This window comes from Nanorana parkeri, unplaced genomic scaffold (genome assembly GCF_000935625.1).
Source record: "Nanorana parkeri isolate BGI_ZX_2015 unplaced genomic scaffold, ASM93562v1 scaffold107, whole genome shotgun sequence".
NCBI classification, from domain to species: domain Eukaryota; kingdom Metazoa; phylum Chordata; class Amphibia; order Anura; family Dicroglossidae; genus Nanorana; species Nanorana parkeri.
The window spans coordinates 344,152-416,240 of record NW_017306375.1 but is presented as its reverse complement, the minus strand read 5'-3'; the positions used below and the strand labels follow the sequence as shown (position 1 = coordinate 416,240).

Genomic DNA, 72,089 nt, shown 5'->3' with positions numbered 1-72,089 from the left:
TGCTTACACAAGGAATTACAATGTACTAAACTTTTCATGCGCAGGAACTGGATGCCTGCTTTATAATTGCATTGTGGAAACCTGAAAGTCATGTTTGTGTCGTGAACTAACACTGAATTGGCATTTACTATTGAAAGAACACGTATTAATATATAGTGCTTTATTCTTCTTTCAAGCATGCCTGTCAAATTAATTACCAGGTAAGCATTGGTACATTTTTTAAAAGTCTGCTTACTTACTGAAAGCTGTAGTTTCTCTTGCATGCTGATTTAGTAAAACAGTGCATAGGAGGACAGTGATTCAGTGTTAATTTTGACAGCACATTTCAATTTAGTTTTAGTCATAGTCTTTTCACTAAAATGCCATTTAGCTTTAGTCATATTTTAGTCATCTGATTTGTTTTAGTCGACTAAATCTACAGAAGATTTAGGCGACTAAAATCTAGTGGGTTTAGTCAAAGAGTAATTTAAAGTGACCTTTAACATAAAACAATACTGTAATGTGTGCCTTACTGTAATCCATGGTTGTTTCCCTTCTCTTTGCTGCTCTTCCTTTTAAATCTGTATCTGTTCTCATGCTGGGCAGAACTTCTGTTTTGCAGCAGACTGCCTTGTCTCTGAAATGGATACATGGTGTCTGCGTGTAGGTTCACAACCTGAGCCAGCACTACAGGAAGAGGCAGTCAGCTGCAAAGGGAAGTTCTTCCCAAGCATGAGAAGATATGAGGATTTAAAAGGAAGAGCAGCAAAGAAGTGAAACTACCATGGATTACAGTAAGGCACACATTACAGTATTGGTTTATGTTAAAAAATCTGAGGGTTTAATGTCACTTTAAGAATTTCTCTAGAATTTCTAATCTCATGACATAGTCTTGGAGTAAACATCTGTTAACCTGTTATTACTTATGGTATTCAGTTTTGAGCAATACAGACCCATATTTAACTGTGATATATAACATGTCTTTGTTTATCTTAAAATTAGATTAAACCAAGTCTTATAAAGAAACAATAATACTGAATATTTTCAACAAAGGACAAGCAATTATACATGCATTGATTATAACAACTTGCAGATGACATTCTTCATTCATTCAAGCAGAAGTACAACTCTAAAATATTCAAATGAAAAACTATATTGGCTGTAATGCCATTGCACATATTACCTGTTAGCCGTCCATTCAGGATGGAACCGGAACCCTAACATGTTAGTCACCTAGAATGTCAATATATTTTCATTATAGTTGTAGTCATCATAACTTCTTATTTAGTTTTAGTCACTGAAATAGTGTTGTTGACGAAAACTATGACAAAAATTATTAGTCAATGAAATTAACACTGCAGTGATGGTGTGCAGTATCTCAGTAATGGGTAACTTGGATGTAATCTAGTGAATGTTAGATATACTGTATACGCACATCATCATTTGCACAGCTTTACTAAATAAGCCAATTTAAGTGTACCTGTCACCTGGAGACACTAGATTTTGTTGGATAGTCACAATATTTAGCCTATACATTCTGCAAAAATTAGGGATCTACCAATACTGTTTTTTGAGTACCGATATTTATCTTTCAGTACTCGCCAATACAGTACCGATACCAGTACTTCCGCTAGGATGGAGCCGACTTCCCGGGCCAATCAGGCCGCCAGGTGGTGTGTCATTACCCGCTGCCCGGCTTCTCGATTGCCCAGGAAGCTGGCTCCATGCTGTATGGCCGGCTCCATGCTAATTGGCCCGGGAAGCCCAAGCACTCGCCCAAATATTTGGTATCGTTTGGTTATATTTGGTTATATTTGGTTTCCTTTCCTTCTTGTTATATCCCTTGGGATTTCAAATGCATCTGACCTATTTCTTCTGGTGAATCACTAGTGGCTTGCTTAAAGTGTACTTGTCGTTGATGTATTGTAAGACAAGTGGCACTTTATTGCAACAGTTAGTACCGTTGGGTAACTTCAGCTTCTTCTCAGCAGGCCCCCCGGGGGCCAAGAAACTTGAGGCTCCTCATTATGCATGCATGGGCTTCAACTAAGAAGTTATAGTTTTTTCTCCCCTTACACCTCACTTTTGTCCCATTGCTATGTTAAGCATCCTTTGTAACCAATACCATGGCATGGGAGGATGTTCTGACTTCCATCTGACATCAATAGTTGCATAAACAAATTATGATATTTTATGGCTTTTGAAGGTACTCTGAAAAGACACTGAAGTTACTTGCTCACACGTAGAGATGCTTTTGCTCCGAAGGATACATTGGTTACAGTTTTACTTTAATATGGTAGGGTAAAGAGCATTGATGATGTTCACAATGCAATAGCCCACAGAAACAATCAACTTTTAATTTAATAGAGACAGATCAGTGAAATGTGTATTCTATCTGGTTTTTCTGGGTAACTGTTCTTAAGATAAGCATTCATACAATATTGTTGCATGGACAGACTGGCACTCTAAATACTCCAAATCCACATTTTGAAAATCATCCCTTCTCCAATTATCTTAGAATATTAGTCAATTATGCACACTGGGGACTTTCCATTAGCCAGCTTTGTGTCAGACAATGACATAAGTCAGAGACACGTCATTAAACGCTCACTGGTTATCAGTGAGGTGATGATGAGTAGACACGCATCATGTAAATTACAGCTATGAAAATCATAGGAAGTTTTTCCAGGAGTCTAAAGTTCCTGTATTTGTATACCATTGAAAAGAACTTAAAACAAATAATTTCTACTTGAAAGCAAATTCAATGCATTACGAGGTGAATCTAGTCTCTGCTACCTAAGGTGAACCACAAATTAGTATGTACCTAGAAAAGAACAATTCCAAACATTTGCACCTCTCCTAATTATGCCCCTCGTGGAATCTACTCATTGGTTTTGTTCAGTATATTGGTAGAGAAGTAGAGAGGTGGTAGACACAGCTAACATTTCAGGTTGCCAGACCATGGATTGTATATTAGTTTCTCTGTCATTGCAGGAAAACGGGTAAAAGTATAAAATAGACATACATTGTTTTGCGGGTAATTTTGGCAAATCAAACACTTTATCCCGTGTGTGAGGAATTAATCATTTCTGGAATCTTAGCTATCAGGATTAATAAATTGCATGGTTTTTGTTATAACATAGAACTCTATGCACATTTCTGGTGACTTTGCCATTGTTTTAGAAAGACCAGATTCAATTAGCTCTAGTGCTGCTGGTCTTTTCTAGTGACTTTAACAGCTCTCCTTTTTTTAGCACTAGTCTGCTTTCCTTTTTGACTGGAGTTCTTCTTTATTCCAACCTATCTTTCATACAGTTGAATAAATAGTTCTCTCTAAAGGTGCCCATACACCTTGCGATCATCGGACGAAACTTTTCGTCCGATGATCAACCGTATCATACTGCGGTAATTGACCGCAGGTATTTTCGTTTGTGCATGAGCAGTGTTAATCGTATGCCTTTTGACGTACGGAAACGCCACCAACCTTGCGAAAAATTGTACGATCGACTGAAGTTTTCGAACATGCAGGAAAGACAGAAATCGTACGATTGTACAGTACTGGCGGTTGCACACTCCCCATACATCTTGCGACTGTCGTAAGAAAAGTCGATTGCATGCGATTATCGTACGATAATCGTAAGGTGTATGGGCACCTTTAGGGCCCAGGGACGTGTGTACCTAGCTGTGCAATATTTCCACAAAACAGCCCCATTTCACTTCTTTGTGAACCCAAGCCATAATGCACATGCAGCACATAACAAAGCTGCAGGGATGCAACTCTGTGCTAATGTACATATGTGCATTGTGGGTACTAGCAGTGGCCAGGCTGTTAAAGCACAGCTTGTCACGTGCGTATTTAAGCCTTACTATCGCCTGAAACCTAAAAAATCAATTAAGGTAATGTAGTATGCAGACATTGCCAATGACAGTGCCAGTGGTATGTCTGGTACCCATTCCCTGATGCCAGGGGTATGGTTTTATATCCATTCCCTGATGCTCAGTGGTTTGTTTTATTATCCATTCTCTGGTACCTAATGCAGAATACCACCAGCTATGCGGGACTACAAGTCCCAGCAATACATTATACTAACTCAGCTATGCAGAATACCACCAGCATCCCCCCCACTATAATGCATTGCTGGGGACTTGTAGTCCTACATAGTTGGTGCTATTCTGCATTGCTGTATAATGATTATACAGCAATACAGAATACCACCAGCTATGCGGGACTACAAGTCCCAGCTATACATTATAATAAAAGTCAGCACTACAGAATATCACCAGCATCCCCCCCACACCTACCCACGCCCCTTCTCACTCCAGACTTACCTTTCCTCTCCTGCAGGGCCCTCGTCTCGGCGGGCCAGGGGGCGGGGCTAAGAGGAGAGGGTCCTTGCACAGCAGAATGTGCTGTCCGGTGGTGCCTTCAGCACATTCTGCAGGACTGGTGACAGCCTCTCCATCCCCGTGGCACAGCCACCCGTACATGCTGCAGGTGGCTGTGCGGCAGGGAAGGAGCGGCATGATCTCGGGGGCGGGGGGCCCTCTCCTTCCTCACATTGCCCCCCAAGTGGCGGAACACCAGGGCCCGGTCGCAATTACGACCGCTGCGACCCTGGTAGTTCCGCCAGTGTCACCAACAGCAACACAGCCAGAAATAAAAATGCTTTAATTAGTAGATTAGGGGAAGGTTAGAACCTCTGGTCAGCAATTTAAGAAGTGAGGGTAAATCTCTCAAATGGAGCTCCAGATAGCAGTTAAAAAAAACAGAAGGGGGTTCTAATTTTTCCACACTATCTAAAACAAAACAAAAGGTTTTTGGATTGACATACACTTTAAGTACCCAGTCCCTGATGCCCAGTGGTATGTTGTGTATTTCTGCTTTTCTTGATTTCCAGTGGTATGGTTGGTACCTGTTCTTTGTTGCCCAGTGGTATGTTAAATACCCATTCCTTTATGCCCAGTGGTATGTTTGGTACCCATTAATGGTACCTAGTGGTATACTTGATACATCTTCCCTGGTACCCAGTGGTATGTCTGGTACCTATTCCCTGGTGCCTAGCAATATGTTGAATACCTATTCACTGGTACTCAGTGGTTTGTTTGGTGCTCATTCTCTGGTCAAATGTTTGGTAAAAGAAAGAGCTCTCCTAACTGTAAAAAAAATTACCATACTTTCATCAATATATCCCACACCTACAGTATGTGGACAGTTCACATAATTATAAAGCATGTGTACATGGCATGGCCCACAGATCAAATTAGAACAATGGGACAGGCCACATCCTGAAGTCAAGGAACCATGCAATGTAGAGAGACAAATATAACAAATATTTAAATGTGGAACTAACTAAAATTCAAAAAATTGGTGGTGTCTCACAACCCTCAGCATGTATAACTAGGAGAGCAAATGCTCCAGGGCCTTGCTGCAAGTCTATGGATGCAAGTTATAAACAATATTCAAAATAATCTTCTTGTAGAGTCAAAAATGATGGTCTGTGTAGGTCTACATGGCACGCTGAGTATATAGTCCATGGATGCTTAACCAATCTCAAAAAAATGCATACAGGAAGGAATCTTAAATAACAAACAGGTGCAGTGTCCATGCATAATTGATGTTTCATTTATCTCATAAAAACAGTATTCATATTCTCCACCATCAAGCCAAATGACATGTCCCAGGCACTTGTAGCCCTCAAAGGTAGGCCACCCAGAAGATATGGGGAAACCTTCACTATACATGAAACACTATAGCTGTAACATTTATAGTGAACCACATCCCTATCCAAAGTATAGCTGCAGCTTTCAAAATGAAGCACATCCATGGGATATGAGGCTGTTACATCATTTAGATGACTGCCCAAATCATGTCACTTCACCAGGATAATACAGATATCACAATGTCCACATGCTATTCAAAGCTAAACCCTTTCGTCCACTATATCGTCGATTTGATTAATTTAATCTGTAGTGGTGATCTGAAGCTTACTTGCACATCACCATTTTATGTTCAGGCCTTGTGGAGTGACATCATTGGGGCAGACATATGACTTCCACATATCCCGTGGATGTGCCTAAAGCTACATCTATACTTTAGATATAGCTGTTGGGATGTGGTTCACTGCAAATGTTACAGCTAGTTTTTTTGGCAGATCATGTAGTCCCGCATAGACATTTATTTTCCACTCTTTAATTTGAGTATTTCCTTGTACACATCCATTATAACTATGTGTATTGACCACATATATGTTGTTGACAGTATTGTCAATTTTTTTAAAAGTAAGAGAGCTCTCCCATTTTTTCAGGGTGCTAAGTGAGTTCATGGGTTTTAATGGAGTAATATATTACCATGGTATTTAATTTTTTTATGTTTGTGTAGTGTAAACAATCTTTAAAGGAGAACTATAAGGTGAGTGCTTTTCACTCACCTCATAGTTCTAGCCGACCTGTGACAATGAGATGGTCACAGGTCGGCTCAGTAGATCGGGATGTGAGCGAACACATACCGGCGTTCGCTCACCTCTCGATCCTGTCACGGCTCTCTGCCGTGACAGGGGAGGGGCTGGATTCTCCGATCTGCCAGTGCTGACGGAACGGACGGGGGAGGGGCTGGATTCCCCCCTCCCCGCTCCGCTCCGCCAGCGCTGACGGAACGGACGGGGGCGGGTACAGCTGGCTCTGCCTTTATATAGGCAGAGCCAGCTGTCAGTCACGCAGCTGGACGGATCCCGGCACAATTGTCGGGATCCGCTTCAGCTGCGGCGTCTCAGTATACCGCGAGCTACAGCTCACGGTATACTGAGCCTAGGGTGATGGGAGGACGCTAGTTTGTGTCCTCCCGTTACCCTAAGGAGAACTGTGGGGAAAAGACTTAACCCCATAGTTCTCCTTTAAGGAGACACGGCTTGGTTTTTGTTTTTTTACTTGAGACAATATGTGTACATTATTATACAGTAACTAGTGTTATAATCATATGAATGTTGTCTGTTGTAGTCCATAAACCGCATATATCTATTTTAGTGTTCGTATGTTTGGTACCCATTCCCCAGTACATAGTGGTATGCAGAGGCATAACTAGAACCTTGTGCAAGAAACCATGAAGGCCTCCCCAACCACCATGGCACCGCATGGTTAACAGGAAGGCTGCCGAGGTCCCCAGAGCAAGAGCGGGACCCCAGGCAGCTGCTTGTTTAAAATTTTAGTGCCAGTGTTCTGTCGAGAATTCTGACCCAGTATCTGCGCTTACGTACAGACGGGATTAACGAGGAAACCGGAATTTATTTACAAAGTATTCGTTTATAATGGTTAATTGTAACCGGTAATAATATACCATCTATGGCAGTAAATGATGGATGGCATATGATTAACGGTCACAATTAACGATTTAAGCGAAATAGTTTGTGAATAAATCCCGGTTTCCTCGATAATATTGGTTTGTGCGCACACGCTGGGGTCGGCAAAATCCACTACGTCGGCGTTCTCAACAGAACACCGGTATCTGCATTTAGTATCGGAGCATTTTCACGAGTATGCGTACTCATGAAAATTCCCAGTATTGGCACTGGTGTATCCCTACTTAAAAATATAATGTATTGCTGGGACTTGTAGTCCTGCATAGTTGGAGCTATTCTGCATTGCTGTATAATCATCATACAGCAATGCAGAATACCACCAGCTATGCAGGGCTACAAGTACCAGCAATACACTATAATAAAAGTCAGCACTACAGCATACCAGCAGCATCACCCACACCCACACACACACACACACACACACACACACTTCCGCGCTCCCCCCTTCCCACTCCAGACTTACCTTTCCTCTCCTGCAGGGCCCTCTTCCTCATCTCGGCGGGCAGAGGGCGGGGCTAAGACAAGAGGGTGCTCACACAGCAGAATGTGCTGCCCGGTGGTGCCTGCAGCACATTCTGCGGGACCAGTGACAGCCTCTCCATGCCTGCCGCACAGCCGCCCGTATGTGGGAGACCTATTCCCTAGTGCTCAGTGATATGTTAAGTATGTACCTATTCCTTAGTACACTGTACTATGTTTGGTACCCACTGATGTGTGTAATGCCTATTGCCTGGTACCTACAGTATGGTTCGATATAACTAGTGTTATAATCATATGAATGTGGTCTGCTGTAGTCTATAAACAGTACATATTTATTTTAGTTTTCATATGTTTCGCATCCATTCCCTTGTACCTAGTAGGATGCTTGGTACCTTTTCCCTGTTGCCCAGAATATTTGATATCCATTCCCTGGTGTCATACTTCCTAAGTATTATATTTAATAAATCATAGGAAATATTTTTTTGAAAAAAAATATAACCATAGTACCTAATTTTCTAATGGTGATTAGTGTTCTAGCATAAATTGAAAGAATATACAGAGTGTCTAGTTTTCTTTTTTTTTTACAAAATAGCTGTATAATATTTATTTGCAGTTGCATGAGGAGTCTCCATGCTTTGTGTCTCCATAGATGACCCTGAGGATTCAGAGCTTGGCTCTGTGGCTGAGGAGACCCCACTGGGGAAGGACAGTATCTCCCTGGGAGTGAGAGAAGGATTTATCACTGGTAATACGGGCATTAAACAAGACAAATTCGTCAAAAGATCTTGGTCATTAAAAGCTTTATATTCATATAGTATTCTATTTAGCTTGTTGAAAAAAGTTCATCTAAAACTGGTATCTCAGGTTTGAGAGGACACCAGCTTCTTATAACATTGGGGGGAGCCTTGGTAGAAACAACAAAAAAATTCACTGGGGGATCCTGATTCAGGATTTCTTTTTGATAGCCAGAAATGTTGTCATGCATGGGAATGCTGTCCGGAGCTGCGTGACCACATAGCTTCTGGGGAGAGCTCTTTGTTAAGATGACTCAGTGTTATGGGAAACTGGTAAGAGAATAAACCCACTGACATTCAAGCAAAGTAAGATATCAAAGTTGGGTGGATATAATATTTGAGAAGTAAAGTAAACTAATTATGGTATATTTAATGTGTTTGGATAGAATATTAAATGTAAATTATGGGTAGATGGCAGTAAATACTATGCTCTAATAAGTTTTATTGAGTTTACATGTAACATGCAGGTAAGAGAACAAAGAGTCTATTTTCACATTATAACAACAAATTATGTTTAAACCTACCAGAAAATCATGTGTAATAATGATTTACCATTCATTACACTGTATTTAAAGATGGCCTGTCAATTTTTAAATATGTTGTTAATAGGTTTAACACAGTTTTTGAAATGTGCTACTATTTTTTATTTCCAAAAAAGAGCTCATCTCAGGCCGATCTTTTAAAGTTGGCTTGTCTCATGCGTGAGAGAATAGTATACAGTATCAATATAAAGTGACACTAAACTCAAGAGTTAAATCTTAAAAATGTCTTAACTATTAAAAGTACTGTACCTTATTTGTGCACCACTCAGCTGTAGATCCAAAAATTACCCTTGAATTCATGCTGACACTGTCCTTACTTCTAGAGGGTGGCTACTGTTCTAAAGTATCCACCACTCCAAGCTCACTACCTCGATGGGCTACAATCTCACGTTTAGTTTACTAATTTGTGTTGAGACTGTAGTCCATCACAGCAGTGATCTTGGAGCGGTGGCTACTTTACAACACACACAGGGACCATGGGGAACAAAAGTAGCCACCCTCCAGAAGGAAGGACAGTGTCAGTATAAATTCAGAGATGATTTGAAGGTTCTACAGCTGAGTGATACACAAATGAGCTACATTTATGTTAATAGTTAGGTACATGATTGCATTTTTAAGATTTAACTCCTGAGTTTTGTGTCACTTTAAGATACATTTATGTTTGTTGTAGTATTCGTAATATCACCAAGCAAAGCCAGCTACTCCGATTTTTCCCCTCTAAGGTGTTAATTAAAGTAGGAAGAAGGAAGGCTGGTTAGTAAAGCAGATGTCTAAAAATGGGTACCATAAACTGGAGTCTTAACAATGTCAGGCCAAGTATGACTACTATTGGAAAATTATATCTGTTATAGTAAACAAATGTATTTAAAAAATAACAGGTCTTCTTTCATCACATGTACTGTATACTACTTGTTACTCATACTTCTAATTTTAGACTAAATAACACATAATGCAGCTGAAATATTGACCACAGGCTAAGGTGTGGAACAGGATATTAGCTGTTGCTGGTGTATTTATAAATCAGACAGCTGCTAAACATTCACTGCAGATGAATCTTCTTGGTGCATGTTTTAAATGAGTGGTTGATTTACCACCACTTTCACTGATTTATAAATATACCCCTTGGTACTTGCGACAATCTTCCATCGGCTGGACCACTCTGTGGTAAAGGTTGGACAATTGTGAGAGCCCAGAGAAAATAAGAGCCAACTGTTCTGTGAATACTGCAGTGTTTGGGCCTGGCCAGCCATCATGTGGCCCATTTAGATCAAGTGTGTACAGGGTACACAATGGGAGAAATAACCACCTTCCCTGTACCTGCAGACAACTGGGATGGGCTGCAGTGGGAACGCGTTTTAAATATACTTTATTTAAAACAATAACATTTGTACATAAGTATGGAAAACTGCTCATTGTTTTTCATAATGGAAGATAAACCTATATAAAACATTCAGCTAAATACAGTTTTTTTTGCATAATACGTATACTGAGAATAATCATGACTAGTTACCTTAGTTGTATTGAAGATTTTCTGATAATTTCCTGTCTGTATTGGTCTGCTCGTGTGATATGGATAATATGGTGTGTATGTGTGTTGGTACTATAAAAGAGCTTTTCATGGACAGATCCTTTACCATGTAAATTCCTGTGCATAGTGAGCTTTACCTGGGGCCATTTAATGTTCATGGTACAGTCCACACAAGATCCGCTTTTTAAGTGTGTCCCCTCTATCCTTTTGCCGAAACACTGCTTTTAACATAACAAAAAAAACATATGCAGGGGGAAGTTAGATACTGTACTTACCAGGCTTCTGTAGTGCAGGGGGTGAACTTATCAGATTCCCGGGGAATGATCAGTACTCCAAATTTCACTTGAAGATGCTGCAGCACAATACAGGATCTCAGTGAGCTTTGGCCTACTCCGTTTTCCCCAGGATCTTGCCAGAAGGATGATGACTTCATCCTCACTTGGGCACTGCAGGCAGAAGGTAAGAGCAGAAAGTGGATCTTCCTATTTAGGTGCATGTCTGCTTTATAGCATTTCTTTTATTCTCAATAAAATATGGTTTAGCGTAGCTTAACCTCTTGCCGTCCGCCCGTAGTAAAAAAACGGACGGACGGCACTGCAGCATCTGCGGGTTGCCGTCTCCAGACGGCAATTTTTTTCTGCTCGCGCGCGCCCCCTAGCGGGCACGCACGGGCAGAAAAGACCCGCTAAATGCACACACCCGTTACCGGGTGTTTCACATATAGGCAATCGGCGGGTCCATAGCCCGCCGATCGCCTATATGTGCCGATCGCCTATATGTGCTCGACCCCTCACCTTGATTCCCGGGATCCGCTGCCCCATCTTGGATCCCGGGACCGGCTCCGAGGGCGTCAGGAGGAGGAGGACGGGAGATCAGCTCCTTGCTGATCCCCGTCCGGGCTGTGAATGCAGAAGTGATGTGTGTTACATCACTTCCGCATTCACCTGTCAGTCATCTGGAGAGAGAAGAAGCTGATAAAGCAGATCTCTGCTTTATCAGCTTCTTTTGGGGTCCATAGGTGATATTAGGGGTCCTAGAGACCCCTAATATCTCCATAAAGAGGACCTGTCAGTGTGCCTTTGCTATTATATAGGGGGTTGTTATCCCCCTATATAATAGCAATAACAATAAGTGCAAAAAAAAAATATAAATAAAAAAAAAGAAAAGTAACACATAAAAAAATAAAATAAAATAAAAGCCACATATAAAAAAAGGGGAAAAAACCCCCCCAAAATGTTTAACTCCCCCACCCCCACGTTTACGCGCCTATAAACGTAAATACGCGTCCGGTGCCCCAGCGCGCAAAAATTACAATTGCGCTACACATGTTACATATCGCCGCGAACGTCGCAGTGAGAGCAATCATTTTAGGGCCATCAATCACTGATAACACTAAACTGATGAGCGGTAACAGCTTTTAAAGCGTCGCCTAGGGCCAATTTTGGGTATTATCGTTTTTTGAGGTTTCGCGCGCGCACGCAATTTTAAGGCTTGACATGTTTAGTGTCTTTTTACCCGACGTGACCCCATCTTTTATATTTTACCAAAAAATTGGGTAATAATAAATGTTTTATCATTTAATATAGGGGAAACTGTTTTTTTTTTTAAATTTCGGTAATTTTTCCTTAATATAGTAAAAAAATAAAACCCCCAGTGGTGAATAAATACCACCAAAAGAAAGCTCTATCTGTCCCCAAAAAAGGGTATAAAATTCATTTCAGTACAGCGCTGCATGACGGAATAAATGTCAGTTAAAGTACCGCAGCGCTGAATACTGAAAAATGGCCTGGATGGGAAGGGGGTTTAACACCGCGGATGTCAACTGGTTAAAGCCTAGTGTAACTTAAAGTGTATTTGCACTTTTTCAGGCCAAATTGAGAAAACCCTTGTAACTGTTTGTAAAGTGTTCCTATTCACACAGCAAATTTAAACAATACTTTTTTTTTTTAAATTACCTTTTACATGTTTCTTTTCTGCAGGTCTTAGCCACCTTCACTCTCAATTTCTGTAAAAGGAAACTCTGTTACTCTGTTTCTTGTCCTAATAAAATGACTAAAGCTGGGTACACACCAGCTTTAGGGGGAAAAATATGACAGATTTCTCCATCCACACTAACAGCATGGATGAACAAATCTCCCGCTGTGTACCTTGTATTCTGACAGTGGTGCCAACCACATTATTAACCTCACAACATTAGCCTCACCACCCCCCTTGTTGTAGAGGAAAATTCAGTACAGGGAAAAACACTTTTCTTTGCGAATTGAGCATGTTTTATGCAAGCAGTAGCATTTCTTTTTTTTAAAGTTATGCTATGTGAATGAGAATTATGTAACATATATACAGTATATAATGTAGGTGCTATCCCAATTTGGCTGCAAAAGTGGAAATACACTTTAAACCCTATCTAAACCCAAAAGCAAAAATGTAATATATTGCAGTGTATTAGTCTGGCTGAATTCATTTTCTTTTTTTATTTGTTTTTTCCCTTTATTTTTAACTGGTATCCGGCCAGTAAGTCTGTTATTTTTCAACTTCCTTTGACAGACCAAGCTGTCCAGAAAAAGAGGAAGTCTAGAAGGTTGAAACAAACTAGTTAACGCTAACAATGTGAACTTACAATGGTTAGATTATTTAAATTTATGTAAAAACTTTATGCCAAATGAAAAAAAAAAAACTTTTGCTTTAACTACTTAAAAAGTGTTATCTTGGGGTTCATCCTTTATTTTGTTAGTAAAGTCCATCTAAATCTGCTAGTGCATCTAACACTACCCTCTCAATAGGATGACAATGCTGCTGTTAAAGGATGGCTCCGTTGCTCCTCCATAGAGTGGAGCCACCATTTGATAACGTGTGTTACTGGCCGAATCATCAGGTGAAAACAAACCTAAAAAGCCTACAAGAAGAAAACTAATGCAACCACCACATTTAAGGATTGTGATCTGTAATAAATATATTCTTGTTTTTGGGTTTACATATGCCTAAAATAAAATGACTGACTAATGCTTATTTACCAGGCCAATGTCTAGAAATATTCCTTGAAATACAAAATTAAGTTTAGTGTAAGCTTTGTATGGAGCAGAAGTGGAATTGGTTTTCCATAGATCAACTGTGGCGTATTAACTCTAACTCTAAATTGGTTTGCCTATCTGTACAGGCAAAGCTTGTAAGAAGCAGGGTGGTGATTGACCTTTCTGCCACAGCCATACAGATAATATGATTACTTGCGAGGCTCTGTCCAGCACTTTTTCCGTTCTGATTGAAAAATGTAGCAAATTTTCATTGAAAGATCATACCAACAGCCATGTATATTTTTTAAACAGCAATTTTTTTCTGTTGCTTAGTGTGAATCATTTGTTTTGAAACACTTATTGCTTGAATCCACTCATGTATATAAATTTAGCTATCATATTTTGACAGCTTGGTATAGATGTAGCTTTGTTCCAGGTAAGCAGCAAAAGTTGTTTGCCTTTCATGTGTAGTGCTCACCCCCCTAAGGAGCTGCTGGTTGAATTGAACCTTTCTAGCCTGTCTAAGGTACACAGTCCATAGCTGCCCCAAAGTAATTACTGACTCACCAGTGGTGACCAATAAACTGACTTCCACGCTGATGATCTTTGGCTTGCAGAAACTTTATTGAACACATTTGGGCGAGAGTGTTAGAGCACAGAACACCCATGATCTTGCAGACTCCAAAATAGAGAGCAAAGTACTTACAGCCTTCACAGAAAAAGAGCCTTAAAGCCAACCTGGCAGTCTGTGAATTTAGCTCCTGGCTGTAAAATACTAGATGTTGCAGTTACCAGTTCAATGGGGAGAAATTACCAGTAAAGGAACAGGCATCTTATTCAGGCTGAAGTTCCTCCATGGCATCTCCATCCCCAGGCTTCAATCACTATGCCTACATCCCAGGCTTTAGTCCAAGCACATGGTCACCCTCCTGGGAGAAGCATTCAGCATTCCACCCTCAGGCAGAAGCTCCAGAATATTTATACACTCTCCCAGCCTGCGCCACTGCCAGTAAACTTCCTAGTGGTTGGTTTAGGAGGTACAAACATTCCTAACTCTGATTAGTGTAGCTTCCCACACTATTGCCAGGGACACGTCTCAGCAGCAGGCAAAAGTAAACAGTCAGCAGAATTTAGGAGAAACTTGAACAAAGAAAGCTGAACTATCCATCAGAATCAGACTGACAACAGTCTGGCAACTTCTAAATTTAAATATAGACATTCCTGTCTAAGGCAGGGTGGCTACACATGCTTACTGGTTAGTCAGTACAGGGCTTTCAATGATGGCTTTGATTTATCTATTATCCTTCACTGCATGGTCTCTTCCCAAGGGTTGTTCCTAGCCATTTTGCTGCCTCAGGTGAAGTGTGAAATGGCACCCCCTCCAGCTAACACTAGACATGCAAAATGACTTAGGTTGAGCGAAACTTCCCCAGAGTCACACTTTACATCAGGGCCCCGCCTTACATGAAAATCCAGAGTTCCCCCTTACATCAGAGTCCCCTGTACTTGGAAATAAAGAGTCCCCCCTTGCATGAAAGTCCACAGCCCCCTTTACATCAGAGTACCCCCTTACATGAAAATCCAGAGTTCACCTTACATCAAAGTCCCCCTTACATGAAAGTCCACAGCCCCCCTTACAGCAGAGTACCCCCTTACATGAAAATGCCGCCATTACATGAAAGTACACCGCTCCCCTTTACTTCTGTTCCAAATCTGGGAGAACTGGAGGAGGCATCTCACTTAGCTCACTGAAGGAGTAGGAACAGTGTGGGAGCAGAAGGTCCTAGGTCCTTTCTAGGTATGAATGCTGGTAAGGGTGGGCAGAGTACACAGCATTTATTGGTTGCTAGGATGCCAGGCAGTCTTTTTTTTCTTATTTAGTCAGTGCTGAACAATGTACAGTATATGCTGCCTGCCGCCCTCCACCTCATTTATTAAATTCACAGTAGTGGGTGGCTCATGCCCTGGGTGGCCGGCCACCTGTGTACTGTCTGAATAAACCCAGCTGATTTAGCTGTTCAGAGCTTCTTTTGACACAAGTGTCCATCTGACTGGGACATGAGCTGCCCGCTACTCTCTATTAATCAGTGGAGCCTCAGGCGGCAGGCAGCATATACATTGTGTAGCACTGAATTATTAGAAACAATTTGCTCTGGCTGCCGCTGCCCCCCCACGTGAGGTGCTATTAGAGGGACCGCCCTACTCTTCACCCCAGGATTCTCTCACTGCTGGTACTGCAAATGTGATATAAGGTCAGCTTTGAGGCATACATGTAGAAGAGGCTTGTTGCTTGATACAGCCAATTCAGGCCAGATTGGCTAATACTTGTTATATCTTTTGTTTCTAGTAAATATATACAGTAAATAAAAACCACACACAGTATTGTTGGACTTTTTGCTCCAACGTAGACAATATTAATCAGTTAAAGAATGTTAATCCGGACTGCTCGTGGACCTGGCATACTGGACCCATTGCATATCTGACTGTTCATATTCAATTCGGTGTGGCTGTTACTGGCGAGCGTTGAGGCCCCTTGGTGGACATTATGACATTGCATGTAATCGGACTCATCAAACCATCAGTGAATTGGATATTAAATTGTCCCTCACACCAGTAGATGAGGTTTGTGCCAGTGAGCTCTGTGGCCCCCATGGTGGGCATCATATCATTGTTTGTAGCTGGATGTCTAAGGCTATCAGGTTACACATTACTTTGTCCTTCCCAATTGAGGATAGCAGGGCTGTACTCTCTCCCTGTGTCTCTATGTTCGCCAGGCCTGAAAATCTTTGCTTCTATTGTGAGGTCTGACCTGCTGTATATTACATATTTTACAGTTAACTGGTTTGTTGTAGGTAGGTACCTACCTACATCAACCTGAAACTCTTCTAATGATGCTGTTGACTATACTTGTCTGTAAAATGTGTTGAGTTCTCTGTCTCCTCTGCTGAAAAAAAAGCGTTCTTACCAAATTGATTGACTGCATGAACTGTATGTATCCATGCATCACGTACCTAATATGATTCCATGAATTGTTATTAAGCTTCTAAAGTGGTTAGTGAGATTGTTTCCTCAGGTCATAGTTGCTAAACATTTGCTTGTGTTATACTTTGACATTGTTATACTTTAACCATAAGACTTTTTTTTTCTTTGGTCCTTTTTTCTTTGTTAAAACAAGCCATTGAGAGCTTTTGTTACATCTGTTTGATAAATGCAAAAAAAGAAAAAAAAATACTGTTGATTCTGCCAATATTCTTGTCAGCTTATAACATCCGGTACTTATTGCCTCTGCTGCACTGTTATTAGTTACATGTTCTTAGCTGTCTCTGTGGACTACAAAACTAATCCCCCAATGTTATGGAGCAGAGGAAAGGGGTAATGTGTTCTGTAGTCTCAACACACTTCCTGTGCTTGGGTGACAACACTGCTTCTTCAGATATGCAGTAAAGTGAGTGAGTGTTTTTACTCACACACAGAAAATGTGTTACTGGCAGGATCATCAGGTGTAAAAAATCTTGAAGACAAAAAAACTAATGAAGCCACCACGTCGTAGGACTGATAAGCTGTTGTAGGTAAAAGTTTTGTTATTTGGGTTTAGATACACTTTAGTCTTTGGGGATCTTTACCTTTTATAGTCACACAGTCCTAACACATAGATAGATGTATACACAATAAGTTTTAATCTCTTCAAGCCTGACAGTTTACAGGAAACAGGCACAATACAGAATACTTCCTATAACAATTATGCAGGTTTTAAATTCCTGGTGACAATGGTAGGAAGCACTTTACACAGCTGTGCACTATCCCCAAATTCATAGAAATATTATACATTTATGAAATACAAACCCTGCTGCATAAAAAACTAGATCTCAAGCTCTGTACATTGACAAACAGAAATTGTAGTATGTGCATTTGCTATTCTGCTGGTATTATTAGCTCTCCAGGTATTTTGTCTGTCACAATCAGTAAAGCTACCAAGTAAATACTGCCGGTTTCCTCTCCTATTTCTGCCCTTCCTGTTTTCTACAGAAATCTCCCTGTCATTCTCCATCCTGCGACGCTCCACCCTGGGCCCTAATGTCTCTCTGCAGGAGGCAGCTAGGAAGACACTCTGGGCTCTAGAAAATGATATATTTCTTTAATGTGTAAATGAGGGCTGCAACCAACTAATCGATGAGAATCGTTGTCAATAATTCTCATTATCAATTAGTTGGTGTGGTTCCCCTAGTTCTCTCCTCCACGCTGGGAGCTGGTGTTTCATGGGCTCTGTGTCCCCTCCGACCCCCGCTGGGATCAGCTGGGATCGGAGGGGACACAGACCCCTGCAGCTAGTGTCCAGCGGTGAGGAGAGTTCCCCAAAACCTCCTGCTGCCACATTGGGTCTGCAGCTTTCTCCTCCCTGCTAGGAGCCCGCATATTTCAAATATTTGAAATATGTGCTGATCATTCCCTGTAATATTCAAACATTTCTGTGATCAGCACTGATCACTACAATGTTTGTAAAAAACTGAGGACATAGTATTTAAATGGTGTGTCCCAAATTATGAATGAACAAGAAGTGCTTTACATCACTTCCTGATTTTTCATGCTTGTGAACATAGTATCTGTTTACTATCCCCTTGATTTATGAATGAACAGGAAGCCTCTGTACTGCATGCCTCCTGTTCTTTGGGGGCTGCAGAAAAAAAGATTGAAGGCTCCCAAGAATAAAAAAAAATTAGTAGTAAAAAAAAGTAAAAAAATAAATAAAGCACCCTCCCCCAATTATTAAAAAAACAACAACTAAAAAAGGTAGGAAAAAAAGTCATCTTCAGTTTTAGCCTGACAAATTCTTGTGCGGAAGGTGCATTGGGGTGCCAATCACTTCAATGGCACCTCAGTTTATCGAAAAAATAATCGGCCAACTAATCAATTAGGAAAATAATAATTAGTTGCAACCCTAGTTTAAATGTTTGTGTACAGAACAACCCTAGAAATGTAGTTTCCTTTTGACTGCTTTTCCAAGAAGTCAGATTTTTAGCCAACCCTTGCATTGGGGTTTACATTTGTGGAGCGATACTAGGTAATATGCTTGCAGTACTTTAGGGATGCAGATGATGCTACTTTTCTTATTACAATGACTTCATCAGATGGTAATATTGAAGATAGGCCCTCCATTTCCAGTCAGTTTGAGAAATGGCTTGCCCAGGCTTACTTTTTTTTCCCTTTAAATAAAATGTCTAAAAAAGTTGTCTGAGAAAGTATTGCATTTTATAACATACTTTATTTTGTAAAGTCATACAAAAGAAAAATTGCATACAACAATAAAAAGGATTTGGAAATATTTCGAAAATGCAACAAATCAACTCCGGAAAAGTCCATCAAATGCCACATAGGTTTGCAGTTGGACCAGAAATGTAAAGAGAATGGGGTCACCTTTATTATTTGAACAATAACCATTTTTTAAATTTTTCTTTTAATCCCTAACAGTTATTATCTTACTAATGAAATCTGTGAGTGAATTGTGATTGTGTGTTCAAATTGGTTGTTGGCCCATGCTTTGCTTTAAAGCCACTCCTGCTAGCTTGACCTACAATAAACAAACCTGATTAGAAGGTGAGCAAGGCAAACTGACAGGGACCATGAGCTGCTCCCACCCTATCAAGAGGATGAACCTCTGGATGGAGAGGAAAAAAGAAGATAAACATATGGGTTTCTACATCAGATGGTTGAAAATCACCACAAGTTAGCTGCTTGCAGAATAATAAACCTAGGGGATTACCTTCTATCGAAGACTTTTAATTTTCTTGAATACTATTCTTTCATACCACAGTGTGTTAAATAGACTTACTTTATAATGCTTGAAATGTAAAATGAATTCCATCTGGTGGATATAATCCACATGGTCAACCCACTCTTTAGTCATTGGAATGTGCTCAGATCTCCAGTCTCGGGACTATGTTGCTGGCAGCATTGATGAGATGTCTTGCATGTGATTTCTCAGAATGTGTACCAAAACCTGGAATTTGTCCACCAGGTCTTCTATAAATAAGTTGGCATATTGTGGTGCCATAGCAGAACATACACTCATAAGATAGTGAGCAAAAGTGAAATAGTTGTGTGTTTAGAATGAATTTATTGAGCTCTGTAACATTCTCAGCATTGTATTTGATGTTGCTGAGGATGAATCTGTAACATGCAGCAATCTCATCCTTCTGAGGTATGTTGCTATACAAGGGGTCTACATTCATAATCACTAAAAGTGTATTTGGTGGTAATTGCAGTATATTGTGGAACTTGTTCAGGAAATCAGTTTCAGCACAAATCAGCACAATTTCAACAAGGCCTGAGATTTGCTTATTGAGTGAATTTATACCTGTTATGGGTCAGCCTGGATTTCCTGACTTGTGGATCTTGGACAACATATAGAGGTTCTCACTTTCTGGATGATCTAGATTTGCACTGTTAAGGTCTAAAAGTAAGTAGGTTGGTAATAATTTAATAAGACCTTTTAGGTTGTTGAGTAAAATTATGGGTCAGATCATAATCCAGTTTTTATATTGAATATCATCTGCAAGTTGCTTCTTCCCCACTGGTAAATATTTGTTTGTGTCCATCACAACTACCTACCATGCCCCCTTTATCTGCTGGTTTTATGAAGATGGCATGATTATTTTGCAGCTTCTGCATAGACTTTTCTTCCAGTGTTGATAGATTATACACATTTTTGTTTGCTGGTTGGATATCAGGGTTGTAATTCTCATTGTGAAGCTGTTAATATATGTGTCAGGTTTAGTATTACGTTCTGCTGGAGGTGTTAAGTTGCAGAGAGACCTGGAGAAATAAACAGAGGGGTTTCATGACTGTGGGGATTTGCTATCAGCTAGTGTAGTTCTTTTTCCCATGAATGCACTCGGGGTGTGCTGCTTTCCCATAACATGAATTGCTTAATCGACCCATACAAAATTTGGTTTGATTGGGTGATCTTGATGACCATGGGCACCCTTTGATGACAGTAAACCTCCCTAAAATTGATGTTCAGGAAAAAGTATATCTGGAGGATGGATATTACAAAGCAACAGCTATTGTTAGATTGCGATAATACAGTATTAGCATTAACAGTGTACAAGTGTGCCTGACTGCCATCTGGTGTCCACAGCGGAATAAAGCTTTGTAGCATGGTTCCTAGCAGGGCTATCATTTTTCTTTTTATTTATTTTAGGAGCTGTCCGCCCGGCTAGTGTCCATCCAGGCCAAGAATGATGTTTTCATTATCACCTTCAAGACTATTGAGGAAATCTGGAAGTTTACTACTTATCTCTCACTAGGTTAGTGGTAACACCTGCCTATCTGCCCAGGTGGAATTTCTCACAGCTCTGTTAATTATTGTTTGAAAATGTCAATTAACTGAATCGGTGTCAAAATAAAAAGGCACTGGATCTACAGCCAGTGTAAAGTGAATGTAGGCTTGCGTGAGTCCTATTTCTATGCACAAACCTGGGTGAGAAATAAGGTTGCAGGTTTACATATACTATGCATATGGAGATTGGGGGTTAGGTGAGTAAAATGCACTAGTTACAGAGTTTATGCACTCTCAGGGCTAGTAAGTCATTTTTAAAATATTTGTGTTGGTGGGGGTAAACAAAGACTGGTGCACACACCGAATAATGCACCAGTTTCTATGTGCCTGCTTAATTAGTGCTTCTTGCAACAAATTAACTAAAGTGGTGCATGCCAATTCATTATTTTTGTCATATGGAGGTGGTGGTGCGCCACATGTGAGTGCACATTCCACTGGGATTATCGTATTTTTTCTCCTCATCTCATTCCTTCATTGCTGCACCTTTCTGACCGCTCATACACATCCCCCTCTCTTGTCCATCATGCAGTGCTGATCGTCACTATCCCTCCTCCTCCTTACAGTATTTACACTACTACCATTTTTAAATTAGAACAAATGCTTCATTATGTTGACGCACATGATTGGACATTTATCAAAACTGTTGCATAGCACTTTTAACTTGATTTGACGCAGCTGGTGCAACAGTTCATAGAATTTGCCTTATAATTTTGTTAATTTGGCACATAGAAAATGTACCAATAATTACACCCCAACAAAACTGACATATTTCCTTTTGGTAATTCCCCCACCATTAGTATGCCTAGGAGACCATAACGACAGCTCCTCTTTATTGGCAGCTTTGTGTCCCCCTGATGCATCATTTGTTCATTGACTCTTATTTTTAAGTCAAGCTTTAGAATAGGGTTTCTTACCACTTGTATACCATGTGTGCAAAATGTGTCTAATGTGCACATGCTGTAATGTGACCATTTATTGTGAATGTGATCTTTTACCACTTGTCTAATATATGTTCAAAATATTTCTAAAATGCACATGGGTAAAATGTGTACTGTAACATGCTCATTTGTTGTAAATGTGGTCTGAGGTATAAAATGGTGGGGGATTTAAACCGTCAGCATTCAGTGTGTAGGTATTTAATGTTAGTGTTTAAAGCAACCCTGGACTGATTATTAGGTAAACTATCCCTAAAGCTCTTCTTTCCTTTGAATACCTGCAAAGCTCAACTATATGTTAGCTAACGTTGCATGTTGCTGCTGACTAATGACACAGCATGTGCGAAACATTTAAAATATCTTTAAGCAATCAACTTTTAACAGGGAACATGAAACCGCAACAGGTAGTGCCCATTATATAAGCCTATTACCTCAATTGCACCGTTTTCATACGTTTCATCTGGTACAGCTACACCAAAAAGCAAAATTCAATATTGTTTTATTAAAAAAAGGCAGCCGAGTGTTGTGCATGAACACAACACTCAATTGTTTATTCTGCTGTTTCTTTCAGTGTTTAATGTACATAGTAGTGGCATGGAATACTACAAATAACATTTACATCGTCAGCTTCCTTTTGGAAGTACACAGCTTCTTGCTCCTACTACAGTTTCTTGTTTAACCACTAGATTCACAGTTATCATTATTGCTATAAAAAAAGTATTTCTACCTATCTTTATTATGTATATTTGATACATTACTCAGTACTTTACAGTAGGGATGTCTGATACCATTTTTTTAAGACCAAGTACAAGTACTTTCCCTCAGGTACTTGCCGATACCAATTTCCGATACTAACTAATGATTTTAGGGCAGTTTCTTTATAATTATGAAGAACTGTAACTCAGTCATTGATTATTCAGCAATGTAGAATGACAACCAGCTATAAATCTCAGGGCTGGCCACGTGCAGACCACACCAGGGCTGGCCGCGTGCAGACCACACCAGGGTTGGCCGCGTGCAGACCACACCAGGGCTGGCTGCGTGCAGACCACACCAGGGCTGGCCGCGTGCAGACCACACCAGGCCTGGCCGCGTGCAGATCACACCAGGGCTGCGCTTGGGTCTCACCAGGTCTGCGCATGGGTTTCACCAGGTCTGCGCACGGGTCTCACCAGGTCTGCGCACGGGTTTCACTAGGTCTGCGCACGGGTCTCACCAGGTCTGCGCACGGGTCTCACCAGGTCTGCGCATGGGTTTCACCAGGTCTGCGCATGGGTCTCACCAGGTCTGCGCATGAGTCTCACCAGGTCTGCGCATGGGTCTCACCAGGTCTATGCACGGGTCTCACCAGGGCTGCGCACAGGTCTCACCAGGGCTGCACACGGGTCTCACCAGGGCTGCACACAGATCACAGTTGGGCACTATCACTCCCTATTAACCTGGCATTTCAAAAGCTGTTAGATATAGAATATGAGGCATTGTAGTGAACTACAGAGTTCCCTTTTAGCTTTCAATCTACAAATCTCACTATTTTATACAATAACTAAACTGTGAAGCATAAAAAATGCGACAGTAACTTTACACATGTACACACTGCAATAATAAATCATAATATGGGCTGAACAAGTATACACTTTACTTTCTTTTATTAGGTATTGTGGCTTGCACTCTAGAACATCTGCTCTTCGATGAGAGGTACTGGTTGAATTCTGAGCTGGTAGAAGACACAGAAGTTCAAGTATCTGTAAATCAGGATGAATTGGCAACACTGTATCTTGGTCTCCTCCTTCAAGAAGGTAGGGAATACCTAATTTACATTTGCATAAGATTTCTGTAACTTTATCACTATAGATTAAAGCACCCTAAAGTATGTTTCAGCTATATGATAAATAAACAATCTGTGCTCCTGCCCCAAGTAAAAAACACTGACCAGAACGCACTCTCTCGCATTGCGGCAGGCTCACTTTTTTGTTGCAAGCTCTATTTTGATTGCACCGGAACAGGACCACAGGCTTAATATGCCTTGCGATCCCGATCACATTGCGTCCGGAGGGCATGGCTATAGTGCGATTCACTTCAATGGCCCCACAAAAAAGCGAGCCGGCGGCAATGCGAGGCAGTGCTTTCTGGCCAGAATCGGGCGGGAACGCACTGCATCTGGTGTGAACGAGGCCTTAGGGCCCATTCACACCATGTCCGGATCAGATGCGGTACGTTACATTTTTCTTCCGCACCAAAAATCCCAATCCCAATGCATTTGTATGTGATATTTGTGCTCTGTTCACACCAGTCCAGTCCGTTCCAGTGCAGGGGGAAAAAAATGCTGCATGTTACATTTTTGCTGCACTGGAACGCGCCACAAACGTGCCGCACCGGAACGCAACAGAAGCCATGACATGGAGTAGGGAGAGATTAATTTGCATAATGACATTACCCCCCCAAAAACCGCACTGGAACGCGTCGCAAACAAAAACGCTGCACAACAAATTGTAAAGCACTAAATAATTGTCATTATAGTGTAACATTAAAGTAAAATCTTTTTAAATGCATATATCAAGGAGACTGCCTGGTCTATTATTTATTTACTAAATAACGATTTCTCTATAATGGCAGTCATATTGTATGAAAGTTGTTATGAAAGCGTTTTTTTATTCTGGCACATATTTTGGCTGTAGTACATGCCAATCTGCTGTAATTTCTCTCTAATTTTATGTTCAAAGAATCTGTTTGCACCATATGTCTGAGGAAGTGACCAGTAGTCACAAAATGCATTTAGGTGTTTAAAAAATACTTATTTACCAAAAGTAACAAGAACCATGAGATTTTTATTTTAAGTACATGATTATCAAACATCAGGCGCCTCTGTGACGTGTAGTTTTTGGATTTAATACAATAACAATAGTAGAGTTTAGCCTTGTATAGATACAAACAATATAACCGCTATCTATTACGAGGGGAGGCCAATAAGTTCTTACCCTCATCATGATCCAGATGTGCTAGGGATCTGAAATTTAGTTACTCGCTTCCTTCTCTACATATACACCTCCTATGGTTACACACTTTTCACATCTGTGGAACAGACCTTTAATACCATCTGCGTAGAAGTATGCAGATTTGGAGGAAAACCAGCTATCAACTTCAGTAATGACTGCCTCATCATTGTGGAAACGTCTTCCCCGAAAATGTTTCTTCAGATTTGGAAACAGGAAGAAGTCTGAAGGTGCCAGGTCAAGTGAGTAAAGTGAATGGGGCAGAGATTCATAGCCACAATCGCAAATAAAAGTGACAGTTTCTGCAGCTCGATATGCAGGTGCATTGTCAGCTAGCAGCAACACACCTTTTGATAGCAAACCTCATCTTTTTTCTTTGATAGCATCCCGTAGCTTTCATAGTAAGTTTCTGTAGTATGCTCCTGTTATTGTAGACCCTTTTTGTAAGTAATCGGTCAATATTATACTATACCCTTGCAATCCCAAAACACTGACAACATGACCTTGCTGGATGAATGTTGCACCTTAGCCTTTTTAGGGTGGGTGATGAAGCATTTTTCCATGTTTTACTAATTTCTTTAGTCTCAGGATCATATAGATATACCCAGTTTTCATCCATGGTCACTAATCATACACAGCTGACGTCTCTTCATGGATTATTTGGGCAGATTTCCCTTGAAGATGGAGGAACCTAATCACGGTTTGGTATTCAACTTTGTCCGGCATGACACCTACTCCATTTCTCTTGGCTTTAACTATAATTCACCACGACCTGCAAAAACAAAAATTGGCATGCACATTACTAAGATATCCACCTCCTAAACCTGCAAAATTTCAGATCCCTAGCACATTTAGATCATGGTGAGGGTAAGAAGTTATTGTCCTCCCTCGTAGACATGTAGACCTGGTGTTTTCCACTTGAAATCCTGTTTTATGACAGGCTCTTAGCATTACACTGTAAAAATACCTAGACATACAGTATTCCTTTTACTCCATGGCCACTAGGTGTTAGTTTCTCATCCCCTGGGCTATGCATAACAAAATAATTATGGAGCATGACACACTGTCTTGTTTAAGCAGAAAAGCATACAAGCATGTCCAAAATGTTTAACCCCGTTGATTGATGTCCTAATATATATACACACAGAAAACAATATAATTTCTACACTTTCTAATGATATGATACACCCACAATGCTTCTGGAATTTAAAGACTATATTACCAAGGCAGTATTTGGTTTTGTGAGTTCAGGAACAGCGTTTGACTTTGTTAAACAAGGTGCTTTTTAAATTTAAAATAAATAGTGAATGTTAATACATAGTAACATAGTAAGTGAGGTTGAATAAAGACAAGGGTCCATCCAGTTCAACATACAGTATGAGAGTATGTGTAATGGCAGGTCCACATTAGCAAACAAGGTCTCTTTTGTTGTTGAGTGCTGTATAACCTGGGCAAAGTTAATGACTATTTGCACTTGCAGTGATTCCATATTTTAGATAATAGCAGGTGGCAGCCAGCAGGGGTCAAATTTTCACCTTCATAGTAGAAAGACCCCCACTAATAACCTTTTCATGTCAGAGTGGCTCCCTCAGAATACATATGATTTTGTGACAATGTGTGTAGCTTTATTAAAAGTCATGTAATCTTGTGAACTGTAGGGTGCTTTTATGCCCGAGCTGTGGTTCATGATGCTGGAGCGCAGGTGGATGATGGCAAGCCGGAGTTCCTTGCGGTTTCTATGAATGATGTGGTCTATGTGAAAGACATTGGTGATGAGTCATCATGGGAAGGACAGTCTCTGAGTACAGGAGAGCGTGGATTATTACCCATCATAGCAGTGGAGCCACTGCCTCATCCTTTCTACCAGTAAGTGTTCTACCACACTCTGTGGATCATAATACACAAAAAGATGTTAATATTTTATTACGATTTTAAATGAAAACACAAGTTATAAATGACCAGTCCATGGGCTGTATATGACGTGAAAAGGGTGAAAGCAGAAGAGTAAAAAGCAACCGTTCCTGTTTGTAGGGTCATGTTGCCTGCTTCAGTCAAACAAGTGAAATATTTAAAATATAATAACAGCTGTGTGCTCCTTAGTATGTCATTTATTGTGAGAGTGGGCATAGACACAACATACTTGCCTCTAAATACCACTGATGTCAAAGCAGGGCAAGCACTGACAACTGATAATTATGGCTGGTTTAGGAGATAAGCTAATTTGAATAATACAAGCCTTTTCAATTTCAGAAACTGTGACACTGTTCTAATAGGATATAGTTAGAAGTATACCAAACTTTGCATTAGAAATTATTGAACAAATTGTATAGGCTGAAGTTTCTCTGGTGGTAAATGATCTGCCCATCCTTGTAATGACTGTGGGATGAACTTCATCTGTAGCTATGAGATTGGAGACAACTAAATAGTGTTGTACAAAACTTTTCTAGCATTCAGAAAAATCTTTGTCTGACATTAGGCTTAATGACTAATATAAGGCTCTGTACCCCCAGCATTACTCATACATCAAATATAACTCTCATGTTGTTTTGTAACACTAATGAAGGTTGCATAGGATTTGCTCTTCCCTCTTTTAATATATTTTGTTTTATTATAAGAAACACACATTCACAAATAACAAATGAAACTAATAGCAAAGATAATATTTAAACTACCTTTAAAAGAGAACTATGAGGTAACCTTTTTATCCCATAGTTCTCTTAAGGGTAACGGGAGGACATATACTAGCGTCCTCCCGCAACCCAAAGCGCAGTATATAGCGAGCCACAGCTCGCTATATACTGAGAGTGCCGCAGCCAGACGGATCCCGACAATGCTGTCGAGATCCACCCAACTGCGTGAGTGACAGCTGGCTCTGCCTCAAGATAGTGCCCCCCCTGTCCCCTGTTCGTTCCTGTTCCAGTCAGCTCTGGAGGATCGAAGCGGGGAGGGGGGAATCCCTGCGGGGAGCCGTGTCTGACAGTCACCACTTTCTGCAGGGAGAAGATCGGAAAGTGAGCGAGCGACGGTATGTGTTCGCTCACTTCCCGATTTATAGAGCAGACGTGTGACAGTTTCATTGTCACACGTCGGCTCAAACTATGAGGCTGAGTGAAAATCACTCATCTCATAGATCTCCTTTAAGTGGCTTTTGTTCCTTTTATTCTTAATATATGTTACAACTCCAATTCCACAACAGTTGGGACGCTGTGTAAAATTTACATAAAAACAGAATGTAATGATTTGCAAATCTCATAAACCCATATTTTATTAACAATAGAAAACATATCAAATGTTTAAACTGATAGAATGTACCATTTTAAGAAAAAAATAAGGCAATTTTAAAATTGATGGCAGCAACACGTCTCAAAAAAGTTGGGACAGGGCCATGTTTACTAGGGTGTAGCATCCTCTCTTCCTTTAACCACAGTCTGTAAATGTATGGGAACCGAGGAAAAAAGCTGCTGGAGTTTTGGGAAAAGAATGTTGTCCCATTCTTGTCTGATATAGGATTCTAACCGGTCTTCTTTGTCAGATTTTTCCTTTCAAGATGCGGCGAATATTTTCAATTGGTGAAAGGTCTGGACTGCAGACACCCGGCCTCTTCTAATATGAAACCATGCTGTTGTCATAGATGCACTATGCAGTTTAGCATTGTCCTGCTGAAATATGCAAGGCCTTCACTGTAAAAGACATTTTCCAAATTGGAACATATGCTGCTCTAAAACTTGGATATATCTTCCATCATCGATGGTGCCTTACCAGATGTTCAAGATGGCCATTCCATATGCACTAATCCACCCCCATACCATCAGGGATGCATGCTTTTGAACTGAGTGCTGATAACAAGCCGGAAGGGCCCCACTCCTCTTCAGTCCGGAGGACACGGTGTGCCATGGTTGCTAAAAAGAATGTCAAATTTTGATACGTCTGACCACAAAACAGTTTTCCACTTTGCGACAGACCATTTTATATGGGCATTGGCCCAGAGAAGATGGTGGCGTTTCTGGATCATGTTCAGATATGGCTTCTTTTTTGCATGATAGAGCTTTAACTTGCATTTTTGGATGGCACGGCGAATTGTGTTCACAGAGAGTGATTTTTGGAAGTACTGCCGAGCCCATGCAGTGATGTCTATCACAGAATCATGCCTGTTTTTAATGCAGTGCCGTCTGAGGGCCCAAAGATCACGGGCATCCAATATTGTGTTTCGGGCTTGTCCCTGGCACACATAGATTTCTCCAGATTCTCAGAATCTTTTGATGATATTATGTACTGTAGATGATGATATATTTAAAGTCTTTGCAATTTTATGTTGAGGAACATTATTCAGACAATGTTCGACAATTTTTAGCTTTTCACAGATTGGCGAACCTCTGCCCATCTTTACTTCTGAGACACTCTGACTCTCTAAGATGCTCTTTTTATAACCAATCATGTTACTGACCTGTTGCCAATTAACTTCATTAGTTGTTCTTCCATCTCTTCCTTGTTAGTACTACTTACTTTGCCAGATTTCTGTAGCCGTGTCCCAACTTTTTTGAGAAGTGTTGCTGCCATCAATGTCAAAAATGATCTTTTTTTAATCAGGTTTAAAAATGTTATATGCTTTCTATTTTCTTTTGTGAATAAAATTTGCAGATCATTGCATTTGATGTTTATGTAGATTTTACACCGCATCCCAACTTTTTTGGAATTTGGGTTGTATATTTAGGGACAATGCAACAAAATATACATTGGGTGCATTGCTACATGTAAACCCTTTTGGGTAGATTTGCTTTCTCCTCAATTCATCTCCCAGAGATTACACAGGAAGTCACAGGAGCCTTCCTGAAGGTGAGGGGAAAACACCAATTTGACTGTGGTTTTTGGAAAAGGTGTCTCAATTGTGATACTCCCCTTAACCTTATTCTGGTGACAAATGTAAACTTTTGGATTTCCCCTCATTTTTGTCCTAGTAATAACAGTCATCAGGACAGAGAGAGAGACAGTGAATCTTCTACTGCTAAGCACTTTGCACCCACATGAACATAATCGGTAAGGAAACAAACAGAAACTAATCATGTTTTATTTATGTCTCTCCTAGGTGGTTTCTAAAAGTGTACCCTATATCCTGTAACGTGACAGAGCAAAACTGCCGGAACATTACATCTCAGCCAATAGGTAAATAGCTTCCTTCCCGTACTAAACACAGACCTACTATTGTTAAAGTTGCTGATTTCACTTACAGCTAACACAATCTGCCTTTGTGCTGGACTGTGGATTCAAGTCAAAACATAAATGTAATGCTTATATAATAAATTATGGAAGTCTATTACAGACTTACTGGTCTGTTAAAGGAGAATAAAAAAAAGATTTATTCCTTATGTAGAATACACTCACTTTGAACCTTTATCAAAAAATGAAATAAAAAATAGTGAACTTGAAACTGTCAAAATTATTTAAAGCATATTACAAAATATATATTTCGTTCTAAAGGTTCGAGTTCAGAAATTGCTGGGTTCTTCAGCACCGTTTACATCCTATGTCTACATATACTCTCCTTTAGCTTTCAGTTGGGATACATAGAGTAGGGGTTTATATTAGTCCAGATTTTGTTTTCCAAAAAACATATGCTGTTATACTGCAATTTTTTCTTAATAATTAACTTAAGTCCTGCTGGTTTATTTTTATACATTTTAGTACATTTGTTCTTCAACTGAAATTTTGGGCAGTAGTTTCCTGTCTTGGGAATTTTTCTTCCTTGTCATGCAGAAGCCTCATATTACAAGCAACGGCTGTTTAATGGTGAAACAAGCCACCTTTTGTATCTTGAAGTGCCATGACTAGAAAATTGATGGGTTCTGGCAACTAGTCTGTTCTTGCTTGGCTGCTCCTTTCAGACTCAGGGAGGTGGGTTGGCATCACCTTTGTATTTTGTACTCTCCTAGCCAAGTCTGAATGTAGTGAGGACAGATCTAGGTTCCCACTCAACAACAGCTGAGTAAACAGCTAAAATTAATTGGTATAGACGTTCATCTATGATGGTATGATGACCATTGGGAGAGTATTCAGTAAGTTAGAACCCACCACTCCATGGAGCCGTCAGCCTAAAGTGTAAGTTAGAACTCACCACTATATGGCACAGCAGTTTGGTCTAAAGTGTCTAAAGTCTAAAGTGTTAAAAATCACATATTGTCTAATTTAATATGCAACATTTAATCAGACTTGTTAAGTAAATCACAGAATACTTAGAACAATCAAATGCTCATTTACATGTGTAAGTGGACAGGTGGGAAAGGATTCCACTGGTGCCCAGATACCTGTCCCCCAAGACTTGATTAGCCCAGTGAGGCTCTGGTAAGGGTAGAAGCTGGAGCCAGGTACAAAAAAGCATGTCAGTAATGGGCTATAATCTCACATTTACAAATATGTATTGAAGTTATAGTTATATGTGTGTTTAATGGTCAGGCACTTGAATGCATTTTTAAGATTTAACTCCCGAATTGAGTATCACTTTAAAGAACTTGAGGTTTGTGTTCTGCATTATATGTTAATAAGAGAAAAATGTGCCTGCCCCACTTTTGTCCCAATTCACTTTCAAACTGTTCAGAATAACTTGCAGTCTGCACAAATGGTAAGAATTTTTTTATTATATTATTTTTAAATATGCTGTGTGAATGTGAACACATAACAAACGTATAGTGGGGTCTCAAATCTGGCTCAAAAAGTGAAAATACAATCTAAGGTTTTAGCAGAGGAGAAGCTCTGGGATTTTTTACTGCAATAGGCATACAGGGTTAAATAAGAACTCCAAAAAATGTAGAAATTAACCCTTGCAGTAGGGCTTACACCGCATTGCAGGGGTTAACTGGTCTTTTGGTCTAGGGGCTAAAATAAAGAAAATATACTAACCCCCCATGGTCTTGCGGCAGTGAGCGCTTACCTCTCTCACCCTCCACTCCGGCAGTGAAATGGCCGTCATTATCCTCATGTGTAATGCATTAGATGTGATGATGTCACAGGCTCTTAGACCACAAGTGCCCGGGGGAGAATAGGCTGCGGGGATCTGTCTAGAACCCAAGAGGGACCAAGAATTAGAGCAGTATATCTTCTGTATTTTAGCCCCGAGAACAATCAGTTAACCCTTGCAGTGGTTAATTTTAAAATTTTCCAGAGTTCTTTAATTTGAGACTATTGCATAGGTTCAGACAGATAAGCAGACATGCTTCTTACTGTACAAAGGAGGATCTGTGACTAGCAACTATCCTAAGGTCAGATGTCAGCCCTTCTGTATTGGAAGCTTCAGTTTATTTTTTCTTAACAGCCTCCCTAATGGGACCCTCTCCTACCCTGGGCCTCAGAGAGGCTGATTAAGGTGCTATGGTTATTATGAGGCCATTGTCTGGTGAGAACTCTAAAATTTTGGATTTACCCTTTTTCTCATTTGGCAAGAAAATAAGGTAATTTTCTGATGTTCAGGCCTGCTCACATTTTAGGTGCATTTGACATGTGTTTTTCTGGCAACTGCATCAAAGATACAGCAAGCAGGATTCTAAAGCCCGTGGCACACTGCATGTGAAGCCATGCGGAGCGATGCAAAGCTTTGAGGCACGGACGTTCGCATGCAGTGTGTGAGCTGAGCTTGGCAAGATGAAAGACTGCATCTCTAGACAATCAGCTCGCACATAACAACCAAATGGACGTTGCATCCTGGCGCACAGGTTTATATGCGTGAGCCGATTGGCTGAAGATGACTTTTTCATTTCGGCATGCTCAGCTATGCGAGCTCTTGCAAGCTGACGTGCCGGAGTGAAAATTACATGACACAGTGCACGAGAAGGTCCACGCACCACCGCTCCACGCGTCACAGACGTAAGGCAATGCACCCACAATTTATCTAAAACATGCAAATGTAACAGGGAATTCATGATTTTTTTGATATGTGCAAGTAAGTTTTGTAAAATCAGTATTGTAGTCTGTAGCATTTAATCTGTACAATTTCTCCTTGTAAATAAGCTCAATCAAAAACTTTAAAAGTCAAGTACATAGATCTATTTCTTGTGTGTAAATGATGATAATGATCAGTTAGTATCTGAGCTGATAAACTCTGAGTGAAGGCAAAATAAAGGCTACCCAGTAGGAGGCAGGACAAGCAGCATATTGAAATAAACGAAAATCATGAAAAATGACATTCTGGAAATTTTGTGTTCAGATGTATAGGAAGAGATTGTAAAAATCTAAAGGTAGACTGATAAACTGTTTTAATTTTCATATTATTTTGTACACCAGGGTCAGGGCAGTGTACTGCAAGAGAAGGCCATACAGCAACAGAATGGGATGAACTAAGCTACTGCAGGGGAGACGCTATTGAGGTTGTTGGATTCTTTGTGCCTGGGCTCAAGTGGTTTGTTGGAAAGTGTCCTTCTACTGGAGTGATTGGTTTTGTACAGACAAGACATGTGGATCCAAACTGTCTAAAAGCTTTGTAAGTATCAGAGCATACTACTATCACCTACACAACAATAGAATTATTATAGACCTATGTGAATAGAAATGGTTGAAGCATCCTCTGAACTCGTTTAAATTTTAAAAATGCATTCAAGCATCCTAACTGTTAACAAAAATGTAACCTATTTGTGTATTACTTAGCTGTAGATCCTCAAATTATCTCTGAATTGTTGCTGACAATGTCCTTCCTTCTGGAGGGTGACTAATTTTGTTCCCAGTGGTCCCTGTGTCTTTGAGGCTCTACAGCTGAGTGATACTCAAATAAGATACATTTTTGCTAATAGTTACGGTACTTGAATGCATTTTTAACAATTAACTCCTGAGTTTAATGTCACTTTAAATCAGTTCAGTCTTTCTGCAAGCAGCCACATGGTGGTGCTATTGCTCCACAACCATGCATTAAAATTGAAATGGCTCATGTAAAACTACTGAGACTGAGAGCTCAAGATGCACAAACTGATGTGGTTCTAAGAGTAAAATACATCTATCTAGGTTTTGAACTGCCCCTTTTTAAGATAACAGAGATTTTGGAGTCCTTGATGGCAAGTTTTTGCATCTTGTTTTATAGCTAAGTGGTTACTGATGTTGGTAAATCTTTAGTCCAACATGAATCCTTAAAATAGAATATTGCCTTGTTTTGCTATCTGATATTGCTTTGTATTAGACTTGCAGATTGTTAGCATTAGTGCTTTCTCAGTACCAAATGGATTTTCACTGATAGAAATCAGACCTTTTCTAGTAAAATTCCCTTGTTTTTATCCAGACATTCACTCCCTAAATGGCCAAAACTATTAAATGTAACTGACATCATAAAACACCTCATAAAAATAATATGCCTGACTATTTGGCGGACACACATACTATAGATGCTAAATGAGATAATCCTTTTTAAGTAATGAAATCATTGTATCATTATGGAGCCTGAGGGATATATTTTATAGCAGTGAATCTGGCATTCACTGAACGTTCACTGCAGACATATCTTCCAGGTTAATTTGTTTTAAATTAGTGATAAATTCACCACCATTTAATATTTGGTGAAAATCAAATTCACTGCTTTATAATGCCCTGTGGTCACCAATGCAATCTGTTTTGGCATTTTACTGTATAAATAGGAAAAGATGTGTTTGTTGGGGGGAAAAAAAACCTAGAAAAACAGAACAATCAGACAATGTATCTGTAAAAAATAAGTCAAGGCAACTGGATTTGAAGGCAAATGGTATTTTTCTTGAAGATGTCAAGATAGTCACAACCAGGTGTTGATTGCATTTGCATAACTGAGCCATCTTTTTCTGCCCCAAGGAGTCCAGAATGTGGTCATGTAGCTACTCTTTTCATCTAGTTTACACTGCAAAAAGGCATCTCTAGCATCAACAAGGGTAAAAACCCGTGCTTTGGGTAGTTTGTGCAAAACATCCTCAAGTGTTGGCATTAAGTAGTGTGACCGTCTTAGGGCCATATTCAAAAACTTGGGATCGATGCAAATTCTGATCTTCTCAGGTTTCCTAATAACTACCATGTTGCTTATCCAATCTGTAGGCTCTGATACTGAAGTAAGATGCCCTTCAGCTTCATACTTATCCAATTGCACTTTGACCTGCGGCTTAATGGCTACTGGCACATTGTGTGGGGCACATTGTACTGGTAGAATGGTAGGGTCAAGTTCAAAATGAACCTCTCCTGGTGTAATGATCGCAGCCTGCGTCCCCCTATGGAACACAGCCGCAAGGGAGACTGTACGATCGCGGCTTGCGTTCCAGGGTGGAACGCAGCCGCAACCCGGAAGTAGCATCGCCGATGCGTTCCAGCGTAGAACGCATCGGGGCGGGAAAACGTCACCAGCTCCTCCCCTTCCAATCCTCATAAATAGAAGGAAGTCAGGTCAGTACGGCGTTCTATTATTCACTTGAGAACGCCAGCTGACAGCCTGCTCCCTGCTGCTGGACCCTAAGGAACCGCTGACTGAGAGGATCCCTCATATTCTAAAACCCCCTACTAACAGCAAGTATTCATACTGGGTGACTGTAATAGAGTTGTCTGATACCAAAGGGAAATTGCCACTCTTTATTGCTGTAACATAGTCAAGGATTCCCTCCTCACCTCTGGACTCTGACTTCTTAAAGGGGAAGTACTTCTAAGTTTTGTTGCTGATACCTACTAATTTAGTATTACCGATGGTGTGCTGCAGTACTGTGACTAAATAGCGTGCCATCCCCTTACTGCTTCTTTTGATTTGCGGCACATGATGGTAGGGCTCCATACTCTCCGCTTCAGACTCTGAGAGTGACGCCTGGAGCTCGACCCTGAAGCCGTACCCTCGTGAAATAAACCCTGCATTAAATAAACTCCACAGCTGAGATTCGTACATATTGCCAAGGCATTACACCTGGAACAGATACTATGGGGCCATCAAACACATCACTATAGACTTTGAGGATTTGCTGTTTTGTCAGTGGCCTAGTCAAGGATCTCACAGACTGATTATCGACATTATGTAGCTCAGCAGGAATGGTGAACTGCATCAGACCCAGGTGCTCACATGTTGAACCAGACAGTAGCGGTTTCTGATTGGCTTCCACAATCTCAAATTCAAGTTTGTGCATATGTCCACGTATGCAGCATTCTGTTCGGAAACGTTCCAATGATTCCATTAGCTCCCCTGAATATAATTTCAGTTTGGTGCCACTAGGCTGAAGAGGTGCCCTAGGTGCCAGTTTCATTTTGTCTTTTAAACTCATTACATTATATGTTGCACCCGAGTCCAGCTGGCAGGGTTGGCATATATTATTTAGTCTGAGATTTACAAACCATTTTTGGCCTTTAGATTGTACAGCACCAATGCATTCCTTCGTGTAAACCACATCAGTGCTAAGCATGTGTGCATCCTCAAGATATGACCTGTGCTCAACTGTGTGCAGTTTCCTTGCTTTTGTTTTACTAGACAAACACACACTCCAGCAAAATGATTTCATCTACCAGATGCTCTACAGCTTTTCCCATGTGCAGGGCACTGTCCTTTATCTCGTATATGCACATTGCCAAGGTACTTGCATGATGCAGGTGTGCTCCCAGGTGAGTTGTGTTGGGGATTTTTGTGCTGAAGCTTGTGCTGGTGGTTCTTCAAGCTTGGCTGTTGCTTGGAGGCTGCATTAATACTGTCAGTCTGTTTATCCTGCTCCATAGCTCTCATATGTTTGTCAGTAAGCTCTGCAGTACGACATATCACAATTGCTGCTTGTAGGTTTAAATCATGTTCTCTCAATAGGCATCGGCGTGTGCTTTCACTAGTGATACCTAGAACTATTTTGTCACAAATAAGTTCATCTCTCAGAGACCCATAGTCACAGCTTGCAGCTTTTTCTCTTAGCCGTGTGACAAAGTTATCTATTAGTTTCACCTTCTTCTTGCTTGCAGCTGCCAAATATATATATTTTTCATAAAATGACATTTTTAGAAGGTCTGAAAAAAATGCATCCAGGATGGCTTTAGTGTCACTCTTCTGCTCCTCTGTGAGGTTCAGATTATGCTTGTAAACATGAAGGCATTCACTGCCCATCACTCTCCTTAGTGTAGCTGCTTGCACTGCTGCAGGCTTCTCATGTAATCCTGTTGTTAGGGAGTAATCCTCAAACTCAGCTCTGAAGTTATCCCAGTTACTGCCGCAATGCCCACTCACCCTCATTGCCTCAGGTAGTGGAATGCTGTGTGCAGTTGCCATGGTGCTGGTTTTCTTGCTTCCAGTGCTCAGCTTTCAGTACAGGACTGCAATCGCTACTAGGTTTGCCACCTTTTCTTAAAGCGAAACCCGAACACTCTAGCGACTCGCTGACATTTTTTGGGGAGCATGAGTCATGGCTTATTCATATGTAAATATGCCACCCATTCATATGTAAATATCACAGTTGAGACTATTTTCAGTGGGGGCCAGTAGCTCCTATCTTAATTTTGGTTGTCCCTGTCTCCCTTACATTTTGTGTCCCGGTTTCTGCTGCCATGAAACCTGGACACAGCATTCAAAACCTGGACTGTCCGGGTGAATGCTGGGCAGGTGGCAACCCTAATCGCTACAGGAGGCACAGTCAGCCCCTCACTGCAAGACTGGCAAGCTTTCAGCGTCCCATGAGTAGAAGTAGCGCAGATTCAAGTACTTCTGACACCATGTTTTATGTGGATAATAATGACAGTACAAGCCATTAGTGTACAGAAGTCATGTTCTTAGAAGAGAACCCACAGAACAGAACAGGAAACGCATCAAAGGAAACAAGTGCCACAGAGATGAATCATAGAGTTGCATATAAACTAAGTCCAGTGCAGTGAGCAGTGCTCAGAATTATATGTTGATGAAACAAAACAGCAGCTACACCAGTGTATGACACAGCATAGAAGAGCCAAACCCTCTGGTCAGGATTCTGCATTATACCTACACCTAAAGGAAAAAGGTCACTCCTTTGAAGACAGTCAAGTACGCATCCTAGACAGGGAGGAGGACTGGTTTAAAAGAGGCCATTTATATAAAAATGGAGAAGCCAAGCTTGAATAGAGGTGGGAGGGAGTGGAGATATCTATTGTCTGCCACATACAATGCTGATTTAACACCTCTCTCTGGGCAGGTTAATAACACCTCCTAGACTCCAATTATGCAAATGCAATCAACACCTGGTTGCGACTAACAGATTATGTGGATTGGAGCGACATTCACCATATTTATTCCCAGATAATTTTTTGTACAAGTCATTCTGAATTGAGAAAGCTGGTTGGATGACCAGTGAAACGTCTTCAAGAAAAATACAGCAAGTACAGTTGCCTTGACTTATTTTTTACAGATATACCGTGACCTGGATGAATGAGAACCTTTACAGAGAATCAGACAATGCTTTGATGGGCACCCACAGTGTAAAAAAAACCCATATTTTATTCTCTTCTTACTTACATATTAGTTTATAAAAGTAAAAAACTTCACTCTGTTGAGAAAAGTGTACTCATACGTCAAAATATCTACTATGAAAAATAGATATTGTTTTTTGATCCTTTAATGGGCTTTTGTAAACCTATTTATAGTTGTCCCTCTCCATACTCCAGCCCCAGCATTCCAGTTTGTAATCAAGTTATCAAATACATACAGTGTGTGCCGTTTTTACTTCATACATTCTTTCAAATGCATAATGTCCATTTAAAAAATGTTATGCATTCTAATAAATTGTTTGATTACTTTTACAATGTCACGTCAACGTAGTTTTGGCAGCAACAAGAAGATGGCATGTGAAAACAAGCATTGTATTTATCAGTACATTTTGTGAGGGTTATGCAGAAGATGCCCACTTAACAGACAAATATGACCACACGATTGTAGGTCTATGTGCATTTTAGAATGTTCTCTCCATTTCCCAGCTCTCATGTGCCACTGTTTACAAACCATTGGTGGGGTCTTGGTGTTAAATTTACACTAGTTACTAGGGCACGGGAGCTGGGAGATCAATAGGACTCTCTGAAGCACATAAAGACTTACACTTGTGTGGCCATATTTGTCTGTTAAGATGACATCTTTCTGTGTGTTTGTAGCATATGACCTTTAGTGGCAAGGCTTATACATGTAACCTTTATTAGTTATCTAAGGTGTGTCAACCTTGTCTACTGATACATGCCTGAACTTTTCCTGACCTTTAGGAAGCTTTGACACCCTAGGCCTGAAGCCTTAATAGGCTTTCAACACCGGGTATCATAGATTTTAAAATGTTAGCAGTTATAAGGTGTGGGAGCTGCTATATTGAAGTTGGACTGCACTGCATGCATCTCACATTTGTGTGCTAAACTGAAGATTAACTTTATATTTTAAAGTGCTACAAAAGGATGACTGCAAGTTTGATTCCTATTTGTCTTACAAGATATTCAGAGTATATGTTACTGTATGATATTATCTTGTGCTTGATTTCAGATTAGATGACCCATATAGGCATGTTCAGACACCCTTAGGCCACTGTCCTTAAGGTAAAAGTTAGTCAGCTGGATAAGTTTATGTGGCCATTATCTAGATTGTCCAACTACCATCTAGCATCTATGGCCATGTATAACTGGAGACCAGGCATGTTTTAATGATCATACTCTGCGGGATTCTTTTTTACCAGTATTCATTATAGATTTTTTAGAAATAAGTAATTTGTCTAGGTAAAACTGGTATCTAAAGGAATGGTGCACTTTGCTTTTTGCACTGATGTAATAACTAATACTGTTAGTGTCCCAATCATACTATACGAATACTACATTAGGTAATTATGAAAGGTGGACATTGTTTATGCTGTGATTTCTACCAACTCACTGATTTTTTCATGCAGGTGTAAAGATTTATTATTTCTTAGTGAGGAGGAGAAGATTTCCCTAAACTCTTTTGATGGTGAATCTCAGAAGGGCTATGTGGACCTTCTGCGTAGCTTGGCTCAGACTGATATCACATCAGTGTACAGGATGGGTAAGTAATAATGTGATCATTCCTAGGAATATAAATAGTTTTGCCCAGAGTTCTTGGTGCTCTTGATCTGTTGACACCCGAGCACAGTTGCTGTACTAGGCTTTTATCTTTACTCCCAGGCCGAATAGAGTGGCAGGGAAGAGAAGGAAATGTGAGTATTTAAAGCTGGTGGTAGTTATGCATTGGTGTAGCACAGGTTCACTTTAAGTCTTTTGGTTAATTTGTGATTGGGAATGCCTAATTTTATTGTTGTAGAGATATTTTTATTTTTAAATCCATGCTGCTGTTGAGTAATGAGCAGTGAAAAATAAATTAGTTTCACAGTTCAGCATTAACAGGGCATTGACAAACATGGGGGAAGCATGCTGCTTTATGTAACACATGAATTACTGCATGCCTAAACACTGTTTTGTTGCTGCTGTTAAGATGCAGCAGTGTTTAGTAACCCATAGTAGATGAAGCAGTGTATTGTAAAATAGGTCTTTTTTGTACTATGTTATAAAAGAAAGACCTAATTGTAGGCAGGCCACTATTCAGACATTATGCTGCTCAAGGTACACTTGAATGATTAGAACCTTTTGAACTAGCCCCAACCATTGTGTTGCGATTATTTGAACAAAACACTGCTAGAATATGCTATTGGAGGCAGCATGGGTACTGCCTAATATTTGAAAGCTGTTATCTGTACAAACTATCAAGCAAGGGAAAGCAGAGATTATTTAATGTTTTTTTTTTTAAGTATAGAGAATCTCTCCACACCACTTACACCACCTTCCATGTATTTAATAATGTAGTCCTGTGACCCAAAGTCAGCATCTAGTGGGCTACTGCCCGCTATTTGCTGACAGTACAGAGCCACACTGCACTCGGGAAAGATCCTGACAATATTGTCTCTCTAAAGCCAGATCCAGCTGTGCCCACCCCCTCCCCTGTCTGTCCCTCCAATGAACGCTGGAGGAACAGAGAGAGGGGAGGGGGAAATCCCTGCGGGGATCTGTGACTGACAGTCATCTCTTCCTACAGGGAGAAGACTGTGAGCTGAGCAATCAGTGGTTTGTGATCACTCAGTTCTCGAACTATAGAGCCAACATGTGACACCTGCAGTGTCACACGTCGGTATTGGAGTATTGGAAATAGTACATTTTACTCTCCCAATACCTCTCCTTCAACTTTCTTCATGTCATTACAGCATATTGAGGACCTTAGTCTCTTGTTTTAGGTTTTGCAACATTTTTAAGTAATAGGATGGGGTCCAATGTCTGACATACCGTAAAAGCCCAGGGTATCACTTTTAGTCTTTCTCATCACTGGGGACCTTTCTAATAACAATTGTTGCACTAATATGCTACCACTGTCAATCTCATTTGACCATGTAATCTCCATCACTGAATCAAAATAGGGATATTGTTTAGTGGAATGTTCACTGGAAATATTGCTTCCCATTATACCAGTATTTTTTTAACTTGTGGTTTATGTTACCTTGCGATTAGGCTGGTAATATAGTGTAGGACAAAACAAGGCAAGACAAGTGAATGCAAGACCAGATGATAGCAGAGAAAGATATAATGAGTTAAACTGGAGGGACTGGGGCTTTGAGTTGAAGCTTCTATATTTATGTAAAAGAAATTAAATAGACATGAACAGCTGGAGAGCCACACATGGCCTGAGCCCGCATGCAAGGAGAAGTTAATAGCTTATTGCACTTGAACAGATTTCTACTTCAGTTCAGACAATGTTAAATCAATATCAAATGCCTTGTAAGCACTGACTCACTTGCTAGACAAGTGTTAATTTGTGAAAACAATCTGCTTAAAATGAAAGGTTCTCACATTTTCAAGAAATTGTAAATTATGTGACTGATTCAATAAAACACTGTCATGTTCGGCATCTGTAGTCCCACGATTACATTATTCATGTATCTTTTCAAACGCAAACATAATTTTCCCCTACATTTCTCTGAAACTGTGCACTTTTTATTTAAACTGGAAATAAAATGACTGACAGGTAGTTTTCTAGTTTGCAATGTGTATCAATTATTTGCCTTTTTTTTTTTATTATTCAGTTTTTACCTTCAATTGTTAATTGCATCTCAGTGCTGCTGATCTCCTACAGTCTTATTGCGGTCACCCTCTTATCTTCACTTCAGTGATGGTTGCATGGCATTTCTCAGGGCAGGGTTTCTGATGGTGACCACAGTGTACCATACCTGCTAATTTGTGTTAAATGCCCTCTTGTAGTCTCCATCAGAAGCCATGTGACAGGGTGACAATGTAGGAGCACAGTTGCCTGACAGGGGCAGTCCCCTATAACAGAAAGTGCCAGGAAGATCTTTGTGGCAGTATTACAAGGTATTATTTTAGTAAAAGCTGCAAATTTATATGCCAATTAAAACCTCACACGTTTGCTTCCTGTGCGAATTCTCCAGCAGCCTGAAATATGAAAATTACTTTTGAAATTACCTTAACATGTTAATGCTTATATGATAATATGATATTTTGGTAATTGGGTCTACATTTACTTTCACTTTAAAATATTGCCATCATTGCAGCATGATATTAAGCTTGGGGCTGTGTTTACTATAGTAGCAATCATGGGCCATTACCTAGGGCAATACCATTACAATGAACAGTCCTCAAAATTTACTAATTTGGATAACTTCTCTGGCCTCCTCAAAATTTACTAATTTGGATAACTTCTCTGGCCTCCTCTGAATGTTTGTTGCTAAATTCAACAATTCTCATGTTTAAGAAACATGAACACTTTTATCTTTTTTCTTGGGTGATTTTTTAAGCTAAAAAATAGTTTTGCCTATAAAGCAGACAGCATGCCTATAAAGCAGACAACATTCATATTTTAAAAACAGCTATTGGAAGCCCTAGAGAATTAAGAAAATAATATATTATTTCACTACATGGTGTTGGGAAATTAATACGTGTGGGGCACTTAGCAATTAATTGCAAATGTCATGGACAATACTTACAAAGCTCCTTTTATATACCATTTAGAAGAGCAAACAAAGCTATTTGGTTACATAGACAAAATGCATTTACTTGTTATACACTCTTCTTATCAGGACTAACAATTACACTGAACCTTCAGTACCCAAGGCCATATGTATGCCCAACACAGGCATACACACTACAAATATATTGTTGATTAAGATACAGTTAGCTATTTCTTTCTCCAGGTTAAAACCCTTTTTTAGATTCTAATGTAATCATAATAAAATCTTTATCATTTCCCCTTTGTTTACTTTCTGTAAATATCTAATACTTCTTGTTAAATTGGGAGAAATTAGGTTTACTAACTCTTGTAACACATTCAACATGTAATAAGAACATAGTGTGAAGAAAGGTAGATAAAACTATTTTGCAATTTCTCCCATCCCTCTCAAAATTTCCCTTTCTTTTAAAGGCAGTATTTAAGAATCCTTAGCATATGGTGCTGTAAATGGGACTGCTATGGTTTTGCATCAGAATTATCATTGGACTTGAAACAGTTTCCTACTTAAAACACACCTAGGTGGGCAGGAGAATGTTTTTTATATTGGTGAAGTGCCACTTTATAGAAAATCTGTATAATGCGATATTTTACTGCTCCTGTTTTCTGTGAAAGACAGATGTTATTAATACTGAGATATCACATACTCTTTACTTAGATTTTACATGGGGATTCAAAAGAGTTTACACTGATTTTGAACAAGGTTCACAATTTATTTATGCATCCTATATTTTGCAGATGGCTTGGATCCTGTGGAAATATACTTAAAATCATCTTCTGGTAAGTTTTGCTGTAACTGAATACATTTCATATTTCTTTTAGTTTGTCTTAGCAACACCAGCACAAATAATGAATCTAGTTTTTTTTGCCGGCTTGGTTTTTGACATAAATTGCTTGAAACATTAGTATCTCATTTTAGGTATAATTGAAAGCGTTGTATTGAGGATACGTGTAAAAATGTATCTAGCTAAATTGTGTCTCCATATATATGTGTTAGTATTGGATGTATACAGTTATAGGTAGCAATGGCATTTCCCTTTTGACCCTTTTAGGCTTCCAGAGCACACAAATACCAGATTCAATAAAAAACAAATTGTTAAAGTGGATCTAATGTTCAAAATCCATATCAAACCAACTATCTTAAACTCATACATTGCAGCAAAAGCCATACATCTGCTGATTCAGGATCTCTTAGAGGGTTTTCATGTGATCAACTGCCTATTTTTTTAGAAAAATGATCTCTGCTCAAGAGGAGAGTGAGGGGAATCTGGAATCTGATCTCCCCCTTCAGCAGAGAAGATTATTTCTAGGGCTTGTTTGTTTTAAAGGAAAGTTTTATACAAAGAATCACTTCAACTGCCATTGCTGACCTATTCTTCTGATATGCCAGCCGCCATTTTTTTCTCATAACAGGTTTACATCAAACTCATAAAGTAAATGTCTTGTATGAGAGCAGACATCACAAGGTCTGTTAGATTTATTACCAAAAAGAAACCCTCCTCGGTGTGCATGTCCGAAACGGTTTCACTTTGTTATTATTAAAGACTTGACATCCGGCCAAGTCCCCACCAATACAGCCATTGTGGTACCCTCAATTGACAGGATGATAGCAGGAGGGGTGAAGGCTTACTTTCAAAGTTAGAAAAGTCACGCACCTAATAAGAAAGTGAAACATGTTTTAGGTTGCACAGTGGAGGATTTTCTGGTTGACAAAGGTAAAAGTCGTGGTGTCTACTACGTATACTTTCAACTGTAGAAAAGTTCCCTTCAAAGGACAAGGTGTGGGGGAGAGTGAGTGATCTAGTTTTTATGTCAATTTTGAGGTGACGTGGCAAAAATATCAACACATAACTTTGTGATCTGACATATCACTCATTTTATTTTAAGGCATTTTATATTATTTACCTGGAGTTCCCTTTGAAACCAGATTTGTTTCATAGGAACTTGAAAAAGTTTAACTTTTCTATCCTCTTATACTGGAAACCTGGAATATGTGAAGTTGTCTAATATACTGTATTTCTAGTAGATCACCCTTGACTATTTTTAAATAGTATTGTTTTGATTTCTATAGGGACAAGGGAAGATTATGGTGATATTCAGATATCTGATAGCTGGGAGGAAATTGAAGCTGTAACTGATTCATCTAAATGCAGTATCTCTGAGAAGTCAACACCAGATTCTGAGTGGAAATATGGAGTGGAGAGCTTCCATGTTCCTGGGCAAGAAGATCTTGATGACCCTAAATTTTTTGTTGACTTAAACGCAAGTGACTTAGAAGACTGTGAAGTTTTTGATCCTATCTTATCATTTCTCAACAAGGAGGGCTATGACTCACATTTTCAGCCCTTATATGACCTCTCAATGTCTTTTCTTGGCTCCACATTTTATGGATTTTCTGAAGAGGAAGACTTGGTCATGTACTTGGAAACATCTCGGAACTGGGCAAAGAGGAATAACATGTCTTGGGCTCATGTTCGTTGCTGCTTTCTGCTTGGGCGGATTTGTGCTAAGAGGATGAAACTTTCTCAAGCGAGGGTTTATCTTGAAGAAGCTTTAAGTGCCATTAACCAGGGATTTCTTGATCTGCACCTTTTGGCTGCCCTGTATGGGAACCTATCAGCTATCTACTTGAAACAAAATTTGAGAACTAAACAAGACCTGTTGCTGGAAAAGGCTGCCAGTCTTCTAACATGCTTACCACAGCATAATTATAGCTCTGAGAATGAGCTGGAGGTGCTAAAATATGTCTTCAGGAAAGCTGTCATTGTCAACAATGCCTCCTTAGAATCCAGAGTTTGCTTCCTCATATTCCGGTTACTCCATCAGGTTGGCAGACATGATGAAGCCCTTCCCTTTCTAGAACGTCTCCAGTTTCTTCTTATCACCTCATGCTCTCAGACTTTAAACTCCACTACAAGTGTAATGCCAATTTTAAGTTACTTATATGACAAGAAGTATCTGCCTCATGTAGCTTTGTCATCAGCCAGATTGTGCAAATCAGTTGGCATGAAAACATTGCCCTCTCCTTTGTGGAGGGTAGCAGTTGTCATGCAGAACTTATCTAAAATCACAGGTTTTCCTCTGAAAGGGAATTACATTCCATCCCAGGCTGCTCCATACTTGAAACATGCTTTGTCTTCTTCGTATGAAAGTGGTGATGTTAAAGCTCAGAGGACGCTGTGTCTTATTTTAGCTAAGCTCTATCTACAGCATTGTCTCCTATCAGGTGCCATTGGCTACACTAAAAGAGCTGTGGAACTTGGTAGATGGACAAGTGAAGATGAGGCCTTTGAATCCTCTCTTTTTCTCGGATGGCTGTATATACTGGATGGCCAGTTTGAAGGGGCTTGTCGTATTCTGATGCCTCTGCTAGATTCCATGCAGGAAACTGACAGCACCACCCAATGTGGCGTTGTCCATAATCTCCTTGCAAATGCTCAGAAGATGAACAAACAGATACTTGAATCATCAAGAGGGTATTCTCATGCTCTTAAAATGGCCACTGAAACTGGAAACAGGCGGAACCAAGCCATAGCCTTAGCAAACTTTGGGAGGTTGTCAGTGTTCTGCCAAGCTTTTATTATGGCTGAAAGGTATTTTGTCAAATCCACCCAGCTTTTCATGGATGTGCAGGGCTGTGATGAAGCTGAGAGAGAGCTTGCACAGGTTCTCTACTGGTTTGGAAACATTCTGATTCAACAACATAGGCTGGAAGATGGAAGGGTGTGTTATGAACTGGCTTTGCTATTTTCAATGAAATCCAACAACTTGAAAAGTGAGTAGCCCAGTGATATCATATGATTATTTTCTGAAACTGGTGATGGATATTTGAAATATATTACTTACATTAAAGGCATTAACTTAGATGCAACTTATTTTTACAATGTTGCATAGCGTGGTGAGGGGTTAGAATCTCTGTTGTGTTTTCTTGTTGTCTTGGTCTCTGTGAGGAGATATCGCCTTACTTCCTTTTATAGTGACAACAGACAGCAATTTAAAGCTTAATGAGGTTCTATTAACGTGTAGAAACCAGCACTAGAAAAGGCATCTGTCCAAATACAGACTTCATTTCTTTTTGGCATAAAAACAGATCACAAAACTGCTAACACTTTTTAGCCCCTACGATAGGCCATAGTCATAGTCAAATGATGAGGTTCAACCAAAATTTTACTGGAGTTACCCTTATTTCAGTGCTTTTGTTTTGTACTATGCCAAATGTAACAAAATAGTTTTAAAATCAGATTGTATGGTGTCAGAGTGGTAAATATAGCAGAAAGCTAGTACAATTTAGGGCTCATTCACACCAGCTGGTGTGTAGTACGTTGCGCATATCATGTGCCCACTAGTTTGCATTGCAGTATTTTCTTGATCGCATCAGAATGTGTTGCACTGATTAAAAATGCAACAATTTCTATTTATTCTTTTTTACTGCACATGCTGTCCCAACGCAGGCTTGTGGGGCTAGTGTGATCGAGCCCTCATCATCCCAGCTGTATATTAATTCTAACATTTTACAAAACTGCTTAAAGATGCGTTTTAAAAATAAATAAGTAAAACGAGAGGTAGAAGAGAGTTTAAAAGTATAAAAAAGATTTTATACTTGCCATTCCAGCAGGCTGTCTCCTACCTATCCTCAGTTGCTGTGGCCTCCGTCAGGCTCTTCAGTATTTGACATTCACTTCTATGAATGTTAAATCCCTGTTTCCCCCCCACCACATGCTGTGTTTCTTTCCTCTGACTCTGACATAGCAGTAATATAGAGGTTAGAGGAGGGAACAACAAGGCGTGGTGGGGGCGCTTCCATAAGGTGTTGAAGTAGAGTCTTACGAAGTTATACATATTGCTGGAATGGAGAGAAGATAGGCAGGGCCTATGGCCCAGAAAGGTAAGTTTAAAAGCTGTCCTATCTGCTTTTATTTTGAACCCCATATTGTAACTTTAACTAGTTGTGGACATCAGGCGAGCTACACATGCCCAAAAATACGTAATCGAAGTACACAGGGCTCTCTTCCCCTTCTGCCCCTTCTGCTATTATTTTCCTGCTGGGTTTTTGTTTATTTTTGTTTTTCTAACCATTCATATTTCGATTTGTTTTCCTTGTTTATCGTTTCTGTATTTCATTAAAAAAAAAACCCTCAATATTGAAAAAAAACCTTAATTTTATTTGTAAACACTTAGAGTAATTTTAAGTGTACACTTTAGAGTATTTTAAGTGTAAACACTTGTGTATGGATTGCATAAAAAATAAAAGCATTTTTGCAAGACAATTTTATCAAAAAAAAGCCTTTGGCCTAAAAATGATATATGTAATACTTTGTTATTTTAAGAAATAACAAAGTTATTGATGAATAAACAGGCTTTTAGCACAAATGTAAAAGTTGCTTTTGGCCAATACTTGGATTGAGAGCTGAAGTGGTTTAGGTAATTTAATTGCAGCAGTGTTGCACAACAGAAACAAAGGGGTTGATTTACTAAAGACAAATAGGTTGTTCACCCTGCAAGGGAATTTTCTCTTACCGTAGTGAATGTGAAAATTAATTTTGCAAATAATACTCAATCGCGAGCAAGGAAAAAAAAACACAAAACACCCTGTATTTTTGCTTGCATATGATTGAATGATGGATGCCAACAGAGTTTTACCTCATTCACTAAGCTAAGGAAACATTCCCTTGCAAAATGAGTAGCCCATTCGCCTTTAGCAAATCAACCCCAAAACTTCATGTCTTCTAAGACATTAAACATTTTACAAAAATGCCATTTTGTCTTGCAGATCATTGCAATTACATTTGATTTGATCTCCACCTTGAATGTGATTAGTTATATAAGTTTTTGTGCTATTCATCTGTTGTATAGGTCAACTCAGTATCATTGAAGGATTGTCCCATTTCTACAGTGAAGTATGTCCCAGCACTGGAGCACAAATAGCATACTGTGAACACTGGGTTCATATTGTACAGCAACTGAGGGACAGGCAAAAAGAAGGAGATGTGCTGAGTACTCTGAGCCAGCTCTACCAGACTCTGAATACTGACAAGTAATCACCAGCAATTATGACTTAATCAGTTACTAAGAATTACAAACATCTCATGTTTTATTTACACCACATTCAGTGATTTTAATTGTTCGTGAGACATATATACATGTTCATACCTTTGTACATCCTAAGGTCATATATAGTAAGTATAAGTGATCTGCGTGCATCTCTGCTCCTTCAATACCCAATGCAGCAGATTGCACATGTGTTTATTCATTTGTCATTGTAGAGGTCCTTCAATTTGATATGCATGGATACTTGTACATACTCTGTTTAACTTGCTGTATATACACCTAAATAGGAGGACAATAATAGAAGTTAATTGGGATTACATTTGTTGTCTCTGTAGAATTGAAGTGACCCAGTCAGCACTGGCTTGCTCGTACACAAAACCATACCTGTAAAAGTAAAAGGAATACATAAAAGGAAATGTATGGTTACATTTCTGATGGCTTGTGTGTTTAAACTCTACCACTTTACTGCTCTTTCCTGCTGTATGTATTTAATATTTTTGGGTGTATAGAATACGTCGTATGCTGTGGTTTCTCCAACCAGCTTGTACGTCACTACAGGAAGTTGGAATCCGCAGAGGAACCAGAGTGTGCAGCCGGGGAAATGGGTATTCTACCCATCTAAAGGCTGAATATTTGCAACATCTAGGGAGCAGCAAAGAAGGAGAATTTAAATACGAAGGCAAAGGAATGGTAGTATATATTCATTTTTTTTACAGGTATGGTTTTGTAGAAAAGTCACTCAGTGTTGACAGCAATGTGTGTCGCATGGCTGCTTTTGTAGTCTTTTCTCAGGGGGGCATGTGACAGGGTTGACAATAGAAGAGCACGTTTGGAAACCCCTATCATCCTATAACAGGAAGTGCCTGAAAAAAGACACTTTTGACAGGATCAATAGATATTGTTTAATAAAAGCTGCAGATTTTAAAAGACTGAAAGCAACTTTTGTAATGTGTTTAACCTTTTATATTAGATTTTAGTGACCGAGTTTAGACCTAATTAAAATGATCTTTCGAATGACCTGCTTAGCATCTTGTATATAGCAGCTAAACCATATTTAATATATTAGTATGTTACACTTTAAGCACAGAAATAGTTCTAAATGGCATCAATGAGAATCTATATTTTTAATTAGATTTAGAATCTGCCAGTAACCATGAAAAAGCTGCACTAAAATAAATTTAAACAATGGTTTATAGTCCTGCTATTTTACATTGAGAACAGATGGTTGTGAGACGCTCCTTTTGCACATACTTGCTGCTAGGGAATGTCCTGCATCATGGGTATCCATAAAACATTGCGGGGTTCATTCATAAAAAAAATCCATATATATGAAAAAACACCCTGAATGGTTTACAAAAATGTTTTTTGAGCCTTGGTTACTTTGGGACTCTGAAGCAAGCAAAGCCCCGTTAATTCTGTTGAATAGGGAAGAGCGTGTCACGAAGAGGAGAAAACCTGTCAGACAAGTTTGACAGGTCACATTTCGGAGCAGTCCTATGTGCACTGCAGGGCACAGTGTGGAGTAATTAAGCAATGTCCTGCGAATACCAATCATCTACCCTAATAGGCCCCTATAAGTGTTCTCTTTCTGCAGATGCCATACACAATGGCCATAAATAATATATAATGAGTCCACCATATTATATTTGTAAAATCTAATCTGGGGTACAAGCAGAGTATCTTAAAGAAGAACATTTTAATTAACCCTTGCAGTGGGGCTATGCACACTCTGAACTGACTCCCCGCTTCTCTGATCTCTGAAGCATTTCTCCTCCTCCAGATAGAATGTTCCCCAGCATTCTCTCCTCCATATACTTGTGTAGAACATGATGACACAAGGATTTTTAGTCCGCTGCAGGGGGGCAGAGAGGCTCTGGGGACCAAGCTCAAATGATCAGGTGAATAAAACTTTTTTTAGCAACTAGACACAAACGAGCAGGTAGCCCTTGCAATGCGGGGGCAGCCCCACTGCAAGGGTTAATAAGATTTTTTCCCCGGAGCTCTTCTTTGGAAGGTGAAAGGCAGTGTACTAAATTTTAAGCTGGGGTCCTCAGAGACAAACATTTTACTGGCCCATTCATCCTTCATGATAGTTTTAATACCATTTGGCATTATGTCACTTTTTAAAAGCCTAGTACAGCAAAATAGAGAAAGGGATTTGAAGTAAAGAAAAAGCTTCTTTCTACAGAATGTATTGTCAGAATATCCTCTAGAATATCCTCTAGGTCCCATTACACTTCACGTCTGCTCTAGTAAAGTAGCTTATTTCCCTGTAAACCATGTATTAAAGAGAATGTGCACAAGAAGTCATGAGTAAAAAACAAGCCTACTCTTATGTTAAAGTTAAGGAAAAAAGTGAAGTTTCCATATAGCATTCCGTGTGTGATGTTACATCGACATTGCAGCAAAAGCCTGTAATTAATTTGCAGTGAGATGGAACTCAGCTGGACTGAGAAAATAGCAAAACGTTACAATGTATCAAGGCTGCCAAAATAAACTACCATATAAATTAAAATACAAGATAACCTAATTAAGAGAAATGCCTACAATATGGTGATCATATGTTCTACAAGATAAGAAATGAGGACCACCAGCCGTCAAACCCTTATTTGAAGCAAAGCATAACTTTTATATTCAGAATTTAGTTTTTAACATTTTTTTTACCTTTTATGGCGATGTTTTTTTACATTTCATCACACTGTGTACTGTTTTCAAACAAAATGCTATTTTTATTTTTGTAGTTATTGTAAAAATAGAGTCATTGACATTGGTAAAAAATAGTTTAATTACAAATTTAGCAGACTCTACAGAATACCGTAAAGGCTATTCTAAATCAACTGCTACTGGTTTAGATGAAATAACTTTCCTTACAAATAGATCCGGTATTAAAGTATATGCAAACCCATAACTAAAGTCTCATATAAGCTTTAATGTGATAATAACATTTTAAAAATAAATTTTCAGTTTCTGTATATCTGCAGCTTTATGATGATTCTGCTCATTAATGTCAATTATTCAGGCACTTTTGGGTTTGGGGTGACAACTGATTTCAATTCTGCACCTGTCTGTGTCATACTGTCACTTGCCCCCTTAGTGGAGTCTACAAGTGGCCATGCCAACATACATGGTCCGGAGCATTGATGTGCAGCTGATGTTGGAGCAAGTGCATGTAGGCAGGAAGTGGCAAAATCAAGCTGGGAGGAGATCAGTAGCACTGAGATGGATGGGGGGAAAAAAAGGTTGAAAAAAAATTAAATTGTTTTATGATGCATGGTGCTGCAGCAAACCAAATGTCATCTAGTTAGGGTTTACATCTACTTTAGAGACATAACTTGATGGACTCCATTTGGCCATTGACATGCAAAACACATAACTTCTTAAATGTCTTTGCAGTTCTCCATAGTAGAGGCAGCTGCAAATATAAATACAAATGTAATGCCTACCTTACTGTAAAAACACTTTACCTTTGGTCTTCCCTTATGGTCTGGTTCAGAAGTGTGCATATGAAAAGCCCTGCATATAATCATACATCTTAATAGGTACACTTTACATGGACTCTTACAACTCTTCATTTACAGGGAAGTGGTTGGTAGTGGCTTCTTTCTGATTCCGGATGCCCCACTAAGGCTCTTGGCTCAGGCTTCCTCATTTACATGCGGACACAGCTCAAAGCTGTTTTAGCATACATGTTTAGTTTCTCTGAAAGTCTTAGAGTTCCAGGCTCAAAATACCCTAACAGTGCCTCTAACTTTAGAGGAATTAGCAAAGTATCTGGAAAGTGAATATTTTGAATGTGAAAATCCAATCTCTAACTAAGATAAATGTAATCAATCACAAGGGTGCTAGGAAACACGGCTCCTAGCTACAGAATATGGAAATGGAACTCCTCCACAAATGTACCCCTAATTACAATGGCACTAAAGGAGTTAAACCTTAAAAATGCACTCAAGTACCTGAACTATTAACAATACTATAGATTATTTGTGGATCCAGCTGTAGATCCTGTGAATTCATGCTGACACTGTCCTTCTTTCTGAAGGGTGGCTACTTTTACTCCCCATGGTCCTTTGTGCAGAGGCGTCCCCAGGCTGGGTGTCACTGTGATGACCTCACGCACACTTAAGTAGGGGAGAAAGTAGGGGATGTTCATCTGGCAGGATTGAACATCATTTTGGTGTCACCCAGTGGGCCACACAGGGACAATGGTGTGACAAGGGGGGTCCTTGTCACGACACTGTCCCTGTGTGTGTTGTAAAGTAGCAACCTCTCCAAGCTCGCTCCCTTGATGGACTACAATCTCATTACAAATTAGTAAACTAAATGTCAGATTGTAGTCCATTACGAGAATGAGCTTGGATTGGTTAATACTTTATAACACACAGGGACCTGTTAAGGAACCAAAAAAACATACAGAAATTTAAAGTGCAGGTTTAAAAAAATAAAATGAGTTTATTGAAAACAACAACAAACATAAATGGCAAAAAACAATAGAGAAAGTCCGGGACGTAGTCAATGCCAAGCCAGACGTCAGATGCCAAAGCGGGTAGTAAGCCAAACCAGGTCGGGAAACACTGACAGCAGGATGAACGTAACGATAGCTGGAGTCAGGAACCAGGAGATCAGTCAGGCAGAGCCAGGGTCATACAAGGAGAACAGGAATTGCAGAGCACTTGGTAGATCAGAACACATGCAAGGGGCAGAGACTGAATGGACAAGCTGAAGGTTAAATAGTGAATTGGTGTTATTATTACTCTGAGACAGGAATTTGCCATGAGTTTGTCAGTAGCTGCAGAATGATGGTGTTTACGGGTTTGGGTCATAAAAGGGCGCCAAAGAGAAACAACTGTGCCAAACATACTGCAACAAGCCATGCTGCAGCCGACTGGAGGAGGAAGGTTAAGAACCCACAGGACCATTGGGAACGAAAGTAGCCACCCTGTGGAAGGGAGGGCAGTGTCAGCACCAATTTAGAGATAATTGAAGGATCTACAGCTGAGTGATACACAAATAACATACATTTGTGTAATAGTTAAGGTATTTAATGAATTTTAAATATTTAACTTCTGAGTTTAGTGTCACTTTAAACATGATGATTATTGGCCTTTCTAATACTGTATTAATGTAAAAAACATACTTTCGGCTACTATTTGCCACATTTGATGTAGACTGCAAGAATGTATTTCATTGCTTTTCATCTATTATATCTTTATTTGGCGGAACCAAAAAAATCCACTTTCTGCTAAATTGTCTCCACCATCAATAACTACACAGCGATAGAGGTAGACAAGAAAATACCCTAACTCTAGTCAAATCGACAAACACATTTTACCAGTTCTCCTTAAAGTTCAACTGAAGCCAAAACTTTTCTTTTCTTTTTTTTAGTTTTGGATAGTGTATAGCAGGATTAGAACACCTGTCAGGTTTTTACTGCTAACATTCAACATCCTGTTACGCACCATTACCCAAAATCAGTGTAGTAGTAGTGTGGCACAGCACACATCTAAAGCAGAAATAGCCAGAACTCCTTTGACACTATTTTAAAAGCAGAGGTGCTAGTAGGATTTATTTGCCACAAATCTATGTGGAAGACACACTGCCCCATCAATGCACCTCTGTATAGTATGGTGCCTAATCCAACAAAGCTTCCATCTTGGGACGTACACAGCAATAAATAGATTGTATGTCTGGAGACAACCAATTCCTTCTTAAAGGTGCAGTTGCACACTAAAATAACAGCACAGCACACAGGCAGCTGGAGACCTCTATTGTGACTTCCTCATAGATTTCCAGCAAATATATGCTACTAACACCTCTGCGTTTAAAATCTAGATGTGAATTAATCAAAGTTGGAGCAGACAAAATCTGGAGCAGCTGTGCAAGACAACCAATCAGCTTTTATGTTTATTTTTTAAAGCTTAACTGAACAAACTAAAGCTGATTGGTTACTATGGGCAACTGCTCCAGATTCTGTTCTCTCTAGTCCGTACCCCCCCCCCAATCTATTTTAAGTCTAGTATTCTAAGTCACAGTATTCACACTATTTAACAAGCATTCAAAGTACATGAAAAAAGTAAAAAGGGAAACGTCCTTTGAAGCTACAACTTCTAAAGGTGCCTGAGGTTTTGGGACTCTTGGGGCACTCTGTAAGAAGAAGCAGTAAAGTACAAGCATTGTCTGAAAGCAGAGCCTGCATATGTAACAGGCAAATGTGGAACCCCCATGTACATATTATGTACCAATTAAACATAAAAACAAGGCTATGCACATATTAAGATTATGCATTCCCTGAAAAGATTATGCGTTCTCTGTAAACCTCTGCTGCCAGGTTACCAGGGTGTTAACAGTGCTTTGTTTTTTTTCACTGCTAAAAGGGGGAACGATTAGAATCTGTCCATTTTTCAGTGCTGTCTAAAGCTTTCCCTGTCCTTGTACCACTCTATGGTAACAATGACCGTGATTTCAGTGTGACAAATGTTCCCATCCTTCATCTTATCCAAAAAACGTTCAAATAGTTTTTTTGTTGTGAGCTTCAGAACCTGCTAGGTATACTTTAAATTGTATATATGAATTAGTGAATCTATCTAATTTGTGTCAATGTTTGCCTTTATTACAGGTCCCTACGGAAAGCACTAGACTATACTAAGCAAAGTCTAAGGATTTCCATTGATCTGGGACAGCATGAAAAGTGTGCTGAAAGATGGATACAAGCTGGAAAACTGTATCATCTACTGCGAGAGGATGAGCTTGTTGAGATTTATCTGCATGTCAGTGATACCACAGGCAACATTTGTACACAATTCAGTATAGTATTTAGTATTGCAGGGATCTATGTTTACAACCATGTAGTTAGAAATGCAAATAACTTAAAAAACCAGTCCATTGAAAGTTGATATTTCAGTTAGGCTGGTGCCAGCAGGTTGAATAACTCCCATTAGGTTCACTTACTTGCCATGGTAAATTCAAAGTAGTCCCACCACTATTTATTTTACTTATTGGTAGGTTAGGTAAACGGTTAAAGTTAACAGTCCTTTTTAGGATTATTTTTTTGTGTGTATTAGCAACAACTTCTGTTGCTGTTTATTGGATGGGCCCTCCCTCTCTTGCAGTTTTTTTGGGGTATTATTTTTACTTTTTTCTTTTGGTGTTTTATACTATGCAATGGCCCTTTAACCCTATGCAATGGCCCAGCCAAAATGCTGACCTGCTGTTTTGGAGCTGTAATGCCTGGGGGACAAGAGCCACAGTAGGCTAGAGATTCTGCCACCTTGACAGAGGCATGCTGGGAGGTGGCTGACCCCACACCATCTTCTGCCAGGCAAATACACTCTAATGTTGATTTTTGCATTAAAAGCTGTCTGTTGTCTCCCCTGTTCAAAATGTACAGGCCCAAATTCTGTGCACAGATGCACTAGAATTTTTTGGTGTTTTTTTTTCTGTTGAAAAAATACACTTAAATATTGATGTTTTAAAAAAAGAAAAAATAATGGCTGTTGTCTCTACTGCTTAAAGAGCCTACAAAATGTCCTTAAATGTCTAGAGCCAGTAAAATATTTCTAATGTTTTATGTGAGACATATACACTTAAATATTGATTTTTTTTGCTGAAAAACTGCATGCGGTATATCATTTTCAACATGCTACCTAAAAGAAATTGTTGGAATATTGTCTAGGCAGGCTGTACAATATTCCTTATTTTTAATCTAAAAAATATACACTCATCGCTACTCACCATTAATCCAGTTTCAGTTCTTAAATTAAATATTCACTTTTGGTTGGACTAAAGCTGGCCACACACGTTGCAATTTTATTGTACAACTACTTTAGTCTTACCAACAGTGTAATACAAAAGCTTACTTGATGAGATATAAATTTAATGGAATATTTGGTTAGCTCCTAACACTACAAAGGTGTTGGTAAATGTAGAGGTAAAGTAAAGTTGGTAATGTCAGATTATGTACCCCTTTAGTGCTTAATATCGATAGCAAAATTCATAGGTATGCTTTTTATATGTTTTTTAATGTGCATGTTTAAATACACTGAACTTAATATTGTTAATATGATATTAAATAGATGGAAAATAACCTGAATTATAGGTAATGTCCTCTGTAGTTTTAGAATTTACCAGTACAGATGAATGACATTACATAATCTTGGCTATTACAACACAATGGGGATGGATATTGTAATGCAGCAAAAATGTTTTAAAGATAAAGCAGACATCTCAGGGGCATGATTCAATGACTGCTGATTGTTCAGTTAGTTGGAATTCACTTTTGATGACTTTATGACAGGCTGGAATCCAGGCTTCCCAGAAGTCCGAGCACTTTACTGCTACATTGCACTTGTATGAAGCTGCAGGAGATGTGTTCTTCCATGGGCTACAGAAAAGAGAGAGAGCTCTGCCTTTTTATAAGGTAATCAGCACATAAAACCGGATGAGCAATCACTGGTATAACCAGTGAACATATAACCTTAAAGTGATAGTCATTTAAAAGTGGTTATTGTAAAAAGCATTTTAATTTTACAAAATGCAACTTACCTTCCAAATGAACAGGATTTGCATTTTCTATATGATATAAAGAGTGACCTTAAAGTGACATTAAACCCTCAGATTTTTTAACATAAAACAATACTGTAATGTGTGCCTTACTGTAATCCATGGTTGTTTCCCTTCTCTTTGCTGCTCTTCCTTTTAAATCTGTATCTGTTCTCATGCTCTGCAGAACTTCTGTTTTGCAGCAGACTGCCTTGTCTGAGGAATAGATACATGGTGTCTGTGTATAGGCTTGTAACCTGAGCCAGCACTACAGGAAGAGGCCCTGAGCTGAAAAGGGAAGTTCTCACCTAGCATGAGAAGACATGAGGATTTAAAATGAAAAGCAGCAAAGAGAAGGGAAACAACCATGGATTACAGGAAGGCGCACATTACAGTATTGGTTTATGTTAAAAAATCTGAGGGTTTAATGTCACTTTAAGTGGAGAAATTCAGCACGGACTTTACATAAAAAAACCGCATGACATAGAAAAACACAGTTCGGCTGATTTACTAAAGTAGCCGAGATTCTTCACACAAAACATTGTTTAAATATTCACTTAAAGTATCCAATCACATGAAATGCCAATGGAATTGCTTTTCGCATGAGTGGATAATTGAAGTAAATATTCATAGAATCTATTGTGTGAAGATTCTCAACTCATCAGCTCAGAGTCCTGTTATCCATAATGTTGAGCAAATCTCTGCATTTTTTCTCTGCTAATGGAGCGTACATGTTGTGATTGTAACTCTCTGACCATGACAAATTGGCAAATTACAGGTTCAGTTTAAGCTGATCGCACACATTTATTTAAAAAAAATTGTAAAAGAGGTCTGGCTGAAGCTGTGCAGCCCACAAATATACTTGTGTTTATGGCAAATGCCAACATTGCTAACCCAGGCCTAAGCATTAGACATGTGCGTTTCTTTTCGTTCCGAATCGAAATTCGGACGAAATTTCAGAAATTCGGAGATTCAGATGCATCCGAATTACAGCTAAAACAAATGCAAACGAATCCGAATTCCCGATTACCCAAAATTCGTTAGCGGTAGTCCGGTCGAAATTTAATTTATTGGGGCAAAGTGACATTAGAAATTTTTTTTTTTTTACAGTCTGCAGAAGATGAAAAAAAAAAAGAAGGGTGAGGTTCCCCCCCAATTCATACCAGACCCTTTAGCTCTGGTAGGAATGTTAGGAGGGACCCTTCCCAAGTTAAAACAAAACAAAAGTGCGTGGGGTTCCCCCAAAATCCATACCAGACCCTTTCGGCACGGGGACACCCTTTGAATTCAATTGCGGACCCGAAAACGACTACTGCTAACGAATTTCGTCCAAATCCGAATCCCGCAACAAATTCAATTGCGGACCCGAATCCGAAAAACGAAATATGCAAAATCCGAATCAAAACGAAATGAAACTAAACAAATGTTTTGCTGGTGCACATGTCTACTAAGCATATCCATTGAAATATCTATTTATGCGGTATTTATATTTTCTGATTTTTACATTTATGTATATAAATAAGATTATTTGTCATTTCACCCTGTTTTCAGGAAGGTGCTCTGCCACTAGCAAAGAAGCTGGAGGACACAAAGTCACAGCTGCGACTTTACCATAAACTCACTCAGCTGCTAATAAGCCAAGGAGACTATAAAGCATCACTGGAATTTGCTACTATGGCTGTCCGACTCGGCACGCTTGTAGGTGTGTATGATAAACCTCAAGATGCATATACAGTTTTGCACATACTCAGTATCATGCATACAACATTTGATGATGCACAAGAGAATTCATATCAATGCGATGTTCCCATTCTGATATTTTAAATATTTACTTAGCCACTAAATACTCTCTTTCATGATACATTTTGCAATCTCTACTTGTGAACAAAGCAACAAAAAGGTTGGAATGTGAAGAATAAATACTTCTAGGCTTTTTATAAAGAGGCAAACAAAATTTAAAGAAGCAGCAAATGTTTAAAATGTCTGAAGTATGGGGGGAAGAGATGATCCAGCATGTTGTCATCTCTATTACCAATGATATAAATAGAGTGATTATTTAATTTTTTTTATTCTGAATGGAATTCCTTCACACTTTGTACCATGATCCTGTGGCATGGACTAATTCTTGAATAGTTGTTTATGTGTCATAAATGAGTTTTGGACAGTTTTATCCTGGTTCTGTACTGGCACATGACTGCTTAATCTACATTATTATTGGATTTCACATTCTCCATAAGGAGCTTACAGTATCTCGTCATCCATTTTCTATATTCTACATTTAAAAATAAAACTTAGGGCTAAGACAATTAGAAATTGGATTGTACAGAATAGCGTATGTTCTGGTGGTTATTTTATATAAATAATGTTATATCCCTCAGAGACTAAACATATGGTTTTTATATGTTAGTTTATCAGTAATATGCAACATGAAACAATTTCTTATGATTTTTCTCTGATTTAACCTTATGACCCCCACATTACTGAACCTGTGTCCTTTTATTTTTATCTTTCCCACAGTAAAATGTATACTAAATGTAATCAGAACATTCCAGAACATACACATCTCTTTCTAATATTAACATACATTTTTGTGTTACTAGAAATGACACATTTATATGAATTAAATAAAGAAATATACTGTGTTTATTCTCCTAAAGGAAACGTGTCCTGGGAGAATCTGCAGGCTTCCAGTGCTGGATCCTCTATCTGTAAATTCTAGTTGCTTGGTCATAATGCTGAGCTAATGACTTTAATACTTTCTGAGCCTCTGTTCTAAAACACATATGTAGATGGGGATTTTTTACTTCAATCTCCCTTTCCTTTAAAGCAGACCTATTCTGTTAGGATGCAGTGCTAAGGTTCCACAACAAAGTCAAAATACAGTGGATTGTATAACAACATTGTACATCGGGAAGCCACATGTAAATAATTGGTTACCCAACACTCCCTGATCAGAGGTTGACCACATCTTCCAGATTCATCTTGGGTGATTGATGTCATCATGCATTCTAAACCAAATCTGTCCTGCACCATGGTTTGGAAGGAAGACAGGAGTGAGGATGCTAGATGTCATCCATCTCTCCAGATGCTTAAGGAAAGCCTAGGCAACATCAGACCAAGTTTCTGGGAATACGTAGAAAATATAATTTTTGTTATAACTTGCATTAATGTAAGAAGTTATAGTAATAGTCATCTCTCACCATGAACTCATAATCTGTACAGGACAATCAACCAAGAAATAAAAAATAAAGAAGTCATGGTAAGAACACCAATTGAGGGGTCAAAAAGTCTGCAGACCAAAGTGTCAGAATGTGCTTTGCAAAAACTCTTTTATATGTGAACACCAGTATTGCCTGACATGCACTGGAGTCATGACACTTGTTAGGTACCATTTGTGTGTACTGTACTTATTTTAGGCCAGTGACTAAGTAGCAAAGCATAAGGAAGGTGATCCAGAAGCTTGCACCTTTAAAAACAAGTTGGCAGTGACAGCTTTCATATTTCTCTCCTGCCAAGTTATTTATCCCTTGCTGACCTTTTTTTAATAAAACAGCAAGGATTCGTGGTGTTCTTGCCTTCTTCTTGGAACTCCTGTGCTACATACGTGTCATGGATCAGATGTTGTACACTAGTAAACCCTACACTATTTCTATGTGGCTCCACCATTTTACAAATGTATTTCTCCAGATCAAGTCTACCTAGTCTCAGCCCTTTTCTCTTATAGTTTTCTGTATTATGCAGTGACGTGGGCATTTGAGACATTTACATGTCAAATTATGTTATTAAATTCTGTTTAATTCTGTTTCTCCAGAGGATCCATTACAAGAGCTGGTTGCATTCCATCGACTGGCAGGAGTTTACTACACTTTGCAGGTTTATGAGATTGCTGAGTACTGTTACCTTAAAGCGCTGTCAGTGTGTTCTTCACCAATTCAACATGCAGTGGAGGCTGCCTATTATGTGAAGGTGTATTGGCGTCTGGGGGACATCGCACTCCATAGGAGAAAGGTGACAGTTGTTTAGAGATAGCATCTAGAAATCCATAAGTGCTTTGGTTGAAGACCAAATTAGGCTTTTGTTCACATTTTCACAGTGTATAATTGCTTTATCTTTTTGGTAAAATGTGCTATTATTATTTTAAGATACAGCTTAGCTGTACAGAGAAGAGTGTATTTATTTACAAGGATAATTATCACAAGCACTTTGCGTTGTATTTTTTTAAAAATAAATAATATAGTACATCTAAAAGCTCTTGTTTGACAGTCTAAGCAAGTACCAAATTAACTCACTACGCAATGCACACATCTCATTATGTAAACTTCCTTTTCCCTTTCCTGACTGAGCCAAATCCTACTCGATTTTTTGTCTCACATGTTCCCTCTCCAAGACACTGCAGCTCACAGTGGGGGGTTACAGAAACATAGGGATTTTTGTCAATCAATAAAGCAGTATGGAGGACTAGGGGTGACAAGGTGCTACCTGACAAGCTACAGGCTTGCAGATCAGCAATTACAATGCTTATAGCCACACCCTCTGAAACATCTTATCATCTTCTTATCCTACTATAATGCAATTGAAGATGTAATTATAACAAAGTGCTCTAGCATATATTCTTTTTAATGGGCGGTTACAGTTTCACTTTAATGTTGTATTACACCTATATGTACTGTTGTATTACTGAAGTAAATTTGTTTTTAATATTAATGTGCATCTTTTGCCAAAACATTTTTCCTGGTTTGGGTAGAGTAGGGGACTATTAAAATCACTGTAAGGTTTTTATTGCTGTCTTTATGGAAGATACACCTTCTCTATTCGTTCTGATGGCCATTCTAACTGGAGCAGAACGTAATGGGAAATGCAACATTTAGTGATTGTTAATGGAACAGGTGAGGGAACATCTTCTAGTGGGGGCACCTGTCTTAGTGACAACTGTCTGAGATGATTTTGCTTCACATAGGAAAGATGACCTCAATTCCTGTTGTGTCTCTGGAATGAGGAGTAAAGAGTAGTCATCCCAATTGGGACAGACAGAAAAAAACACTCCCTACTTTGTATCCAAAACAAGTTCTGGCAAGAGATGCACTTTTAAGGGGAAATTTCTCTTCTCATTGGCTATGATGAGGCCATGATACACTGGTGATCATTGTTCATAGATCATATAGGAGCAGTCGCTGCCAAGTCCATTAAGTCATTGCATTGCTATTGTTGGTTAGTTGTCTGTTTACATACCTGTTTAATATCTGCTATGCATTCTAGTGTGAAGGATTGGTCTTCACTGCTTCCCTGCGTTCTAAGACAAATTGTAGCTGTGCAGAGAGAGATCACATAATGCACACTTTAATATAATGAACATGAAAATACATGGGTGGCACTTATCTCAGTTGTGGTAAGCATAAAGTACAAAGTACATAATTATAAATATTTATACATACTGTACATTGGGAAGACACAAAACAGCAGTAAATCCACAAACAAGTTTCAATATTTAAAAGCTTTACTTTTATGAATATTGCTATATGTATTGTGGTAGTATGGGGAATACAGCACAATAGTGAGCGCTATGTAAAGCCGACTTTACGTAAAAGGACAGTGTTTATTCACTCAAAGGTCAACAATCCATGTACTTCACCTAATAATCTGCTTTTATTCAGCATTTGACGCTCATCAAAACATCATGTTTTTGTCTCACCGACATTTGGCTGTCCCATACACTCCCAGGGTGTTAGTCTTAGGACTTTACCGTATTTCTCCACAAAATACAGTTCTCAGTATTTCTCAGTAGCTCTCCTCAGCTCCAACCATCTCGGTATTCACCCCTCGTGCGTCACTATCTCTCTTTGTCTCTCAAATAAGTCCCTTGGGTGTCACTGACCCTCTCAACCTCTCCCTGCCTCCCCTGGCTATTTCACATGTGCTCAAGCACGCAGCAGAGTCTGCCTGTGGCCGTGTGTCTCCTGCACACCCACAACTCCCTTGAGCTCTGGTCCAAACTCCTAATAAGGCTGCGTCAGGCCACCTGATCAACCTTTACTGGTCATTGTCAACACTGGCCCCAGGACTAGAGATTCTATCCAGCAACATTCTGGGAAACCTGGAAGAAACTGAAAAACCAGTATCTTCCCTGAAAAATTATTCACATCCTGGAAACTCTTAGACACTCTGACTCAGAGTTCTGGGTGACTGTGTTGCCAAATCACATTGCCACGCACCTCTACAGTATCTATAGATAGACATATAAACAGAGCAACCCATTCACTTTCAATGGGTCCTTAATGAAATAAAACAATAGTATATTGTGTATTGCAGTGCAAATCCAGCCTTCGTGTGCACCAATTATATAGGTAAAATAAAAGTGCACAAATAAAAGACGGGAAAAAATGAATAACCATAAAAATATTAAATTAAATTGAAAGCAAAACAAACTGCATTAACACTCTTTAGACTTTAATTGCAGAAACCTGGACCAACCCATTAGTGATCACCTTTTTCAGTGCTTTGACTTCTGTAAACTGATGAAAAGAAAACTATATTTGGTTACTATAGGTTACAGCACTTTTATATATTCTTGTTGCACCTTGCCCTGCCCTATAAAGTAAACTTAAAACTGATTTTTTATTATTGCACTTCCACTGTGTTTTTTTGTTGTTTATTGCTACACCTAGAATAAACAACTGCTTTTTCTATTAAAAGGATGCTGATGATGCAGCTACCTACCTCTGTTTGGCCCTTGCCGCTGCTATTGAAGTCGGAAATGAAGAGTTCCAGCTGCTGCTCATGGAGAAAATCTCAGATGTATATGGGAAGTTCCTTTGTGATGAAGAGCATTAAATAAAGTCTACAATTTGGCAGGAGTCAAGCATGAAAATGAAACTGTTATGCGTACCCTTGTCTACTATAAAAAGAGAAAATCCCACATCCCTCCTATTTCATATAACAGATGGACCAACCATACCACATGCATACTAATGGTTACTAGGTAATAACCATAGTGAAAAGAACATAACAATAGTTTATGTCTCCTAAAGGGTAGCCTAGAGGCTGATTCGTGACCTTGAGTCATTGCACAGAGCTCTTGCACACTGTTAGCATCTCAGGTATAAAGAGGATAATCGTATTATCCCACACAGTACTACAGAGATTTGCAAAGCATTTTACAGCCAATGTTTGTTTTTCAGCTTAGGACTCTAATATCCCTTATATGAATCATCAGGTATATTTGCCAGAAAGACAATGCTATGGCAAAACACAGAGACATAAATCTCCAAGCTTATGCTTCATTAGTAAAATAATCTCTAAGCACTTTCATGATGCACATCGTAAGGTTATCTATTTTTAGACTTAAGAGCAGTGATCTATCTAGTATCTCACCAGCACTCACAACTAAACACTGTTATAAATCACCTATATAGGCGCTTCAGTTCAGAAGCATGAACTGTTCTTGCCAACCTTTTGGCACAGTTTTGGATCCACCCCAGATCACCAACTCATGCCCTGTTTTGCTAGATTATGCATCTAACTTTACCTATTTTTTAAGCTACACCCACAAAGTTACATCCCAGGCTGTTCCAGGAACTAATAGAAGGTATTCATGTAATGTTAAGTATAAGGATGTCAGAACATCACAGAAAAATAACATATCTCGTTAATAAATACTGTAATGGGAATTTGTTTATGCAAGTTCTGGCCTTTTACTAAATCTTGATGATATTTTTGAAAAATAATTCATGAATCCGTATATTTACAATATAAAAACACATTTTTTAATCATAGCCTAAGGAGGGCATTAAACTTGTGGTGTAGGTGAGGGATCAAATAAGACATTTCTGGTAGATCAAGCTGTGACCAATGCTTCCTTTAGTTATAAAAGGGAAAACTTGTGGATCATATATCTGCTCCTGAATCATGCTTATCGGTGATGTTGTTCACTGGCTTGTAGGGACTGATCTTGTGTCCACACGTTCTACTTTTACATACTATGGGCACCTTCTTGCCTTCTAAGAAGGTTCCTCAACTCTATAATCACAGACACAGAGAAAGAAGGGATGATGAGAATGTGGTTAAGACTGTGATGAAGGAATGTGAGAGATGGAGGTAAGTTCTGGGAAGCATAGTAACTCTCAGCTGTACTCCTAGGCATTGTGGATACATTTCTAATTTTTGAGTTAGCACCATGGCATTTCAAGTACTAGCTAAAAAAGTGTCATGTAGGTGAGTGAAACTGGGATGCAATCAAGCTATAAAAAACATGTAGCCGACAGCAGTCAATAACTTTTCATGTTTTAAGCAATGGTATGAGAGGTGTTGGTATGTGTTTACCCTTCCGCTATTGATATTTCAAGATTAGCGCTGTATAACAGGACCTGAACATACCTAGTCATAAAGAAGACAAAACCATAAGAGCCCATAGGAACATCAACAAAAATATGCACTTTCCACAATCCAGAATGAAGATTTGTATTAATACATTCAAGTTGTAATTGATATGAAGCAACTTACTACTTGAGCCTGTCAACATCTTTTAAAATAATTACATGTTTTGTTTTTAAGTATACTATTTAATACATTATTAACATTATTTTACTTTTATATCATAAGAATACCCATGATTTCGTGAAGAAATCTGTTATTTTATTGTTTGGAATTAAATTATTTTAGTGAAAAGTATGACTAATTATTTGTAATGGGGTTGAATACATATAATGGAACTTGTCATAACACATGTAAAATATCAACAATGAGATCTAATCTGTTAACTAAAAATAAGTGAAAATGCTGTTTTGTATATTTAATTTTTAAGAATTATTTATACATTTCTTGCTTAGAATTTCTGATAACGATAGCCTGAATGTTGACATTGTTTACTGATTCTACATATGGCGTGCATCTGGACCAGCGCTTTGGTCATTGCACTGTATGTCTTACTAAAACAAAAAAACAGTTAGAAATTATGAATGGGACTTTTCAGGCGCTATGATAATACATTTCACATATGCAGTTTGTAAAAGAATGATCAATTTATCACAAAATGTCTAAAAGATACACATTCAATTAAAAATGACTCAAGTTAAAAAGATGTTACAATAATTTATGTCATGAATTATTACCACATAAATTCGTCTCAATACCCTACCATTGAGCATTTTACATATTCCATAGTGTCTATGGGGCTGATGTATAAAACTTCTGCCCAGTGTACAGCAGAGCAAATGCCATTCACATGACATTATGGCCACTAGATAGAGCAAAGGAGCATAGTAATTCTCTATGGTCCTTGGCTCCATCTAGCGGCAGTAATGCCATTCAAATGACATTCATTCGGCTATATGCTGGACAGAAGTTTTATACATCGGCCCCTTAGTGATTCATCATCTAAATCATTGTACCAACCAAGATCTACCATTGGAATATGTACTTTGGTGGGGTGTTGAGGGGAATTTATATAGAACTAGAGGCTGTTTGCAATACACAAATAATTAATTATAAACTTTGCTTGTGAAATCTATCCTGAAAATTCCCAGTCAATTTCCAGCTATATTTTTGCTCTCATACCAAACATTCTACACATAAGTTAATAGATTATTGCCTCCAGCCGCCAGTTAAGGAGAATAACCGTGGAGATCAATTACTTAAAGGCAAAATACATTGGCTTTGTGCATTACAAAAAACTGTAATCGGATTAATAACAGCGAATGCATTGTGCATATAGTTAAAGTGCTTTGCTATAAGGCCACAAGGTAGTCTATTACCTCTTTGTAATAAGGGAAATGCTTCTAGAAGCTTTTGTTTCTTTAGTCCAGGGCTGGAAAGAAATTAAGGATTCTAAAATGGTTCCTATAGGCAACTAGAGGTTTTATTTGTTAGAGCACTTAGAATACGTAAATTTCATAGCTAAAGCTGAACTCCACCAACAGTTAAACATACAAATGGAATAGATATAAGGGAGGTTATGTACAGGTCTTGCCCCTTGCATTGCAGCACAACTAATTGGCTCTTTTTGCGGCTTCTCCCCATCTGAGCTCTGCTATACGTGGACTACAAGAGGCTGATACCAGGTCACATTCAGGTACTTACACTGCTTGCATTTAAAAAATCAATTTCATTATGTATTAATCATTACAGAGATGCATTCATTTGTGTATTTCATATCTGCCTGGAGTCCAACTTTTACAGAGTACGTATAACCAAAACGTTTTGTATAGAGTCGGGAAGGGTTTAACCCCTGCAAGGTTATTGCTGTCTATATATCATTGGGGAAACTTTCCTTTACTTCCTGTTCCGGAAACCCAGCAAAAAGTTACAGGTAATATTCCAAAGTTTGGGAAATTCCCCTCTTAGACCGCTGTCCCTGTAAGAGGTGTCCCAATTGGAAGATTTCTCCTTACCTCTTGTGCTAGGGACAGCTTTAACATTTTGGATTTCCCTTCACTTTCCTTCTCAGTGACAGTACTCCCCAGGGTAAATAGAGAGGGTGAATTTTATAAATAGGGGCACAGATGGCATTACAACTAGAGTGTCTAAACCTTTACTACTCTAGAACTAGCAAAAAATGTTTTGATTAGAGATCCACTTTAATGAGTTCTATGTTTTGGCACACGAATTAATATGACCTGCCATTTAAAGTATTATCTAGTATAGTATCCTGTGGCTGTCCATGTTAACACTTGTAAATGAAAGGAGAGCACCTTACCCATGTCGCAGAGGAATTTCTCATGTACTGAACTGACATGTGCATGGGGCAGTAAGGAACATTTTGTAAGAGATATAGGAACAACATATAAAGCATCTATATGCCTCCACTATCATATTTGTCTTTATATTTATGTATTTTTAGCACTAGTGAACACACTTCAAAAAAAGCAGTAAAAACCTGATAGATGTTCTAATTCTTCTATACTCCATCCAATACTATCAAAAGGGTTCCATTTGCACTTCCATTTGAATGTATCACTGAATAGCACATAATAAAACATACACATATACACCAATTGCTTTTAGTTCAATGTTAGCCAATTGAAAACTATGCATGAATGTATTATCTGGTAAAAAGCCAGAGATAAAATTAGAGTGAAGACCAGGTGAAGAATATGAACGAGATGGTTGCCTAAAGGTGCCGGAAGGAAAATTGCATCATGCTGCTAGGGGTGAATAACCTGATTGCAGTTCATTCTTAAACTAAGCATGCACATGTATATAACTTATAAGATATATTATTTAATAAAGATTCCAGATGTCACTTGTGGCATCACGGGTCTGACCTCTAAATTTAATTTCACATGAATGCTACATGATGTAGGTTCTGTTTTATAAATTCTACATATTTGCAATGTAGTGTTTGCTAAAGATTTAGGCTTATGTACATGTAGCCTGTTTAACGATATATTTTCAGATATGCAGTGAATACAATTCACCCCTTAGGTATGAGACCTAGCCAGCACTTAGAACTGGACTCCATCAGCAATGTGCATGACCACTTAAAGCCCAGCTCCCAGAAAATGAAAAGTTTTCCCTTGCAGTTGGGGTACCCCCGCATTTCAAGGGCATATATGCCTATGCGCAAGGAAAACCTTTTTTACTTACCTGATGCCAGGTCCCGCTTGCTCATTCTGGGCTGCTAGATCAATCCCTACTGTCTCTTCTCCCCCTTTGCTCCTGCAGCCGAATGACTGTTGATGTCATCAAATTCAAAGCAGGCTCCATAGCCCAGCATTGTATGTGAGGACGCAGAGAGAGAAGAGGAGACCGCTAACTGATGGGTGAGCAGGGATCAGTTAAGTAAAACAACTTTTTCCTCTCCCCTAGGCATAAACAAGCAGGTAACCCGTGCAGTGCAGGGGCAGCCCCACTGCAAGGGAAAACGTTTAATTTCCCTGGAGTTGGGCTTTAATGGAAGCTAGCAGAAACAATCTTCCTGGCTTCTGTTGAGCATTCATGTTGAACATTTGTGTACATTGCAGTGTATATGGAGCAATTAAAACACATTTTTAATACCAACTTGCTTCTTATTCAAATTGTGCACTGAATGCTCCTCAAAGTAGTCACAGTGTGAGTATCTCTTTATATGTACAGTAACACAGGGTACTGAATGCATACAAGCGAATGCATTTTGTTGAAGCCAATAAGGCAAAGTCTTTTTCTCTTCTCTTTGTTTTTTTTTTTTTGTGAAGGTTAAATAAAATTATAAATAATTGGCTAAATCGAACTCTAAAGTAGAGAGGTCACTGTTGTCTCTGGTGTCTGAGAAGTCCTTAGAAAAGCTAGAGCCTGTTTTGACTGGCTTTGGCCTTGTCTTTGTCGCTTATTCCACTGGTATATTCCACTTGCACTTGAGATCAATTTAAGTTTTCTCTGAGAATCCATTGACAGATACAGTTGACTTCCTTCTAAGCTGCATCAAGATACTCCTGCATTCTGATTGACCTGTATGGAAAGAAAAGCAGTTCTGACTCAAACCAACTACATATCAAACACATTTCATATGTTTAATATGTAACTGTGCTCTGTAGCAGTTGTATGTGTGGTGAGGGACAAGAGGAACGTCGGTGAGCTGTGTTTTTGCATTAGACAATTTAAAGTACAATTTTACTCCAAGGCTACTGCAAGTAATGATTGACAAAAGAAAGTTGTTTTGAGAAGGGATGTCCTTTAATTTCAGTCTGATGATATGTAAGACAGTTCAATGCTTGCCTAGAAAGGCAGGAAAAATCAATACCCTTAACACATTGGCTGATTTGTTCTGCTGCTCTTTTCTGCTTTGTATGAAGTACAGTTGTTTGTCCTGCACACTTCATGTAGAATATCTAAATACCATAATAAAGAAGTGTACATTTTCTTCATGTTTTTCATATATTTATATATACTCGCTGTCGCTGGTGAAACAATTGGTTTTAGCATGTTACACATTAGCCGACCTGTAGTCCTTCCAAGAAGTCTGACCTGATAGCTGTCTACAGTTATGGTAAAAGCCTGATAGGCCAAAGCCTTGTATAGCAGAATAGGGTAACCTTAATTATGCTAAGCTGAAAAAGTAAGGAACTATACTAACTCATTCATGTATTCTGATTGTAGTTACTTGGCTGAGATAACATTTACTGTAAATGGTCGTTAGATTCAAACAAAAGTATAACGCATACAGTATTTTCATTAGTGTGAATTATTTGCCTTTGTTTTCTGTTGAAAAAGGGTTTAATTCACTAAAGTCATTCATTTTTCATTTAATGGTCAGCTACATTTATTGCACCCACATAATTCTATTGATTTTAATGCATTCTGACTATAAAATTCAATTGACAAATATAACATAGCAGGGGTTACTGCTTCTTGAAATTCTGCTAATATCTGGTTGACGATAATTATCAGTTTCAGTGAGGTGTCTATTGAGGAGAGTAGAAAGAGGAACTGTTTGAGATGGCAACATAATAACACTTTGTGAGATAAAATAATGAGTCATGAAATAATAGGGCACTCTGAAAAGGCCCCCCAGCCCAGTTTTACTCAACTTTCCAGTGCTTTCCCAACATTCCTTCTTCCTCCTCCACAGCTAGCACTGAATTGACCTTTGTCGGCAACTGGGGGGGGGGCAGTGATGTCGCTCCGGTAGTCATGTGGCCCAGCGTTTGGCTCCTAGACCCAAGCACTGTCAAAGGGAAGGAGGGGAATTCACATGCTCCTCTTTACCCAGAAGTGCTGGGTTTTGTTGCTGGCTGCAGAAGAGAAGGGGGTGGCAGGACAACTGGTAAACTGAATTTAACTGATATGGGGAATAGGCCTTTGCAGATACACTGTACCTTTACCTTGCATGAACAGGGTGACAGTGTTTCTTTAAGCAATATTTCTGTATGTAAAATGAACGTTTTGGGTGTTGTAAGAAGGCTGCTTTCAGGAGATATTGCAGAAAAGAGAATATGGCTGTCATTTTAGTATTTTATTACAAGGATAATACAATTACAGAGCCGTGCAGTCCCTAAGACCTTTTTATTTTGCATGTGCTGGAGATTCAACTGCCATGTTTGTACTTTATGTATTTTGTGCAAACAAACCCAAATTGGATCCAGAGAACATGTGAGCTTCTAAGAGGCAGTTTATTTTTTGGATATGGCAAAATGGTAACAATACAGGAACAAGAGTAACTGGTAATAAATAACCACTTTGTGTTTAACATTTCTGTTCACTAATGTGTATTATATCTTTGAAAATGAAAACATTTTCAATAGCACGTATGAAAAATGTGTCTAATGTAATTACATTCTGTATAAATAAATATTTTTTTATATTTTTCAAAGCTTGCCATCTTTATTTGTATAATTTGAAGCATACATTATGTAATATTATGAGGCAGCCCTAATTGTCAATGAGTGTATATACACTTTAAGTTACCCCAAATCAAGACTTTACCCATTTAACTGACACTAAACTCAGGAGTTGAATCTTACACATGCATTCAGGTACCTTAACTATTAACAAAAATGTACCATACTTGTGCATTACTCAGCTGCAGATCCTCAAATCATCTCTGAATTGGTGCTGACACTGTCCTTCTTTCTGGAGGTTGGCTACTTTTGTTCCTCATGGTCCTTGTGTGTGTTGTAAAGTAGCCACCACTCCAAGCTCACTCA

General features: G+C 39.1%; 1 protein-coding gene and 1 long non-coding RNA gene across 2 annotated transcripts; both read left to right on the top strand.

Moving 5' to 3' along the window:
* Positions 1–176: 176 nt before the first annotated feature.
* Positions 177–17,805, top strand: LOC108784298. Its single transcript, XR_001941061.1, has 3 exons — positions 177–200; positions 8,461–8,556; positions 17,710–17,805. It is a non-coding gene; the product is annotated as an uncharacterized LOC108784298 (long non-coding RNA).
* A 3,074-nt stretch (positions 17,806–20,879) lies between these two features.
* On the top strand, positions 20,880–64,718 carry SH3TC2 (SH3 domain and tetratricopeptide repeats 2). The gene is made up of 14 exons (XM_018553061.1): positions 20,880–20,987; positions 23,607–23,750; positions 26,603–26,810; positions 30,028–30,104; positions 33,213–33,408; positions 39,761–39,894; positions 43,633–43,674; positions 44,966–46,669; positions 48,748–48,928; positions 55,556–55,706; positions 57,233–57,355; positions 59,029–59,179; positions 61,289–61,485; positions 64,168–64,718. Exons 3-14 carry the CDS (start codon positions 26,683–26,685, stop codon positions 64,303–64,305), a joined length of 3,222 nt encoding a protein of 1,073 aa, XP_018408563.1. The 5' UTR covers positions 20,880–20,987; positions 23,607–23,750; positions 26,603–26,682; the 3' UTR covers positions 64,306–64,718.
* Positions 64,719–72,089: the final 7,371 nt, after the last annotated feature.

What these genes read in the sequence shown, in the direction of transcription:
- SH3TC2 (XM_018553061.1), top strand. Translation starts at nt 26,683, where the DNA reads ATGAATGATGTGGTCTATGTGAAAGACATTGGTGATGAGTCATCATGG. An exon ending in CCAAACTGTCTAAAAGCTTT is followed by an intron (nt 33,409 to 39,760) that starts GTAAGTATCAGA and finishes TTTTTCATGCAG; the next exon opens with GTGTAAAGATTTATTATTTC. An exon ending in ATACTTAAAATCATCTTCTG is followed by an intron (nt 43,675 to 44,965) that starts GTAAGTTTTGCT and finishes TGATTTCTATAG; the next exon opens with GGACAAGGGAAGATTATGGT.